The sequence below is a fragment of the Scomber japonicus genome, chromosome 2 (genome assembly GCF_027409825.1).
Source record: "Scomber japonicus isolate fScoJap1 chromosome 2, fScoJap1.pri, whole genome shotgun sequence".
In the NCBI taxonomy this organism is placed as follows: domain Eukaryota; kingdom Metazoa; phylum Chordata; class Actinopteri; order Scombriformes; family Scombridae; genus Scomber; species Scomber japonicus.
The window spans coordinates 2,855,754-2,916,701 of NC_070579.1; the positions used below are offsets into that span (position 1 = coordinate 2,855,754).

The following is a 60,948-nucleotide window of genomic DNA, read 5'->3' on the forward strand; positions in this document are numbered from 1 at the left end:
CATAAGACCTGAACTTCACATCAACACTTTCATCTCTGAGATGGTTTCTCAGTTCAGACAGGAAGCTCAACAGAAAGCCAGCAGCAGCAGCTCAGAGCAACAAGCTGCCAAACCAGAAGTTCCCTGTGACGTCTGTACTGGAACCAAACTGAAGGCCCTGAAGTCCTGTCTGGTGTGTCTGACCTCCTACTGTGAGACTCACCTGGAGCCTCATCTGACAATGTCAGGCCTAAAAAGACATCAGCTGATGGACCCTGTGGAGAACCTGGAAGACAGGATGTGTATGAAGCACGATAAACCTCTGGAGCTGTTCTGTAAGACCGACCAGACATGTGTCTGCATGCTCTGCTCTGTTTTAGACCACAAGACACATGAGTTTGTTCCTCTGAAAGAAGAATATGAAGGAAAGAAGGCAGAGCTGGGGAAGACAGAGGATGAAATTCAGAAGATGATCCAGAAGAGACGACTGAAGATTGAAGAGATCAAACACTCAGTTGACCTCAGTAAGGAAGCTGCAGACAGAGAGAAAGCAGAAGGTGTTCAGGTCTTCACCGCTCTGAAGGAGTCTGTTGAGAGAAGCCTGAATGAGCTCATTGAGACGATTGAAGAGAAGCAAAGAACAACAGAGAAACAGGCTGAAGACTTCATCAAAGACCTGGAACAGGAAATCTCTGAGCTGAAGAAGAGAAGCCCTGAGGTGGAGAAGCTCTCACACTCTGAAGACCACCTCCACCTCCTCCAAAACTTCCCGTCCCTGAAAGCTGCTCTACCCACCAAAGACTGGACAGAGGTCAGCGTCCGTCCACCATCATATGAGGGGACTGTGGTGAAAGCTATGGCTCAGCTGGAGGAGACGCTCAGTAAACAGATGAAGAAGCTGTTTGAGGCTGAGCTGAAGAGGATCCAGCAATATGCAGTGAATGTGACTCTTGATCCTGTTACAGCACATCCTAACCTAAACCTGTCTAGAAATAAGAAACAAGTGTATCATGGTGATGTGATGAAGAATCTCCCAGACAACCCAAAGAGATTTTTTCCTTGTCCCTTTGTCTTAGGAAAGCAGAGTTTGTCTTCAGGCAGATTTTACTTTGAGGTTCAGGTTAAAGAGAAGACTGAGTGGATCTTAGGAGTGGCCAGAGAGTCGATCAACAGGAAGGGAGAAATCACGCTGAGTCCTCAGTATGGTTACTGGACTATATGGTTGATAAATGGAAATGAGTATAGTGCTAATAGTGGCCCTGCAGTCGATCTCTCTCTGAAGACTCAGCCTCAGAAGGTGGGGGTGTTTGTGGATTATGAGGAGGGTCTGGTCTCCTTTTATGACGTAGATGCTGCAGCTCTTATCTACTCCTTTACTGGCTGCTCCTTCACTGAGAAACTCTACCCATTATTCAGCCCCTTTACTAATTGTGGTGGTAAGTACTCTGTCCCTCTGATCATCTGTCGTGTCAATCAAACTAAGTAATCATGATAGCAAATAGAAACATTCAGTGTGTCATACTGTGCGCTTGTTAATTAGGAATAAAGAAGAACTTTATTACAAGATTATTTTATGTATGCCATCAAAGGTAATATCTCTATTTAAAATTTGAAACTATAACTATAAAAAAGTTTACAAAGAAATCAAAAGTTCCAGTTCTTATTTAACATTTTTGTAAATGTTGTGGAAATTTTTACTATTTTCTGACCTTTTACAGATTAAACATTAATTAGAAAGATATCAGAGAGGTTAATTGTTAATGTAAATGAATTAAATAAACTAACTGAAGCATTAATTATTAGAATATATGTTAATGTACATTTTTTATATTTGATGTTTGGTTTGGTTTCGGCCACTTTGCCATTTTCAGTTTATTGTAATACTGATGAGATTGATTATGATTTAAAGAAATCTGTAAATATGTGATTGTAAAGAAACCAACAGTAAACTAAACTAGGTGTGTAGTTTTAATGTGATGCTTTAACAACATGACCTGAGTAAGCAGTGACTTGTTGAACACCAAACACTAAAAATAAAGCCTGGTTTACAGAGAAGCTGTGTTTGTGTTTCTGTTACAGTTCATTAACAATCACTAATGTTTTTACTGCTTCATTTAACATACACTTATTAGTCTACATTATGCAGCTTTGTATCATCATATTTCATTATTTTCTCTCTGCACTGCTTGTTGGTTTTATTTAATTGACCTACAATCTATTGAGAAGCTTGTTTTCTACTGAAGTAAATCATCCAACTGTTTTTATTGTTAAACTTTATGCCGACCAATATTACACTTAAAGACTGTGTAAAGTGAATTCAGACATTTTCTTCTAAACACGTTAAATAGGTCATAAATGTATTTCTAAAAAAGGTGTAAAAAGCATTTCAACCATTTAGATTTGAATTGTGGAGCTAGGATTAGCATAAACCCGCCCTGCTGCTGTAGAGGTATAAATACATTCAGCACACACTACTACTACTACAGTCTACAGTTAGCCAGTTAGCTGAGTTAGCCGCCGAGCTAGCAGCTAAGTTAGCCGCTGAGCTAGTCGCAGAGCTAGCAGCCGAGTTAGCCGCTGAGCTAGCGGCAGAAAGCTCTCAGGTAGCGTCCATGTTTCTGGTCGAGGTGGTGACTTTGATTGACAGGTGACACTTGGTAGGGGGCGGGACTTCAACGGACTCGGCGGCCACGCCCACAGGGTTTGGGAGCAGAGAAAGAGGCTAATTTTTACACAACTTTGAAGTCAAATTTCATATACTTGGCGATTTTTTTAATCATTCAAATTTGGCAGGGTGGTTAACACCACACTTGTCTGTGGTATGTCAAACTCAGAAGACATACCATATGACATATATGACATTTGACAAGTCCAATACATTTTTAAATATATTTTTTAAATTATTAATCATGTTTTTTTATTACTATGTACGTAGTGAAGTTCTGACAAATTCACAGTTGTGAAAGGACCCTGATGATAAAAAGTCTTCATCTGATTTTTAACCTGGAGAAAAAAAAACATGAGATAACATGTTCAGCTCTGCACACACACACACACACACACACACACACAGACAGAGACTCCTGAGCTGTGGGAGACTCTGGGGGATTAGTGAGGAGTTGGCTGAGCTTTGGTGGAGTTTCCCATCGTCTCTTTCTCCCACACATACATACGTACATACATACATACACACACACACACACACACACACACACAAACACACACACACTTTCCTCAACTCAGGGGTGCTGGCGGTGTGGTGGAGGGGGGGTTGACTGTGGGGGTGGGAAGCAGAGATGGAGAGCGGGGGGTCTGAGGGGGATTTAAAGAGGAGTGTTGTTAACAGGAAGTGATGAGTTTGTGTGTGTGTGTGTGTGTGTGTGTGTGTGTGTGTGTGTGTGTGCGTGTGTGTATGTGTGTGTGAGCCCACCCACCCATATTTCATGTTTTCTTGTTCTGCTCTGCCGCTCACTCGCTCCTCAGGAAGGAAATTCCACCTCACTCTCTCTCTCACCCCGACATCATCCTCCTCCTGACCCACCAATCACATGACCCAGCTTGTTTGGTAATTTCTTTCTTTTTTTTTTACAGAGCTTACATTTTCCACAGTGCAAATGGGCCTTTTCACATTTATTTAACGGCAACCCCTCCCACCACACACCTGTCTGATGTCTGTATTTGATTGACAGCTGTAGGGGCGGGTTTGACAGATAGTTTAAGAAGCTCAGGTGGAGGATAGAAGATAAGAAAGAGATTTTAGTAGAAAAGCTTAATGTGGGTTGTGGTTCATAGTGTATGGATGTTGTGTTGAGTATCAGGATGCAATCAGGCTCAGTGTGACTGTCTTTGTGTTATTGCTTTGTTGCTGTATTGAAATAGCGACTCCAGCTGTCAAATAATGTACCTTATCTAATTGTAATATTGTGATCACATATTTGGACCATCACAAAATCAAACAATTGACAAACTGACAGTTTCTTTCTTTTGGTTTCTGATTTTGTTTCTCAAAGGAAAACACAGAGTTATACAGACTCAACAGACTTTATACAGACTTCAAAGACGCAGCAGTTATTATAAAATGTTGTTTGTTTCATGTGAAATTATCTGAAGTGATGCACTGCTGCAACTTTATGAAACAATCCAGTATTGTCCCAAAAAGGAAAGACACAGACAACTTTTTGGACTTGACTTATCACCCGCTGGTATCAGTATTCTTGTTGACTTGCTCCATTTTGTGGGATCGTATATCTCTGGTCCTCTTTGTCTCGGCAGCTCTGGTCCTCAGTGGAGGCTTCACACAGCGAGCCGCCATCTGTGGCAAACAGGACGCTGCCAAAGCAAACACACTTCACACACACACACACACACACACACACACACACACACACACACACACACACACACGCCTCAAAACACTCAGATGTGCACATAGATGTCACCAACATAAGAAATGCACCGCTGTAGTATCATACGAATTCATGTTGTTAAATCTGCAACCTGATCCTCTTACTGTAGTGATCTGCTGGAAAACAACACTGACGTCTCTTTACAGTAAACAGCCGCCAAAGATCATCAGTACAAAGTGAAGGTGGTTTGTAGCACAACAAGCTAGCAAAGCTTTATGGGTCAATGAGGTTTATTTGTGTCCATGTGGTTTAGTTTAAATTTAAAGGGTTAAAATGTGAAAATAAAAGCATGAATAACTTCACACATTCTTTTTTTGTGGACTCAGCATCAAATTTCTGCTTTTAATCCATTTAGAGAGAATATATTAGAGGATTATGGTAAAAATGTCTAAGTGGTGTAACCATAAAAACTTTGTACCAAATAATTGAACGTTGCTTTAAAAACAGTAAATAGTCAATAAAACACCATATCAACTAGCATGATCTTACATTATAACTTTTATATTAAATAAAGCTAATGGAGTACTATTGTTCTAAATATTACATTTAATCTGGAGAATCATGGAGATCAGGAAACATTTACATTATTTGTGGTTACACCATTTGACATTTTCAGGAGCATTCAGTCTTACTTTTGGTATAAAATGGGTCAAATGTCATTTCAAATCTCTCTTATTGATCTTTTTTTAATATATTGATTATATTGAACTGGGCGTAACCTCCATGATGTCTTGCTGCCGCTGAGTTCAGTCTCAATTTATCTAGAAAACCAACAAAAATACTAAATGTACATTTTAACAAACCTCATGCTGCTTTTTAAACTAGTTTAACTGATTTATGAATTGATCATCTTACCAACATATATTTATTACTGACCTTTAAACTGATCCACGCTCCTGCACATGCTCAGTAGCATCTACCTTACACAGAACTACTCTCAGAGACTAAAAATATTATTACTGTTATTAATCTTTGGAGCTGTGTCTGAACAAACTAACGTACCACTGCACTGGGTGACATGTTCCTTCATTATTAAGAGTTTAATCCTTTACTTTGAAGAGTGAACGCATCATTCTGGTGTGTTTTTAATAGTTTTTGAACAACAACAGAGGAATAAGAGGTTTGATACACACACAGTCATTGTTAGTAGATCAGGTCATCGTTTGTTTGGGTCCAAATATGAAGACACAACCTACAATTACAGAAGGAGGAACGTGACTGTGGAGGCTCTGGAGTAGTTTTCAGGATGAAATATGTTTGCTGTCAAGTAATTATATTTTTATATGTGACTGGCTGCTGTTGTGTGTTCATTCATGCTGCCACTCGATCTGCAGTGACTGTCGGTTTAAATGCTCCGACACCATCAGGCCTCCAAATATCAAGTTATCACAGTCTGACAGGGTGCAGACTGTGTGTTTGTGTGTGTGTGTGTGTGTGTGTGTTTTGTGGATACTGTGCTGGAACAACAGCTACCCCTGCTGACAGACTGGACTCACTGCGGGTGTCTTCGTCCTGCTCTACCCATAATGCCACTGACAGGAACATTAACACTTTGATGGCTGAGAGAAAAGAATAACTACTGCAGGAACAAATAAATGAACACAATGGAAGAAATACAGATTTATTTAAAGGTCACTTCCCCAAAATTTCAAGCAAACCTAATCAGCAAGAGCTAAACACAACATGTGATATTTTACAATCAAAGCAACCAGTGCTATTATGATTATTTCCCAAAATGTCATGTTTCTCCTCTAAATATTACAACTTCTCAAAATGAATGTGAAGACTCAGTAATTGTAGAAATTCACAATAACAGAAAGAAAAGACTTGGCCCATATAATGCCCTGGTTTATTTTAAAGCTGCAAAGACTATCAACACATATATTACCATTATGTTTACGTGTTTGATTTACACATGTACAATATCAGTATATAACATACATTAAAGGACAAGTTCAGTCCCAAAATCAGTCATTTAAAGTCTCTGATCAGCTTCTATTGAGCTTCATCAGTGTGAGTTAGTCTTATCAAGTGATATCTGACACATTTACAGTCTTTTTAGCATCAGATTCAGCTGTTGTGAAAGTATAGTAACAAAAAGACTTTAATACTAAAAAGACTTGCAATTGGTTTTTAATTAGCATAATTAAGTAATTATCGGGTAAAATAAAGATGGAATCGTATGCTTTGTTCTTTTCAGTTATTAGATCTCAATCAGATATTTGAACAGAGAGAAGGAAAACACAAGATATATAGTTCTCTTTTATATGTTTTATTAATACAACATTTTCACAAACACACACACACAGTAACACACACACACACACACACATAGTAACACCACAGTAACAAACACACACACACACACACACAGTAACACACACAGTAACACACACAGTAACAAACACACACACACACACAGTAACACACACAGTAACAAACACACACACACACACACACACACACTCACACAGTAACACACACACACACACACACACACAGTAACACACACAGACAGACACACACACACACACAGACACACACACACAGTAACACACACACACACACACACACACAGACACACAAACACAGTAACTAACACACACACACACACACACACACACACACACACACACACACACACACATTCTCTCTCTCTCTCTCTCTCTCTCTCTCTTTGGTATTGCACTAATAGTATTGGCGGCTGTAGTACTGATGTAATTCCACCAGATGGCAGTAGTGCGACAAGCTCCTGTTTGTTAAACAACCAAAAAGTAATACACACACACATACACACACACACACACACACACACAGACACAAACACACACAGTAACACACACACACACACACACACACACACACACACACACACACACACACAGACACACTCTCTCACTCTCTCTCTCTCCGGTATTGTACTAATATAATAGTATTGGCGGTTGTAGTACTGATGTAATTCCACTAGATGGCAGTAGTGCGACAAGCTGCTGTTTATTAAACAACCACAAAGACGAAGAAGAAGCAGCAGATTTACAGTCAGGCATCCTGAAGCCTACACACAGCTGTCAATCTGCAGGGTCCTTGCAGGGTCCTTCCAGCCTGAGCCTTCTCCAGCCTGCAGACATCTCACCGACTAGCCGAGAAAAGCACGCTAATCTACCGGTAAACCCTCCACCGACAGGCCGGTAAACCCTCCAGACACAGGCCGGTAACACTCCTCTCTCAGGCCGCTACAGAGGCGATGATGGGCGGCAAGAGCAGCGCTATAGCCGCCGGTGTGTGCGGGGCTCTGGTGGTCGGTTACTGCCTCTACTTCGACAGGAAGAGACGGAGTGACCCCGACTTCAAGAACAGGCTGCGGGAGCGTGAGTGTTTGACCTCCTCTTCCTCTTCTTCTTCCTCCTCTTCTTCTTCTTCATCTACCTCCTCTTCCTTTTCCTCCTCCTCTTCCTCTTCCTCCTGCTGCAGGCCTCGGCTCGGTGTTAATCTGCTCCTAGGTCAGGAGGTCAAACTCATTTTCATTCAAGAGGGCACATAGAGGGCCGGATCAATAAAAAGAAGGGAGGAAGCAAAGGTGGAAGGAACGAAGAAAGGGAGGAAGGACAGATGGAAGGGAGGAAAAGAAGACAACAAGGAAGGAGGGAGGGAGGGAGGAAGGAAGGAATGAATGAAGGAAAAGAAGACAAGAAGGAAGGAGGGAAGGAACGAAGAAAGGGATGAAGGATAGATGGAAGGGAAGGAAGGAAAAGAAGTAAGAATGGAAAGATTGAAGGAATGAATGAATGAATGAAGGAAGGAGGGAAGGACAGAAGGAAGGAATGAAGAAAGGGAAGGAGGAATGAATGAAGGAAGGAAAAGCAGGAAGGGAGGAAGGAAAGATTGAAGGAAGGAAAAGAAGGAAGGAGGGAAGAAAGGGAGGAAGGAATGAATGAAGGAAGGAAAAGGAGGAAGGAATGAATGAAGGAATGAATGAAGGAAGGGAGGACGGAAAGATTGAAGGAAGGAAGGAGGGAAGGAACGAAGAAAGGGAGGAAGGACAGATGAAAGGGAGGGAGGAAGGAATGAATGAAGGAAGCAAAAGAAGGAACTGGTTTTACTGGTTAATGTTCCCTTCAGAGGCTTTAACGTGGTAAATAAAGGACTGCATGGGTTATAATAATAATAATAATAATAACACATCTGTAAAGTTATATTATTGTTATAATTTCAAAATAAAAGTAACATGTAAACAACAGACAACCTTTAAAATAAATGAGCTTTTAAACCAGGGGTGTCAAACATGCGGCCCGGGGACTAGGTTCGGCCCGCCAAGGGGTGTGATCCGGCCCACTTGCCATCCTGTGTTCTTGTCCTTCCTTCCTACCTTCCCTTTTTCCTTTCTTCGTTCCTTCCTTCTGTCCTTCATTACATCTGTCCTTCCTCCCTTCCTTTCTTCTGTTCTTCCTTCCTTCCTCCCTCCCTCCCTTCTGTCTGTCCTTCCTACCTTCTCTTTTTCCTTCCTTCGTTCCTTCCTTCTGTGCTTCTTTACATCTGTCCTTCCTCCCTTTCTTCCTTCTGTCCTTCCTTTCTCCCTTTCTTCCTTCTGTCCTTCCTTCCTTCCTTCTGTCTGTCCATCCTTCACTGTCTGTCTTTAGTACCTTTCTTCCCTCCTTCCTTTTGCCTGTCTTTCCTTCCTTCCCTTCTTATTTCCTTCCTTCCTTCCTTCCTTCCTTCCTTCCTTCCTTCTTTCCCTCCATCTTTTTAACGATCCGGCCCACATGAGATCAAATTGGTCCCTTGAATGAAAATGAGTTTGACACCTCTGGTCTAACCACTATTATTTTTTATCAGATGCTGAGTCATAATAATAATAATAGTAATTAATTTTATTAGTCGCACACTTTTACATTTAAAGTGCTAGTTTAATGGTAAAAGCTTCAAAATAAAAGACGTAAAACATAAGATAAGAGCATTAAACCAGTCAAGGTTAATTAAAGGTCAAAGGTTCTGCTAAAAAGAAGTTTTTTTAAACTCTCAGTAATCTGATTTAGATTAATATTAATAATATCTGCTCTGGTTTAATGTGGTCTGAAGGGGAAAAAACAGTGAAACTAACCTTTTTTTTTCAATTAGAAAGGTTTAATAAATCTTAAAATGGGTTTAAACTAAGAGCGTTATGATGAGGTAAAAATATCACGGTTTCACGGTATTATGATTACGGCTATAACATGTGATATTTTGAAATGTCTGTATTTAAAAACAAAAAAAAGATCAGAACATAAATAATTGAAAAAAAGTAAAAACACATCTAAGAGAAATATAAATAAATAAATGCAGGCAGGAGCTTAAAACTGAATCTCAACAGTTTTTGGAGACTTGCTCACTATCATATAGGATGTATTTCCTCCTCCCGCTGCTACTGTCCGTTACCTTCTTCCTCCTCGCGCTGCTACTGTCTGTTACCTTCTTCCTCCGAGTCATGGCTGTCTGTCTTTTTACGGTAGCTGAAGTATAAATACAGCCGACTTGGTCCTTTTAGACGGGGGGCAAAGTTTAGGGGGCTCGCCTCCTTCAGCCATCATACGGCCTGTAGAGCTACCTGCTTGTAACAGCAACCGGAGTATGGGAGGGGTTGACTTTACGCTACAGCTGCACACAACCTGAGCGACCTCCACTCTCTCTGACCAAACGTCACATTAAAAAAACCCGCTCATACCGCAGAAATGGTGTGACGGAACATTTTAGTGGTTTTGAAACCTAGTCTAAACAGCAGTGAGGCTTTTATTTCTGATGTCTAAAACTATTTCATAAGCGTGAGTGTTGAATAAATCTGTTAAATATGGTGATTTTCCCTGAATGACAGATTGGAGCATCAGGTCGTCTGACGTTGCTCTCAAACCAAACTTCATTCAGATATCAGGAACATTAAATATCCTCTTAGTAAAAGTGATCAATAATGATCAGAGTAGAGCTGCAACGATTCATTTATTGATTGTGAATTGATGGAGAATTGATAAATAAACTGAGTAGTAATTATTAGTTTATTTAAAGTGTCTTGCATCACTGGACATTTATTATATTTGGGGTTTTTGTCACTTCTCTGTCAGCCAGAAACAGACTGATGATACCACTCATTATCATTTTCAGATTTGTTTTTATTAATAAAGAAAATATGAATGACTTGCAGCCCTGACTTAGAATAATACAACTTTTAAATCTTGTTAAATCTCTCTAACAGTCTGTCTGGTGTCACCTTGTAGATTTCAGTGGCCGTGTGTTAAACTCACAGATTTTTCAGTCGAGTTTGGTTTTAAAGATGCTTTTATTAACCCAACAGTACATTATTAAAGTCAGCAGAGATCTCTAAACCGCTGACCTTTCACCACAGAGCCGACCACTTTGACTCCAGCCTGCATCTCTCTGTTATTTAAGGCGACTCCTCATTCTCCTCATTCATAAATCTGCTGTTACACAATATCAGAGTTATTCAGGAGCTGCAGACAGCGAAGGGTTAATGATCCTCAGAGTGACGTAGTTTCTAGTGATGGAATGATTTCACTGTCAATCATTAGAGAGGAAGAGGAGGAGGAGGAGGAGGAGGAGGAAGGCTTTCTGTTAAAGGAGTAATTCAACTTTTCTTCCTTTCTAGAGCCGAGATTAGAGTATTTATATTTAATGAAACATCTCAGATGGAAATATTGTACTTTATTGTAGTACAGTTAGAGGTACTTGTACTTTACTGTCGTACAGTTAGAGGTACTTGTACTTTACTGTAGTACAGTTTGAGGTACTTATACTTTACTGTAGTACAGTTTGAGGTACTTGTACTTTACTGCAGTACAGTTTGAAATACTAGTACTTTACTGTAGTACAGTTTGAAGTACTAGTACTTTACTGTAGTACAGTTTGAGGTACTAGTACTTTTCTGTAGTACAGTTTGAGGTACTTGTACTTTAATGTAGTACAGTTTGAGCTACTAGTACTTTAATGTAGTACAGTTTGAGCTACTAGTACTTTACTGTAGTACAGTTGGAGGTACTTGTACTTTACTGTAGTACAGTTGGAGGTACTTGTACTTTACTGCAGTACAGTTTGAAGTATTAGTACTTTACTGTAGTACAGTTTGAGGTACTAGTACTTTACTGTAGTACAGTTTGAGGTACTTGTACTTTACTGTAGTACAGTTAGAGGTACTAGTACTTTACTGTAGTACAGTTAGAGGTACTTGTACTTTACTGCAGTACAGTTTGAGGTACTAGTACTTTACTGTAGTACAGTTTGAGGTACTAGTACTTTACTGTAGTACAGTTAGAGGTACTTGTACTTTACTGTAGTACAGTTTGAGGTACTAGTACTTCACTGTAGTACAGTTAGAGGTACTTGTACTTTACTGCAGTACATTTTGAGGTACTAGTACTTCACTGTAGTACAGTTAGAAGTATTTCTGAGGCAGCATAACATTACAGTACAACACTGAGATACAGATATATAATTACATTTTTTTTTAAATTCATGAAAAGTGTAAAACTGTTCCGTTTTGTGATATGTTGTCAAGGTAAAATATAATAAACTCCAACGACAGTTAAAGATTAATATATTTTTGCTGACAACCAAAACAACACTTCAATCCAAGTCCTTCCTCTGATGGAAAGGTTCAAGGTTTTCTTTGCATACTTTAGGGTGGTGCCCTTAAAACTCTGGTTTGCAATAACTTCATGACACAATTACAGCTTATATTTATATTTTTATTTATTTATTGAATTATTTCACACACACACACACACACATACATATCACATCACAACATAACACACATAAACACACATTACTAAATTAAAAACTAAAGAATCAAAGGAAACTTAACATTACTAATAAAATCAAAGGAAACTTAACATTATAAATAAAATCAAAGGAAACTTAACATTACTGAATAAAATCAAAGGAAACTTAACATTACTAAACTAAATAAAATCAACTCTAAACTAAAACTACTTTCTGAAACACAGAACTTGTCCAACGTTGGCGAGGACGCGTCTGACCACGCTCCTCCTCTTCGGCAGAAGGTGATGCGTGATCGACGCAGCTACACATTTCTGGATGGTCCGATCCTCCATCCTGAACAGTACTAGCATATTTGAAGCTTTACCCCATATTCTACGTAATTTACGATATATTAGTTTATCCACTTTCTGCAGGTGCTCGGTGGTTATTACAAAATCGTCATGTTCGAACTCTGCCCAAATATACTGGAAGACTCCGTCAACCATTTCTTGGTTCCAGTCGAGGTTCGTGATTTTTGAGTCTCTGATAACACGACTCATTAGCTTGTCTACAATGATTCTTAGCGACATCTTATACTTCATTTTGTCGAAGTCTTGCCGCTCACTCCTTTTCGAACTCCCCCCACTAACCCGATCCCCACTTAATACCCGTCCCTCTCTTTGCCTCTCATCACTCAACACCTTCTCCTCCCGTTCCCTCTCCTCCCGTTCCCGTCCCTCTCTCTCTCTCTCCTCCCTTTCTCTCTCCTTCCTTTCCTTCTCCCTACTCAACTCCTCCCTTTCTCTCTCCTTCCTTTCCTTCTCCCTACTCAACTCCTCCCTTTCTCTCTCCTTCCTTTCCTTCTCCCTACTCAACTCCTCCCTTTCTCTCTCCTTCCTTTCCTTCTCCCTACTCAACTCCTCCCTTTCCCTCTCCTCCCTTTCTTTCTCTTCCCTTTCCCGCTCTCCACTCCTCACTCTCTCTTCACTTAATTCTTGTGCCTCCTTTTTTGTTGTCTCTTCACCCCTTATTGATAACTCTTCTACGGTGAGTCCACTTAAACATTCCTTTGTGGTGTCATTGCTCACTATAGCACTCACAACATCGTCCGTATCATTGTTCACCTGGATTTTGTTCCACCACCTCATGAGGCTCAGAAAGCCTCGCACCCGGCTGCATACGTCTGTGTAAATTCTTTTTTCTTTCTCCAATGTAATTGGTTTTGATGACGGCTTCTTGTTGGACGAGTCACTCACATGACCGTAGATCAGGTCACTTAGTTGTTTGGAGAACGATAACTTCTCCTCTTTGGTTGCGGACAGTGTTCTTGACAGTTCACTGCCGCTCATGATGGACTTCTCCAGGAATGTCTCAAAGTCAAAAATGAGCACCTGGCTATCTACTGGTGATAATTTGGGGTTTTGATATTTGGCCCTCAACTGGGCCACGATCCGGTGAATTGAAGACCTGGCTAGGGTCTTCGACAGGAACTCCCTTATTTTTTCCTTCGCTCTGTTGAGGGTGATAGTGCGCTTCGGTTCCTCTTTGTCTGAACCCTTGATATTATGGACTTCTTCTTCTATTAGTCCAGCCACATACGAACCTATCACCTCAATCTTTAGAGAGGACTGAATGAGGTCAAATTCCTCGTCTAAAAGAGGCTCCAAAACTTCCGTTACCTGACTTTTAAGAACAGCTTGGACAACTTTCTCCAAGCTGTCAGATTTTTGTTTTGGTCCCAACAAATATCTGTCTAAGTCATCCATGATCTCCGCCCACTCGTCTTTGACTGCTCTGGACTTGCTTTGTATGGCGAATATGTTTTTGCCTTTTTCCAGACAGTCTTTGAATAATTGACTTGCATAGTGAATCATGTGATTCAGTCTGCGAGGTGGAGTTTCCCGTGATGGCTCATTAGCGTCCCTTTCTTTACTAATGCTCTCCATCACTTCCTTCACCATTAGTTTTGCCAGCTTTTCTGAACTGGGGCTGTGGTCTCCCTCAGGTACCCCCAGAGCCTGCTGGAAAATTTCCATAACAGTTTTGTCCAGGACAATGTCTTCTTGTTTAATCTCTTTCAGGTGTGCAAACGCTTGAAAAGCATTTGTAATCGCTGACAATAGTTCAGCGAGCATTTCTGCAATCAAAATCTTGGTTGCAGTGTTGGGTGTACCTGATTGAATCAGGTCCCACTGTTTAGCTGTGAGTTTGTTAAAGAAGGATGTGATCACCCTGCAAACCTTCTCCACGTCGACTTGCATCATTATTTGTGTACTATCCATGTTTGTATAGTATGGTTTGATTCCTTGGTAGTAGGATTGATTTGCTTTGAGTTTTGAGAACTGTGCTCGGCTTTGTCTTCACGTACTGGTTTGTGAAAATAGGTTGACTTCATGTGGACGGGCAGTCCTATTTCAATACTCTGTTAATGTTTAGGCTTTGATCTTGGACTAGATTAAAGGATCAAAGTGAAGTCAAAATGTGACATCACCGTCCTGATGACATCATACATCTATGGAATGGACTTCCAGAACGTTTCATAGCAACCGTTGCTAGGCACCTGCTGCAGATTTTCATTTGAAAATCACAATTCAATTTGCAAATGAATTGCCATTTGAATAAAGGTGCAAGAATACCATGTTGATATGTAATTCACATCATTTAATTTTAATTCCTAATTTTCATTAAGATAATTAAAACTGTATTGGAGATTGCATTATCACTTTGCATATTGAATTGTGAATTGCCAAATGCATTTTCAAATTGCATTACAAAATTGAAGATTGAATTGCCAATTTGCAAAATGCATTTCCATTTGAATAAAGGTGCAGTTACACTTCCATACTTCTCACAGTGCTGCAACTGACACAACAATATTTAAAATACAAAATAAACTATAACCTTTAGAGATGTAAAAAGCACTCAAAAGTTCATATTTCTCACGAATCGCGATTATTTTAAAAAAATGAATAAATACAGTACAGTTTGAGGTACGTGTACTTCACTGTAGTACAGTTTGAGGTACTTGTACTTTACTGTAGTACATTTTGAGGTACTTGTACTTTACTGTAGTACATTTTGAGGTACTTGTACTATGCTGTAGTACAGTTAGAGGTACTAGTACTTTACTGCAGTACAGTTTGAAATACAAGTACTTTACTGCAGTACAGTTAGAGGTACTTGTACTTTACTGTAGTACAGTTTGAGGTACTAGTACTTTACTGCAGTACAGTTTGAGGTACTAGTACTTCACTGTAGTACAGTCTGAGGTACTTGTACTTTAGTGCAGGGCAGTTTGATGTACTTGTACTTTAGTGCAGGGCAGTTTGAGGTACTAGTACTTTAGTGCAGTACAATTTGAGGTACTTGTACTCTACTGTAGTACAGTTAGAAGTACTAGTACTTTACTGTAGTACAGTTAGAGGTACTTGTAGTTCACTGTAGTACAGTTTGAGGTACTTGTACTTTACTGTAGTACAGTTTGCGGTGCTTGTACTTTACTGCAGTACAGTTTGAGGTACTAGTACTTCACTGTAGTACAGTTAGAAATATTTCTGAGGCAGCATAACATTATAATACAACAATGAGTTACAGATATATAATTACATTTTTTATTTTTATGAAATGTGTAAAACTGTTCCGTTTTGTGATATGTTGTCAAGGTAAAATATAATAAACTCCAACGACAGTTAAAGATTAATATATTTTTGCTGACAACCAAAACAATCCTTCAAGTCCTTCCTCTGATGGAAAGGTTCAAGTTCTTCTTTGCATACTTTAGGGTGGTGCCCTTAAAACTCTGGTTTGCAATAATTTCATGACACAATTAAAGCTTATATTTATATTTTTATTTATTTATTGAATTATTTCACACACACACACACACACACACACACACACACATACATATCACATCACAACATAACACACATAAACACACATTACTAAATTTAAAACTAAACAATCAAAGGAAACTTAACATTATAAATAGATTCAAAGGAAACTTAACATTACTAATAAAATCAAAGGAAACTTAACATTACTAAATAAAATTAAAGGAAACTTAACATTACTGAATAAAATCAAAGGAAACTTAACATTACTAAATAAAATCAAAGGAAATTTAACATTACTAAACTAAATCAAATCAACTCTAAACTAAAACTACTTTCTGAAGCCCAGAACTTGTCCAACGTTGGCGAGGACGCGTCTGACCACGTTCCTCCTCTTCGGCAGAAGATGATGCGTGATCGACGCGGCTACACATTTCTGGATGGTCCGATCCTCCATCCTGAACAATACTAGCATGTTAGAAGCTTTACCCCATATTCTGCGTAGTTTACGATATATTAGTTTATCCACTTTCTGCAGGTGTTCTGTGGTTATTACAAAATCGTCATGTTCGAACTCTGCCCAAATATACTGGAAGACTCCGTCAACCATTTCTTGGTTCCTGTCGAGGTTCGGGATTTTTGAGTCTCTGATGACGCGACTCATCAGCTTGTCTACAATGATTCTTAGCGACATCTTATACTTCATTTTGTCGAAGTCTTGCCGCTCACTACTTTTCGAACTCCCCCCACTAACACGATCCCCACTTAATACCCGTCCCTCTCTTTGCCTCTCATCACTCAACACCTTCTCCTCCCGTTCCCTCTCCTCCCGTTCCCGTCCCTCTCTTTCTCTCTCCTCCCTTTCTCTCTCCTTCCTTTCCTTCTCCCTACTCAACTCCTCCCTTTCTCTCTCCTTCCTTTCCTTCTCCCTACTCAACTCCTCCCTTTCTCTCTCCTTCCTTTCCTTCTCCCTACTCAACTCCTCCCTTTCTCTCTCCTTCCTTTCCTTCTCCCTACTCAACTCCTCCCTTTCCCTCTCCTCCCTTTCTTTCTCCCTACTCAACTCCTCCCTTTCCCTCTCCTCCCTTTCCCTCTCCTCCCTTTCCTTCTCTCCACTCCTCACCCTCTCTTCACTTAATTCTTGTGCCTCCTTTTTTGTTGTCTCTTCACCCCTTATTGATAACTCTTCTACGGTGAGTCCACTGAAACATTCCTTTGTGGTGTCATTGCTCACTATAGCACTCACAACATCGTCCGTATCATTATTCACCTGGATTTTGTTCCACCACCTCATGAGGCTCAGAAAGCCTCGCACCCGGCTGCATACGTCTGTGTAAATTCTTTTTTCTTTCTCCAATGTAATTGGTTTTGATGACGGCTTCTTGTTGGACGAGTCACTCACATGACCGTAGATCAGGTCACTTAGTTGTTTGGAGAACGATAACTTCTCCTCTTTTGTTGCGGACAGCGTTCTTGACAGTTCACTGCCGCTCATGATGGACTTCTCCAGGAATGTCTCAAAGTCAAAAATGAGCACCTGGGTATCTACCGGTGATAATTTGGGGTTTTGATATTTGGCCCTCAACTGAGCCACGATCCTGTGAATTGAACACCTGGCTAGGGTCTTCGACAGGAACTCCCTTATTTTTTCCTTCGCTCTGTTGAGGGTGATAGTGCGCTTCGGTTCCTCTTTGTCTGAACCCTTGATATTATGGACTTCTTCTTCTATTAGTCCAGCCACATACGAACCTATCACCTCTATCTTTAGAGAGGACTGAATGAGGTCAAATTCCTCGTCTAAAAGAGGCTCCAAAACTTCCGTTACCTGACTTGTAAGAACAGCTTGGACAACTTTCTCCAAGCTGTCAGATTTTTGTTTTGGTCCCAACAAATATCTGTCTAAGTCATCCATGATCTCCGCCCACTCGTCTTTGACTGCTCTGGACTTGCTTTGTATGGCGAATATGTTTTTGCCTTTTTCCAGACAGTCTTTGAATAATTGACTTGCATAGTGAATCATGTGATTCAGTCTGCGAGGTGGAGTTTCCCGTGATGGCTCATTAGCGTCCCTTTCTTTACTAATGCTGTCCATCACCTCCTTCACCATTAGTTTTGCCAGCTTTTCTGAACTGGGGCTGTGGTCTCCCTCAGGCACCCCCAGAGCCTGCTGGAAAATTTCCATAACAGTTTTGTCCAGGACAATGTCTTCTTGTTTGATCTCTTTCAGGTGTGCAAATGCTTGAAAAGCATTTGTAATCGCTGACAATAGTTCAGCGAGCATTTCTGCAATCAAAATCTTGGTTGCAGTGTTGGGTGTACCTGATTGAATCAGGTCCCACTGTTTAGCTGTGAGTTTGTTAAAGAAGGATGTGATCACCCTGCAAACCTTCTCCACGTCGACTTGCATCATTATTTGTGTACTATCCATGTTTGTATAGTATGGTTTGATTCCTTGGTAGTAGGATTGATTTGCTTTGAGTTTTGAGAACTGTGCTCGGCTTTGTCTTCACTTACTGGTTTGTGAAAATAGGTTGACTTCATGTGGACGGCAGTCCTATTTCAATTCTCTGTTAATGTTTAGGCTTTGATCTTGGACTAGATTAAAGCATCAAAGTGAAGTCAAAATGTGACATCACCGTCCTGATGACATCATACATCTATGGAATGGACTTCCAGAACGTTTCATAGCAACCGTTGCTAGGCACCTGCTGCAGATTTTCATTTGAAAATCACAATTCAATTTGCAAATGAATTGCCATTTGAATAAAGGTGCAAGAATACCATGTTGATATGTAATTCACATCATTAGATTTTAATTCCTAATTTTCATTAAGATAATTAAAACTGTATTGAAGATTGCATTATCACTTTGCATATTGAATTGTGAATTGCCAAATGCATTTTCAAATTGCATTACAAAATTGAAGATTGAATTGCCAATTTGCAAAATGCATTTCCATTTGAATAAAGGTGCAGTTACACTTCCATACTTCTCACAGTGCTGCAACTGACACAATATTTAAAATACAAAATAAACTATAACCTTTAGAGATGTAAAAAGCACTCAAAAGTTCATATTTCTCACAAATCACGATTATTTAAAAAAATGAATAAATACAGTACAGTTTGAGGTACTTGTACTTCACTGTAGTACAGTTTGAGGTACTTGTACTTTACTGTAGTACATTTTGAGGTACTTGTACTTTACTGTAGTACATTTTGAGGTACTTGTACTTTACTGCAGTACAGTTTGAAGTAGTTGTGCTTCACTGTAGTACAGTTTGAAGTAGTTGTGCTTTACTGTAGTACAGTTTGAAGTAGTTGTGCTTCACTGTAGTACAGTTTGAGGTACTAGTACTTCACTGTAGTACAGTTTGAGGTACTTATACTTTACTGTAGTACAGTTTGAGGTACTTGTACTTTACTGCAGTACAGTTAGAGGTACTAGTACTTTACTGCAGTACAGTTTGAGGTACTTGTACTTAACTGTAGTACAGTTAGAGGTACTAGTACTTTACTGCAGTACAGTTTGAGGTACTAGTACTTTACTGCAGTACAGTTTGAGGTACTAGTACTTCACTGTAGTACAGTTAGAAGTATTTCTGAGGCTCCATTACAATACAACACTGAGATACATATATAATTACATTTTTTTTATTTTTATGAAATGTGTAAAACTGTTCCGTTTTGTGATATGTTGTCAAGGTAAAATATAATAAACTCCAACGACAGTTAAAGATTAATATATTTTTGCTGACAACCAAAACAATCCTTCAAGTCCTTCCTCTGATGGAAAGGTTCAAGTTCTTCTTTGCATACTTTAGGGTGGTGCCCTTAAAACTCTGGTTTGCAATAACTTCATGACACAATTACAGCTTATATTTATATTTTTATTTATTTATTGAATTATTTCACACACACACACACATACATATCAAATCACAACATAACACACATAAACACACATTACTAAATTAAAAACTAAAGAATCAAAGGAAACTTAACAATACTAATAAAATCAAAAGAAACTTAACATTACTAAATAAAATCAAAGGAAACTTAACATTACTAAATAAAATCAAAGGAAACTTAACATTACTAATAAAATCAAAGGAAACTTAACATTATGAATAAAATCAAAGGAAACTTAACATTATGAATAAAATCAAAGGAAACTTAACATTACTAAACTAAATAAAATCAACTCTAAACTAAAACTACTTTCTGAAACACAGAACTTGTCCAACGTTGGCGAGGACGCGTCTGACCACGCTCCTCCTCTTCGGCAGAAGATGATGCGTGATCGACGCAGCTACACATTTCTGGATGGTCCGATCCTCCATCCTGAACAATACTAGCATATTTGAAGCTTTACCCCATATTCTACGTAATTTACGATATATTAGTTTATCCACTTTCTGCAGGTGTTCGGTGGTTATTACAAAATCGTCATGTTCGAACTCCGCCCAAATAAACTGGAAGACTCCGTCAACCATTTCTTGGTTCCAGTCGAGGTTCGGGATTTTTGAGTCTCTGATGACGCGACTCATTAGCTTGTCTACAATAATCTTTAGCGACATCTTATACTTCATTTTGTCGAAGTCTTGCCGCTCACTCCTTTTCGAACTCCCCCCACTAACCCGATCCCCACTTAATACCCGTCCCTCTCTTTGCCTCTCATCACTCAACACCTTCTCCTCCCTTTCCCTCTCCTCCCGTTCCCGTCCCTCTCTTTCTCTCTCCTTCCTTTCCTTCTCCCTACTCAACTCCTCCCTTTCTCTCTCCTTCCTTTCCTTCTCCCTACTCAACTCCTCCCTTTCTCTCTCCTTCCTTTCCTTCTCCCTACTCAACTCCTCCCTTTCTCTCTCCTTCCTTTCCTTCTCCCTACTCAACTCCTCCCTTTCTCTCTCCTTCCTTTCCTTCTCCTTACTCAACTCTTCCCTTTCCCTCTCCTCCCTTTCTTTCTCTTCCCTTTCCCGCTCTCCACTCCTCACCCTCTCTTCACTTAATTCTTGTACCTCCCTTTTTGTTGTCTCTTCACCCCTTATTGATAACTCTTCTACGGTGAGTCCACTTAAACATTCCTTTGTGGTGTCATTGCTCACTATAGCACTCACAACATCGTCCGTATCATTGTTCACCTGGATTTTGTTCCACCATCGCATGAGGCTCAGGAAGCCTCGCACCCGGCTGCATACGTCTGTGTAAATTCTTTTTTCTTTCTCCAATGTAATTGGTTTTGATGACGGCTTCTTGTTGGACGAGTCACTCACATGACCGTAGATCAGGTCACTTAGTTGTTTGGAGAACGATAACTTCTCCTCTTTGGTTGCGGACAGCGTTCTTGACAGTTCACTGCCGCTCATGATGGACTTCTCCAGGAATGTCTCAAAGTCAAAAATGAGCACCTGGGTATCTACCGGTGATAATTTGGGGTTTTGATATTTGGCCCTCAACTGGGCCACGATCCTGTGAATTGAAGACCTGGCTAGGGTCTTCGACAGGAACTCCCTTATTTTTTCCTTCGCTCTGTTGAGGGTGATAGTGCGCTTCGGTTCCTCTTTGTCTGAACCCTTGATATTATGGACTTCTTCTTCTATTAGTCCAGCCACATACGAACCTATCACCTCAATCTTTAGAGAGGACTGAATGAGGTCAAATTCCTCGTCTAAAAGAGGCTCCAAAACTTCCGTTACCTGACTTGTAAGAACAGCTTGGACAACTTTCTCCAAGCTGTCAGATTTTTGTTTTGGTCCCAACAAATATCTGTCTAAGTCATCCATGATCTCCGCCCACTCGTCTTTGACTGCTCTGGACTTGCTTTGTATGGCGAATATGTTTTTGCCTTTTTCCAGACAGTCTTTGAATAATTGACTTGCATAGTGAATCATGTGATTCAGTCTGCGAGGTGGAGTTTCCCGTGATGGCTCATTAGCGTCCCTTTCCTTACTAATGCTGTCCATCACTTCCTTCACCATTAGTTTTGCCAGCTTTTCTGAACTGGGGCTGTGGTCTCCCTCAGGCACCCCCAGAGCCTGCTGGAAAATTTCCATAACAGTTTTGTCCAGGACAATGTCTTCTTGTTTAATCTCTTTCAGGTGTGCAAACGCTTGAAAAGCATTTGTAATCGCTGACAATAGTTCAGCGAGCATTTCTGCAATCAAAATCTTGGTTGCAGTGTTGGGTGTACCTGATTGAATCAGGTCCCACTGTTTAGCTGTGAGTTTGTTAAAGAAGGATGTGATCACCCTGCAAACCTTCTCCACGTCGACTTGCATCATTATTTGTGTACTATCCATGTTTGTATAGTATGGTTTGATTCCTTGGTAGTAGGATTGATTTGCTTTGAGTTTTGAGAACTGTGCTCGGCTTTGTCTTCACTTACTGGTTTGTGAAAATAGGTTGACTTCATGTGGACGGCAGTCCTATTTCAATACTCTGTTAATGTTTAGGCTTTGATCTTGGACTAGATTAAAGCATCAAAGTGAAGTCAAAATGTGACATCACCGTCCTGATGACATCATACATCTATGGAATGGACTTCCAGAACGTTTCATAGCAACCGTTGCTAGGCACCTGCTGCAGATTTTCATTTGAAAATCACAATTCAATTTGCAAATGAATTGCCATTTGAATAAAGGTGCAAGAATACCATGTTGATATTTAATTCACATAATTTAATTTTAATTCCTAATTTTCATTAAGATAATTAAAACTGTATTGAAGATTGCATTATCACTTTGCATATTGAATTGTGAATTGCCAAATGCATTTTCAAATTGCATTACAAAATTGAAGATTGAATTGCCAATTTGCAAAATGCATTTCCATTTGAATAAAGGTGCAGTTACGCTTCCATACTTCTCACAGTGCTGCAACTGACACAACAATATTTAAAATACAAAATAAACTATAACCTTAGATGTAAAAAGCACTCAAAAGTTCATATTTCTCACGAATCGCGATTATTTAAAAAAAATGAATAAATACAGTACAGTTTGAAGTACTTGTACTTCACTGTAGTACAGTTAGAGGTACTAGTACTTTACTGTAGTACAGTTTGAAGTACTTGTACTTCACTGTAGTACAGTTAGAGGTACTAGTACTTTACTGTAGTACAGTGTGAAGTACTTGTACTTCACTGTAGTACAGTTTGAGGTACTTGTACTTCACTGTAGTACAGTTTGAGGTACTTGTACTTTACTGCAGTACAGTTTGAGGTACTTGCACTTCACTGTAGTACAGTTTGAGGTACTAGTACTTTACTGCAGTACATTTTGAGGTACTTGTACTTTACTGCAGTACAGTTTGAGGTACTTGTACTTCACTGCAGTACAGTTTGAGGTACTAGTACTTTACTGTATTACAGTTAGAGGTACTAGTACTTTACTGTAGTACAGTTTGAGGTACTTGTACTTTACTGCAGTACAGTTTGAGGTACTTGTACTTCACTGTAGTACAGTTTGAGGTACTTGCAGATTTGACACAATGGATAATATAACAAGCTTTTAAAATACAACACATTGTTAAAGATGAAATCAGTGGTTTCCATGGTTTCCAACCGTTTTGTCTTTTGCTTTTTCATACTACTATCACTCATAATACTGCAGTACTTTTTGATTTTTCATCTCTGATTGGTTGAGAGTTGGGATACTTTCTGCATTGAATGAATTTAAAATGATCAGCTGATAGTTTTGAATCATTGATCGTTAATCATTTGACTGTTTTGTTGTGTTTTTGTTGCAGGGAGGAGAAAGCAGAAGGTAGCCAGTGAGAGGGCCGGCATCGCCAAGGTGAGTTTATCTTCATTTAACCAACTGAAGAAGGGTTAAATATGAGCTTGATGTTCCCACAGCTGTTCATGCTCATTATAAACACTCAGGACTTTAGTTAAACACCAAAAACTATGAATTCAGACGGATTCTTGGGCTGAAACAGTGATAATAAAATCTACCATAATATCCTTAGATCATCTCAGCAGACAGCAGCTCTCACACTCACCTTCCTCCCTTCCTCCTCCCTTCCTTCCTTCCTTCCTTTCCTTGCTCCTTTCCTTGCTCCTTTCCTTCCTTCTTTCTCTCTTCCTTCCTTCCTCCTTCCTTCCTCCCTCCCTTCCTCCCTTCCTTCCTCCCTTCCTTCCTCCTTCCTTTCCGTCCTTCCTTCCCTTTCCTTCCCTTTCCTTCCTTCCTTCTTTCTCTCTTCTTTCCTTTCCTTCCCTTTCCTTCCTTCCTTCTTCCTTTCCTTCCTTCCTTCCTTTCTCCCTCCCTTCCTTCCTTCCTCCTTCCTTCCTTCCTTCCTTCCTTCTTCCTTCCTTCCTTTCCTTCCTTCCTATCTCCCTCCCTTCCTCCCTTCCTTCCTCCTTCCTTCCCTTTCCTTCCCTTTCCTTCCCTTTCCTTCCTTCCTTCTTCCTTTCCTTCCTTTCCTTCCTTTCCTTCCTTTCCTTCCTTCCTTCCTTCCTTCCTCCTTCCTTCCTTCCTTCCTTCCTTCCTTCTTCCTTCCTTTCCTTCCTTCCTATCTCCCTTCCTCCTCCCTTTCCGTCCTTCCTTCCTTTCCTTTCCTTTCCTTCCCTTTCCTTCCTTTCCATTTTTTTGGCCAAGCTCTGGTCTTTAGTTGAGCTCAGAGATGAAAGTGATGACACCAAATCAGACAGCAGCTTTAAAAACGCCTTAAACAAAGAAAATGGAAAGAAATGAAACAAAACTTCCATTTAGAGACTTTAAAGTTTTATCTGCTGATATTCTTCATGATGTCTGGTCGTTGTCAGTATTCTGTCAGAGTTTAATGATTGAATGAGACATGTTATGTTGATCTTTTCTTTCTGTGCAGCTCCCTGACCTGAAGGACGCCGAGGCTGTGCAGAAGTTCTTCCTGGAGGAGATCCAGCTGGGCGAGGAGCTGCTGGCTCAGGGTGAGTCACAGTCACACTTAGTATTATTATTATTATTATTATTATTATTATTAGTATAGTGTTTCAGTCTTTCACCAGAAGCTCTGTTTTTATGTTTTTATTGAACATATCAGCACAAACATGAAAGATAAGCATCGGAGAGATTTTATTTGAGTTTTAATATTCCTTGAATCGTTTTATTTGTGTCTGAATACTTTGTCTATTCTTGCTTTTTCTCTACATTAAAATGGTTTTTACTCATCAAGTTGTATATTTGTTCTAATCTATCTATAAAAACCTAATTATTATTATTGATATGTGTATTTTGCTGTTTAATTTTCCTTGACTTGCTTTTATTTCCTTTTTAAATACTGTTTATTTATTCTTGCTGTTTCTCTACATTTAAATGCTTTTTACTCATCAAGTAGCTTTTTATTTGTTCTCTTTTAAAATGTAATTATTTTATGGTTTGTGTATTTTGCTGCCTTGTGAAGCACTTTGTAACTTGGATTTAGAAAAGTGCTCTACAAATAAAGTTTATTATTATTATTATTATTATTATTATTGTTATTATTATTATTATTGTTGTTAGTATTATTACATAAAATAATAATATACATCTTCACAAATAAACACAACTAATACAACCAGCTGCAAACATCAAAACTTGTCAAAGCGTTACTCTACTTCCTGTCTGTCTGATTCTCTCCTTTTAGTGTTACTCTACTTCCTGACTGATTCTCTCTTCTTGGCATTACTCTACTTCCTGTCTGTCTGATTCTCTCTTCTTGGCGTTACTCTACTTCCTGTCTGATTCTCTCCTCTTGGCGTTACTCTACATCCTGTTTGATTCTCTCTTCTTGGCGTTACTCTACTTCCTGTCTGTCTGATTCTCTGTTCTTGGCATTACTCTACTTCCTGTCTGTCTGATTCTCTCTTCTTGGCGTTACTCTACTTCCTGTCTGTCTGATTCTCTCTTCTTGGCGCGTTACTCTACATCCTGTCTGATTCTCTCTTCTTGGCGTTACTCTGCTTCCTGTCTGACTCTCTCTTCTTGGCGTTACTCTACTTCCTGTCTGATTCTCTCTTCTTGGCGTTACTCTACATCCTGTCTGATTCTCTCTTCTTGGCGTTCCTCTACATCCTGTCTGTCTGATTCTCTCTTCTTGGCGTTACTCTACTTCCTGTCTGTCTGATTCTCTCTTCTTGGTGTTACTCTACTTCCTGTCTGATTCTCTCTTCTTGGCGTTACTCTACTTCCTGTCTGATTCTCTCTTCTTGGCGTTACTCTACTTCCTGTCTGATTCTCTCTTCTTGGCGTTACTCTACATCCTGTCTGCCTGATTCTCTCTTCTTGGCGTTACTCTACTTCCTGTCTGTCTGATTCTCTCTTCTTGGCGTTACTCTACTTCCTGTCTGACTCTCTCTTCTTGGCGTTACTCTACTTCCTGTCTGACTCTCTCTTCTTGGCGTTACTCTACATCCTGTCTGATTCTCTCTTCTTGGCGTTACTCTACATCCTGTCTGATTCTCTCTTCTTGGCGTTACTCTACATCCTGTCTGTCTGATTCTCTCTTCTTGGCGTTACTCTACGTCCTGTCTGATTCTCTCTTCTTGGTGTTACTCTACTTCCTGTCTGATTCTCTCTTCTTGGCATTACTCTACATCCTGTCCGATTCTCTCTTCTTGGCGTTACTGTACTTCCTGTCTGATTCTCTCTTCTTGGCGTTACTCTACATCCTGTCTGCCTGATTCTCTCTTCTTGGCGTTACTCTACTTCCTGTCTGTCTGATTCTCTCTTCTTGGCGTTACTCTACTTCCTGTCTGACTCTCTCTTCTTGGCGTTACTCTACTTCCTGTCTGACTCTCTCTTCTTGGCGTTACTCTACATCCTGTCTGATTCTCTCTTCTTGGCGTTACTCTACGTCCTGTCTGATTCTCTCTTCTTGGCGTTACTCTACATCCTGTCTGATTCTCTCTTCTTGGCGTTACTCTACATCCTGTCTGTCTGATTCTCTCTTCTTGGCGTTACTCTACGTCCTGTCTGATTCTCTCTTCTTGGTGTTACTCTACTTCCTGTCTGATTCTCTCTTCTTGGCATTACTCTACATCCTGTCCGATTCTCTCTTCTTGGCGTTACTGTACTTCCTGTCTGATTCTCTCTTCTTGGCGTTACTCTACTTCCTGTCTGATTCTCTCCTCTTGGCGTTTCCTCCTCAGGCGACTATGAGAAAGGCGTGGACCACCTGACCAACGCCATCGCCGTGTGCGGTCAGCCTCAGCAGCTGCTGCAGGTGTTGCAGCAGACTCTGCCTCCGCCCGTCTTCCAGATGCTGCTCACCAAGCTGCCCAGCATCAGCCAGGTACTGGTCCCTAACTGGTCCTTAACTGATCCCTTACTGGTCCCTTACTGGTCCCTTACTGGTCCCTAACTGGTCCCTTACTGGTCCCTAACTGGTCCCTTACTGGTCCCTTACAGGTCCTTAACTGGTCCCTTACTGGTCCTTAACTGGTCCCTTACTGGTCCCTTACTGGTCCCTTACTGGTCCTTAACTGGTCCCTTACTGGTCCTTAACTGGTCCCTTACTGGTCCCTTATTGGTCCTTAACTGGTCCCTTATTGGTCTCTAACTGGTCCCTTACTGGTCCTTAACTGGTCCCTTACTGGTCTCTAACTGGTCCCTTACTGGTCCTTAACTGGTCCCTTACTGGTCCCTAACTGGTCCCTTACTGGTCCTTAACTGGTCCCTTACTGGTCCTTAACTGGTCCCTTATTGGTCCTTAACTGGTCCCTTATTGGTCTCTAACTGGTCCCTTACTGGTCCCTTACTGGTCCCTTACTGGTCCTTAACTGTTCCTTAACTGGTCACATTTCAGCCTTTTCTTTAGATTATCACTCTCCTGGTTAAAGTTACGATCTTACTGTTTTTTTATTCTGACACCAGTTTACATTATTTCCACTTTGATAAATCATGTTTTGTTTTTTTGGTGGTTGGCTTTAAATACTACAATACCCATGATCCTCGGCTGCTGTTGCTGTGGAGAAGAAGCCAGTTAGAAGGTTGCCATAGTTACTGAATTCATCCATAAATGAACCCAAAATTGAAATGTTGTTATCTTTGCACACGACTGATTTTAAGCTCTGTGATTTTTAGTTTGTTGTCAAAATGCATCATGGGAGTTGTAGTTCTACCTCATGACCACGATCTTTGACTTTTTACTGAAGAACCAGACATTTAATGATTTAACCAGAAGAGTTTCCTGTTGTGTTTTTGTTTGTTGGTTTATTGTGACGTGTTTAAGAGCTGCTGCTGCTGAGGACAGAACCATGAATCAATAAATGAATCGATACTTTCTGATCCAAACTGTTCAAACACAAACCATCAGATCTATTAGAGAAGCATCAGCCTTTAAATTCAGCAAAACATTAAAAACATGTTAAAAATCAGATTTAAACTTTAAGCTTCCTGTCGTCCTCCCTCCTTCTTTCCTTCCTTCCTTCCTTCTTTCCGTCTGTCCTTCCTCCATCCCTCCTTCTGTCTTTCTTTCCTCCCCTTGCTACCTTCCTCCCGTCTTCCCTTCCTCCCGTCTCCCCTTTCCTTCCCTCCTTTCCTTCCTTCCTCCTCTCCTTCCTTCTTTTCCTCCCTCCCTCCTCTCCTTCCTTCCTTCCTTCCTTCCTCCCTCCTTTCTTTCCTTCCTTCCTTCCTCCCTCCTTTCCTTCCTTCCTTCCTTCTTCCTCCCTCCTCCTCTCATTCCTTCCTTCTTTTCCTCCCTCCCTCCCTCCCTTCCTCCTTCCTCCCTCCTTTCCTTCCTTCCTTCTTCCTCCTCTCCTTCCTTCCTTCTTTTCCTCCCTCCCTCCTCTCCTTCCTTCCTTCTTCATTCCTCCCTCCCTCATTTCCTTCCTTCCTTCTTCATTCCTCCCTCCCTCATTTCCTTCCTTCCTTCCTCCCTTCCTCCCTCCCTCCTCTCCTTCCTTCCTTGACTCAAGGACATAAGGAACTGATTTTTAACATGTTGATGATGTTTGATTGTTTAGAGGTTGTAGATCCGTCACTGTGTCGTCATAGCAACCCCATCAAAGTGTTTATATAGTGAGTACATAGTCGTCACATTCCCTTTTAAACTAAAATATATACAAAGGCTTTAATCTGACACTTCTCTGTGTTATCAGCTGCTCTTACAGGAAATGTGAAGTTTGGTAAGAACAGGAAGTGAAAGTTTCAAGACGTTACGCTGATGTTAAAATGTTGATTAAAGGACGAGTTCACAACTTTTCAACTGTGTCTTAAACCAACAGAGACCTGTTCATACTGAGCATTAGAAGATCCCTTCCTTCCTTCCTTCTTCCTCCCTCCTACCTTCCTTCTTTTCTTTCCTTCCTTCCTTCCTCCTTTCTTCCTCCCTTCCTTCCTTCTTTCTCCCTTCCTTTCCTTCCTTCTTCCTCTCTTCCTTCTTCCTCTCTTCTTTTCCTTACTCTCTTCCTTCCTTCCTCCCTCCCTCCTTCCTTTCCTTCCTTCCTCTCTCCTTCTCCTTCCTTTCCTTCCTTCCTCCTTTCCGTCCTCCTTCCTTTCCTTCCTTCTTCCTCCCTTCCGTTCCTTCCTCTCTTCCTTTCCTTCCTTCCCTCCTTCTCTCTTTCCTTCCCCCTCCTTTCCGTCCTTCCTTCCCTCCTTCCTTCTCTTCCTCCCTTCCTCCTTCCTTTCCTTCCTTCTTCCTTCCCTCCTTCCTCCCTCCCTTCCTTGACTCAAGGTTTTAATCGTCAGTATGAACCGGAGGAACGATCACAGAGAGGAAAACTTCTGAGTCGCTGATTTTTAAGACACATTAGAAAACATGTGAACTGTTCCTTTTATCGTTTCTTCTCCTCGATGAATAACCGTCTGTTTTATCTCCCTGCAGCGTATCGTGAGCGCACAGAGTCTGAGCGAGGACGATATAGAATAAAAAGGACCGAGATGAAACGCTTCCCCCCCCCTCTTCTTCCTCTTCCCGTCGCCACGGCCACCATCACTCCGGCCCACATCCATCATTTCCCATCCAGGTGTCCTAAAGAAGGGAATCTGTTTTTTAATTCCTGCTTCATCCATGACAGTAGAGTTTGTTTTTTTTACTTAAATTACCCGTTTTTGGGGTATCAAAGTATCTGGATGGTTAAAGCCTGGAGAAACACAAAGTCCCTCTATCTGTGTGTGTGTGTGTGTGTGTGTGTGTGTGTGTGTGTGTGTGTGTGTGTGTGTGTGTGTGTGTGTGTGTGTGTGTGTGTGTGTGTGTGTGTGTGTGTGTGTGTGTGTGTGTGTGTGTGTGTGTGTGTGTGTGCTGATGAACTGGACCGGGGTTAGCGTTAGCGTTAGCAAACGTCCCAGCAGCATTATGTGTGTGTGCATGCTGATGAACTGGACCGGGGTTAGCGTTAGCGTTAGCAAACGTCCCAGCAGCATCGTGTGTGTGTGTGTGTGTGTGCGCTGATGAACTGGACCGGGGTTAGCGTTAGCGTTAGCAAACGTCCCAGCAGCAGTGTGTGTGTGTGTGTGTGTGCTGATGAACTGGACCGGGATAAGCGTTAGCGTTAGCATCATGTTTGGTTGATCACCACTCTCTCAGTATGTGTGTGTGTGTGTGTGTGTGTGTGTATGCTAATGAACTGGACTGGGGTTAGCGTTAGCGTTAGCGTTAGCATCATGTTTGGTTGATCACCACTCTCTGTGTGTGTGTGTGTGTGTGCTAATGAACTGGACCGGGGTTAGCGTTAGCGTTAGCATCATGTTTGGTTGATCACCACTCTGTCGGACATGTTTGGTTGTTATCAGTCGTACAGGAAGCAGGAAACTCTGCTCGGTGTAATTTATTTTGTTATCGTCTGTTCGGGTTCGAGACGTGAAAACACTTTTTAAAAAGTGATGAAATGGTTTCTGTTCATTTTAAAAAGAGGATGAACTCTCTCTCTCTCTATAGGAAAACAATAAAAAATGTAAAACTACAAACTTCTGTTGTGCTGAGTTTTATTTTGTTCTTCCTTCTTTCCTTTCTTTCTTCCGTCCTCCTTTCCTTCTTTACTCTGTTCTTTCTTTCCTCTGTCCTTCCTTCTTTTCTCCGTCCGTCCTTCCTTCCTTTCCCTCTTTCTTCCTTCTTCCGTCCTCCTTTCTTTCCTTTCTTCCTCTTTTCCTTTCTACCTCCCTCCTTCTTTCCTGTCCTTTCTTCCTCCCTTCTTTCCTCCATCCGTCCGTCCTTCTTTCCTCCATCCGTCCCTTTTTTATTCCTTCCTACCTTCCCTTTCTTTCTTTCTTTCTTCCTTCCTTCCTTCCTTCCTTCTTCCGTCCTCCCTCCCTCCATCCTGGGGATGAACTCTAGGAAAAAAAGTAAACCTACACACTTCTGTTGTTTTTTGACTTTTATTTCGTGGATGTTTTAACATTTAACAACTTTGAGGTTTTTTAGTACAAATGTAGAAATATTCATTAAATCTCTTTATTCTACACAAACTGACGCCAGCAGACCAGAAACAAACAGGAAGTGACGCCAGCAGACCAGAAACAAACAGGAAGTGACGCCAGCAGACCAGAAACAAACAGGAAGTGACGCCAGCAGACCAGAAACAAACAGGAAGTAGGGAGATCACGTCAGATATGAACAGTCTTTCTCGGCTTCGCTCTCTTCTTCAGTCCTTTCTTTTTAGTCTTTTTCGTCGGGTCGACCATCTCTCCTCCCTCCTTTCTTTCCTTTCCTACCTTCCTTCCTTCTTCCGTCCTCCCTCCCTCCTTTCCTTCCTCCCTTCTTTACTCTGTCCTTTCCTTTCTTCCTCCCTTCCTCTTTTCCTTTCTTTCTTTCCTCTGTCCTTTTCTTTCCTCCTTTGCTACCTTCCTTCCCTTCTTTCCTCTGTCCTTCCTTCCTCCATCCAAAGAGGATGAACTCTCTAAATAGGAAAAACAATTTTTTAAAAATATACAAAAACTACCAACTTCTGTTGTTTTGAGTTTTATTTCGTGGATGTTTTTTAGTACAAATGTAGAAACAGCTCGTCTGATCTGCAGCAAAATATTCATTAAATCAATTTATTCTACACAAACTGACGCCAGCAGACCAGAAGCAAACAGGAAGTGACGCCAGCAGACCAGAAACAAACAGGAAGTGACGAGATCACGTCAGATATGAACAGTCTTTCTCGGCTTCGCTCTCTTCTTCTTCAGTCCTTTCTTTTTAGTCTTTTTCGTCGGGTCGGCCATCTCTCCTTTGAAGTTCTTATTCGAACTCGGCTGATTCCTGGCGAACTTCTTCTGAGACTTGAAGCCCCCCCCCCTCACTGTTCCCGGACCCTTCCCGGGAATCTTCGCCGAACCTTTTCCCGCCGCTCCTTTGCCTCCTTTGCCTCCTTTGCCGTCGCCTTTCTCCTTCAGCTTGTCTTTGTTCACCGACCGCTTCACTCGGATCTTCCTGCCCTCCAGCGACGAGCCGTCCAGCTCTAACGCCAGCTGGACCGAGTCGGAGTTCTGCAGACATGAAATACATCTCAATCTGTTCTAATGGGTTTCTATTGAGGAGCCAGAAGTCTACCAGTCGGATCGTTATTCATTCAGGATAGAAGAAGGGAGGGAGGAAGAGGGAGGAAGAAGAAGGAAGGGAGGGAGGGAGGGAGGGAGGAAGGAAGGAAAGGAGAGAGAAGGGAGGAAGAAAGGATTGAAGGAAGGGATGAAGAAAGGATTGAAGGGAAGAAGTAAGGAAAGGAGGAAGAGGGAGGGAGGAAGAAGGAAGGAAGAAAGGATTGAAGGAAGGAAGGAAGAAGGAAAGGAGGAAGAAGGGTGGAAGAAGGACAGAAGGAAGGAAGGAAGGAAGGAAGGAAGGAAGGGAGTTGGTTTTCTAGATAAATTGAGACTGAACTCAGCGGCAGCAAGACATCATGGAGGTTACGCCCAGTTCAATATAATCAATATATTAAAAAAAGATCAATAAGAGAGATTTGAAATGACATTTGACCTACCTTCCTTCCTCCCTCTCTCCTTCTCTGTTTCCTCCCTTCCTTTCTTCCTCCTTTTCCTTTCTCCTTCCTTCTTTCCTCTGTCCTTCCTTCCTTCCTGTCCTTCTTTCCTTTCTTCCTCCCTTCCTATTTTCGTTTCTCCCTCCCTCCTTCCTTCCTTCTTTCCTTCCTTTCCTACCTTCTTTACTCTCTCCTTTTTTCCTTTCTTCCTCCTTTCCTCCCTTCCTTCTTTCCTCCTTTCCTACCTTCCTTCCCTCCTTCCTTGCTCCTTTTTTGTTCCTCCCTTCCTTCTTTCCTTTCCTACCTTCCTTCCCTCTCCTCCCCTCCTTCTTTCTTTTCCTCCTCTTCCTTCCTTCCTTCTTCTTGACTGCATTTGTTGGTGCGTTCCTACATTTATTAAGCGTTGGGGTCTTCGTACCTCAAACAGAACGTATCCGAATCCTTTCCCCAGTCCGGAGTTCTGGTCCCGCACCAGCCGCACCGCCTCCACATCGCCACACTCCTCGAAATGCCTCCGAAACGCCAAATCATTGATCTCTGCGAACACACACGGCAGGATTTAACCTTTGACCTTTAACACACACACAGCAGGATTTAAACCAGAGGGGTCAAACTCATTTTCAATCAAGGGCCACATACAGCTCAATATGATCTCATGTGGGCCGGATTATTAAAAAGATGGAGGGAAGGAAAGAAGGAAAAGAAGACGGGAAGGAAAAATGGAAGAAAGGGATGGAAGGATGGACAGATAGAAGGTAGGATGGAAGGAAGGAAGGATGGACAGATAGAAGGAAGGACAGAATGAAGGAAGAAAGGACAGACAGATGGAAGGAAGGAAGGAAGGATGGACAGAATGAAGGAAGAAAGGGAGGAAGGAAAGATGGAAGAAAGGGAAGGACGGATGGACAGAATGAAGGTAGGAAGGAAGGAAGGAAGGATGGACAGAATGAAGATAGGATGGAAGGAAGGAAGGATGGACAGATAGAAGGAAGGACAGAATGAAGGAAGAAAGGGAGGAAGGAAAGATGGAAGAAAGGGAAGGACGGACGGACAGAATGAAGGTAGGATGGAAGGAAGGAAGGATGGACAGATAGAAGGAAGGACAGAATGAAGGAAGAAAGGGAGGAAGGACAGAATGAAGGAAGAAAGGGAGGAAGGACAGAATGAAGGAAGAAAGGGAGGAAGATGGAAGGAAGGAATAAAAGGAGGGAGGGAAAGATGGATGGATGGAGAGAAGGAAGGAAAAGAACACATGAAGGAAAGTGGGCCGGATTGCACCCCTCGGTGGGACGATTCTGGCCCACGGGCCGAATGTTTGACACCCCTGGTTTAAACCTTTGACCTTTGACCTTTAGGGTTACACACACACAGCAGGATTTAACCTTTGACCTTTAGGGTTACACACACACAGCAGGATTTAACCTTTGACCTTTAGGGTTACACACACACACACACAGCAGGATTTAACCTTTGACCTTTAGGGTTACACACACAGCAGGATTTAACCTTTGACCTTTAGGGTTACACACACACACAGCAGGATTTAACCTTTGACCTTTAGGGTTACACACACACAGCAGGATTTGACCTTTGACCTTTAGGGTTACACACACACACAGCAGGATTTAACCTTTGACCTTTAGGGTTACACACACACACACACAGCAGGATTTAACCTTTGACCTTTAGGGTTACACACACACAGCAGGATTTAACCTTTGACCTTTAGGGTTACACACAGCAGGATTTAACCTTTGACCTTTACTAAACACAGAGATCCAACTCTTTGGTTAAAGACTCACCGAAGGAAAGATTCCCCACGAACACGGAGCGCTTGTGATCGTGCTGCGAGACAAACAAACGATTCATCATCAGATCATCGACACGGTTAAACTGACCACGTTCCTTCTTTCCTTCCCTTCCATCTGTCCTCCCTTCCTCTCTCCTTCCTTCTTTCCTACCTTCCTTCCTTCCTTCCCTTTTCCCTCTGTTTTGACTGTTCCTTCTTTCTTTCCTCCCTTCCTTCTTTACTCTGTTCTTCTTTCCTTCCTTCTTTACTTTCTTCCTCCCTTCCTCCCTCCCTCCCTCCTGCCTTCCTTCTTTCCTCCTTCCTTCCTTCCTTCCTTCCTTCCTTTCTACCTCCCTGCCTTCTTTACTGTCCTTCTTTCCTTCTTTACTCTGTCCTTCTTTCCTTCCGTCCTTCTTTATACTCTGTCCTTCTTTCCTTCCTTCCTTCCTTCTTTACCATGTCCTTCTTTCCTTCCTTCCTTCCTTCCTTCTTTCCTCTGGCCTTCTTTCCTTTCTCCCTCCCTCCCTTCCATCCTTCTTTCCTCCCTCCCTCCTACCTTCCTTCCTCCATTCTTCCTTCCTTTCCTTTACTCCTTTCCCACCTTCCTTCCCTCCTACCTTCCTCTTTTCCTTTCTCTCTCCTTCCCTCCCTTCCTTATTTACCCTGTCCTTCTTTCCTTTCTTCCTCCTTTCCTTCCTCCCTCCTTTCTTCGCTTTCCTTCCTACCATCTTCCTCCCTTCCTTGACTAGAGGACAACAGCACAGTTAAACAGGTTGAGTAAAGGTCTTACTGATGAGCCGTCGTTCACTCGGTCCACTCGGATGTAGAAGTCTTTCTCGATCTCCATGCCGTTCCTGTCGGGACACACACACACACACACACACACACACACACACACACACACACACACACACACACACACACACACACACACACACACACACACACACACACACACACACACACACACACACACACACACACACACACACACACACACACACACACACACACACACACACGGGAGAGACCAACAGAAGAAAAGACTTCAACATTAAATCATACAGTCACACACAGACTCAGTAGGTGTTCCCTTCCTTCTTTCCTACCTTCCTACCTTCCTTCCTTCTTCCTTCCTCCCTCCTTCCTCTCCTTTTCCGTCTGTTTTGACTGTTCCTTCTTCCCTTCCTTCTTTACTTTCTTCCTCCCTTCCTCCCTCCCTTCTTTCCTCTGTCCTTCTTTCCTTTCTACCTCCCTGCCTTCTTTACTCTGTCCTTCTTTCCTTCCTTTCCTAACCTCCTTTCCTCCCTTCCTTCTTTACTCTGTCCTTCTTTCCTTCCTTCCTTCCTACCTTCCTACCTTCCTCCCTCCTTCCTTTCCTTCCTTCCTCCCTCCCTCCTTCCTTTCCTTTTCCGTCTGTTTTGACTGTTCCTTCTTCCCTTCCTTCTTTACTTTCTTCCTCCCTTCCTCCCTCCCTTCTTTCCTTCTTCCCTTCCTTCTTTACTTTCTTCCTCCCTTCCTCCCTCCCTTCTTTCCTCTGTCCTTCTTTCCTTTCTACCTCCCTGCCTTCTTTACTCTGTCCTTCTTTCCTTCCTTTCCTAACCTCCTTTCCTCCCTTCTTTACTCTGTCCTTCTTTCCTTCCTTCCTCCCTTCCTTCTTTCTTTACTCTGTCCTTCTTTCCTTCCTTTCCTAACCTACTTTCCTCCCTTCTTCCTTCCTCCCTGCCTTCTTTACTGTCCTTCTTTCCTTCCTTTCCTAACCTCCTTTCCTCCCTTCTTTCCTTTTTTCCTTCCTTCTTTCCTCCCTCCCTCCCTTCCTCCCTCCCTCCCTCCTTTCCGTCACACACACACTCAGGTCGTCACATGTTTAACACTTTAAGGCGTCTGACCTCTCCAACGCTTTGATGACTCCTTCCTCGTCTTTAAACACCACGTAGGCGTTCCCTTCCTTCTTTCCTACCCTCCCTCCTTTCCTTCCTTTTCCGTCTGTTTTGACTGTTCCTTCTTTCCTTCCTTCTTTACTTTCTTTCTCCCTTCCTCCCTCCCTTCCTCCCTCCCTTCCTCCCTCCCTCCATCCTGCCTTCCTTCTTTCCTCCTTCCTTCTTTCCTTTCTACCTCCCTGCCTTCTTTACTCTGTCCTTCTTTCCTTCCTTTCCTAACCTCCTTTCCTCCCTTCTTCCTTCCTCCCTGCCTTCTTTACTTCCTTCCTTCTTTCCTTTCTTCCTCCCTGCCTTCTTTACTGTCCTTCTTTCCTCCTTCCTTCTTTCCTTCTATCCTCCCTTCCTTCTTTACTGTCCTTCTTTCCTTCCTTCTTTACTGTCCTTCTTTCCTTCCTTCCTTCCTCCCTTCCTTCTTTACTCTGTCCTTCTTTCCTTCCTTTCCTAACCTCCTTTCCTCCCTTCTTCCTTCCCACCTTCCTTCTTTACTGTCCTTCTTTCCTTCTTCCTCCTTGCCTTCTTTACTCTGTCCTTCTTTCCTTCCTTTCCTAACCTCCTTTCCTCCCTTCCTTCTTTACTCCGTCCTTCTTTCCTTTCTTCCTCCCTCCCTCCTTTCCGTCACACACACACTCAGGTCGTCACATGTTTAACACTTTCAGGCGTCTGACCTCTCCAACGCTTTCATGACTCCTTCCTCGTCTTTAAACACCACGTAGGCGTTCACGCTTTGCTTCTTGGGATGAACTTTGCGTCTGTGGAAAGAAAAAAGAAGCTTGTTCATCATAAACTGAAGAAGAGTTTAACCTTCCTGTCGTCCTCAGTCTGTTTTGACTGTTCCTTCTTTCCTTCCCTCCTTCCTCCCTACCACCCTCCTTCTCTCTTCCTTGGGCCCGGTCATCGCCGATTCCTTCTTTCCTTCCTTCCTCCCTCCTTTCCTTCCTACCTTCCTTCCTTCTTCCTCCCTCCTTTCCTTCCTTCTTCCTCCCTCCTTTCCTTCCTTCTTCCTCCCTCCCTTCCATCCTTCCTTCCTCCCTCCCTTCCTTCCTTTCTACCTTCCTCCCTCCTTTCCTTCCGTCTTCCTCCCTCCCTCCCTCCTTTCCTTCCTCCCTTCCTTCCTTCTTCCTCCCTTCCATCCTTTCCTTCCTTCTTCCTCCCTCCTTTCCTTCCTTCTTCCTCCTTTCCTTTCCTTCCTCCCTTTCCTCCTTTCCTTTCCTCCTTTCCTTCCTTCTTCCTCCTTTCCTTTCCTTCCTCCCTTTCCTCCTTTCCTTTCCTCCCTCCTTCCTTCTTCCTCCTTTCCTTCCCTTCCTTCTTCCTCCCTCCCTCCTTTCCTACCTTCTTCCTCCCTCCCTTCCTTCCTTGACTCGAGGACAACAGGAGGGTTAACAGGATTGAAAGATGAAACTTACTGAATAGCTGCGACTTTGCGAGAGATGGACGGATCCTCTCTGGCCTGCAAGCACAGAAACAATAAAGCATGATGATGATGAAGAAGCTGCAGTTCCTCTAATCGGCCACTAGATGGTGCTACTGCAAAACAGGGTTATTATAGTTAATGAAAACTAAGACTAAAACTAGCAATGAAAAAATAATTTAGTTAACTGAAATTAAAATAAAAACTAAAACATTAACCCTTTATTGGGCAAATAATTATATTTGGTAACTTCTGTAAATATCCCAAAATATCCTTCCTTCCTTTCCTTTCCTTCCTTCCTTCCTCCCTGCCTTCTTTCTTCCCTTCCTCTTTTCCTTTCTCCCTCCCTCGTTCCTTATTTCCTCCGTCCTTCCTTCTTTTCCTTCCTTCCTTCCATCTGTCCTTCCTCCCTCCCTCCTTCTCTCCTCCCTTCCTTCTTTCCTTCCTTTCCTTACTTCCATCTGTTCTTCCTCCCTCCCTCCTTCTCTCCTCCCTTCCTTCTTTCCTTCCTCCATCCCCCTTTCTTCTTCCTTCCTTCCTTCTTTCTTCCCTTCCTCCCTCCCTCCTTCTCTCTTTCTTTCCTCCCCCCAACCTTCCTTTCCTTCCTTCCTCCCTCCTTCCTTCCTTCCTTCCATCCTCCCTTTCTTTCAATGAGTGTCCTATAAAGGGTTAAAGCATGATGATGAAGAAGCTGCAGTTCCTCTAATCGGCCACTAGATGGTGCCACTGCAAAACTCTGAATGTACTAAAGAGAGTGAAAAAAGACAGGAAGGAAAGTGGGCCGAATTGGACCCCTCTGCGGGCCGGTTCTGGCCCACGGGCCGCATGTTTGACACCCCTGATCTGCCTGGTTTTAGCTCCTGGTTTAGTTCCTCTGGTTGTAAAGTAGCTGGAACGTTTAGTGGTGCAGTTAGAAGCTGACATAATGAATCAGTTTGCGTGTTTTAGATGTTTGTGTGCAGTATTTTTACCACAGAGCGAAACCGGATGGACTCGATGGATCCTTTATCCTTGAAGAGACTCCGCAGGGTCTGAAGAAGAAACCATGGAAACACTCAGTCGTCAACTTCCTTTAATTTATTATCAAAGAAGAAGAAGAAGAAGAAGAAGAAGAAGAAGAAGAAGAAGAAGAAGAAGGAGGAGGAAGGAGGAGGAAGAAGAAGGAGGACGAGGAGAAGAGGAAGGAGGAGGAAGGGGAGGAGGAGGAGGAAGGGGAAGAAGAAGAGGAGGAGGAAGGGGAGAAGGAGGAGAAGAAGGAGGAGGAGGAAGAAGAGGAGGAGGAAGAGGAAGAAGAAGAGAAAGGAGGAGGAGAAGAAGAAGAAGAGGAGAAAGGAGGAGGAAGAAGAGGAAGAAGAAGAAGAAGAAAAGGAAGAAGAAGAAGAAGAAGGAGGAGGAGGAGGAGGAGGAAGAGGAGGAAGAAGAAGAGGAGGAAGAAGAAGGAGGAGGAGGAAGAGGAGGAGAAGAAGAGGAAGAGGAGGAGAAGAAGAGGAAGAAGAAGAAGAAGAGGAGGAAGAAGAAGAAGAAGAGGAAGAAGAGGAGGAGGAAGAAGAAGGAGGAAGAAGAAGGAGGAAGAGGAGGAGGAGAAAGGAGGAGGAAGAAGAAGAGAAAGGAGGAGGAGAAGAAGAAGAAGAAGAGGAAGGAGGAGGAAGAAGGAGGAGGAGGAGGAAGAAGGAGGAGGAGGAAGAAGGAGGAGGAGGAAGAGGAGGAAGAAGAAGAGAAGGAGGAGGAAGGGGAGGAGGAGGAGAAGAAGAAGAAGAAGAAGAAGACAAACAGGTCAGATACCTTCTTGGTGCAGCTGACTGGCAGGTTTCCTACGAACACCGTCTTGTTCTTCTTCAAGGCCTCTTCCTGTTTTTGGGCCCTCAGCTTCTGCCTCTTAATCACCCAGCGCTCCACCTCGTTCTCTCCATCCGCCTCCGGAGCTTTCCTCTTCTTCTTCTTCACCGTCGTCGTCTGTCCCTGCTCGGCTTCGTCGGCGTTCTGCAAACTGCTCTCTCTGAAACAAGAGGAAGAGGAAGAGGAGGATGATGAAGAGGATGGGGAGAAGAGAAGAGAGACAGCAGCTTCATTTGACTGACTGATTGATGGAGGGATACCTGTTCTCCAGCTTCTCCTCCGCTGCTGTTTTCTCTTTTTGCAGCTTCTTCTGCTTCTGGCTGGTTTGACCTTTGACATCTGGAGTTTCCTTCTGTGGCTCCTTCACCTCCGCAACCTTCGGCACAGGCTGACCAAACACGAACAAACACACAGGATCAGTTACAGCACACGTCTGATTATATTTAGGGCCCAAACATCAAACTGTGTGAAGGCCCTGGATTGGATCTGAAGGAATTATTATTATTTTTATTCTTAAACACAGATTTTTGAGAGCTTAAACATGCTCAAAACATGCTGAAAACATTAATATTTTATAGGTGATAAATGGGCAAAGGCAAAATGTCTCTACAGCGCTCCTAGGAGCTAAAAGAGATTTAGATATGACAGTCATACAATCATGAAAAGTCAGAGAAGTTTGGGATAAAAATACAAAAATCTTCTCACATGAAGCCCTTTGAATATAATATTTGTATCATGTTTATGTGTTTAGATGTGACTCATAGAAGTTTCAGTTGCTGTCAAACTAACGCAGCTGCGATGGCTTCCTGTCTAAGCTTTTCAAAATAAAACCTTTCTTATTGAGCGCTATCATTATTATTAAAAAAAATCGTTTCCCCTCGATTTTATTAGTTTTGAGATCGTTTGGCCCTTAAATCATAATCACAATCAAATTTCAATTAATTGAGCAGCCTTATGAACACACTGTAGTTTATTTAGACTACTAGAGCACCAACTGTAGATTCATCCGCCACTGAAAATAGTCCCCGAAAACTGCACATCAGGACATTACTGAGTGTTTTTATACACCTGAGTCTGAGTGAGGGACCGGAAGGACCGGACGTACCTTTGGAGCCGGCTGAAACAGGACGGCTGCTGCTGGTGCGGCGGCGCTGAACAGAGCCGACAGCGATCCGGGAGCCGCTGCCTTCTTCTGGAAAACACTGTCGCACACCTGACCCACCACATAGTCAGTTGACGGTTGCCCCGGCGACGCTTCTGACTGTTGCCCCGACGACGCCTCTGACGGTTGCCCCGGCGACGCCTCTTCGCTGCGGACAAGAGAAACGGCGGCGTCTCGTTAAAGAGCAGCGCTACTCTACGAGCCCTGAAGACTCCTGAATCCTCTCATCAGGTTTTATTGAGGTGAGAGAAGCTTAACGTGTTGCTGCAGCCATTAGTCGACTGACAGACAATTCAACAGCAACCATTTTGATGCCAGATTTAGCGTTAACTTTATAATGTCGGAGAATATCCAATCAATTTTTTTCTGCGCAATTTACGACTTTAATCAAAGAATCTGAGAAACTTTTCCTCGAAATATTTATTACATCCTCTCCTCCAGGCCAGTATGTTTTAAACCCTCCTGTTGTCTTCAAGTCAAAGAAGGAAGGAAGGAAAGGAGGGAGGAAGGGAGGAAAGGAAAGGAAAGGAGGGAGGAAGGGAGGAAAGGAGGGAGGAAGGGATGAAGGAGAGAAGGAAGAAGGGAGAAAAGGAAAGAAGGTAGGAAAGAAGGACAGAGGAAAGAAAGAGAGAAGGAGGGAGGGAAGAAGGAAGGGAGGAAGGAAGAAGGAAGGAAAGGAGGGAGGAAGGAAGGGAGGGAAGGAAAGAAGGAGGGAAGAAAGGGGGAAGGAGGAAGTACAGACAGACGGAAGGAAGGAAAGGAGGGAGGAAGGAAGGGAGGAAAGGAAAGAAGAGAAAAGAAGGAAGAAGGAAGGAAAGGAGGGAAGGAAAGAAGGAGGGAAGAAAGGGGGAAGGAGGAAGTACAGACAGACGGAAGGAAGGATGGAAGGAAGGAAAGGAAGGGGGAGGGAGGAAGTACAGACAGAAGGAAGGAAGGAAAGGAGGGAGGAAGTAAGGGAGCAAAGGAAAGAAAAGAAGGAAGAAGGAAGGAAAGGAGGGAGGAAGGAAGGAGAGAAGGAAGAAAGGAGGAAAGTGTAGTGTAGGGTTAACTGTCTCTCTCTCTTTCTGACTGAAAGAACAATGTTAGTTCTATCAGAGACCAACACAAAGATCATGACCCAACGCTGGTTGATGGTCATGTGACTTCAGGACAAGCATGATCCCAGACAGACAGAGTGAGTATAACATTTGTTCCATGAAACAGAAAAATACAGCCTAGAATCTAAACTGTGTCACATTGTCTTGATCTAACGTTGTGATATTTTATTTTAAGTAATATTTGATAATTCCATCATCTCAAATGTGAGTAATGAATCACTTCAAACTGAATATCAGCTGGTTTTAGACAGAAAATAAGACATTAAAAGACTTCTGCTTTGATTTACAGATTAAACTATAATTAATCTACAAGTCTTAGTTGATTCTCTACAATAAATGAATCAATATTACATCTGTATGTTACTCCTGGCAGTGAGGAGACAGAAGGCAGAGCTTAATGTAAGAAGTGAACTTTACAGAAACAGATTAAATAAATTAAACATTTAAAGTCTTTCTGGTTAAACCTTCCTGACTTTAATCCTGCCACCAGCTTCCTCTCAGTGTCATTAGTATTAGTTATTATTCAAGCACATTTAAATATGTGTAAACAAACCTCTGCTGATGTTTCTTCTTCATGTTTTCTTCCTCGATCACCTCCAGAAGAATATCTCAACTAAACTCACCTCACAAGTTAAACTGCAGCATTTAAACACATTATATACCACTTAAACTATAATAACACTAATAATGATAATAATATGATAGTTACAGCTTCAACACGCTCACACGTTTTCCTACTGAGCACACAGCAGTACCACTGAGAAATATGTCCCACTGGAAACACAGCAGAACAAAGGTTCCTTCCGCTTCTTCTTCCTCTCTGATTTCACACTGCCACCTGCTGTTCAGTGTGAAACATTACAGAGCTTTAAATGCTTCAGGTTAAATAAAAGTAAGATAATAATAATAATAAAAATAATAATAGTGCATTTTATTTAAAGTAACATCTTTAAAATAAACTTTTAAACGATTTTTTATAGTAGAAATAAGAGTTTAAATCGGATTAAAGCTCGGTGATGAAGGCGGAACGGTGTTACGGCAAATCTGGTGCATCGTCGGAAACGTTCCACTTCCGGTGACCAGGTGCAGTGAATGTTTTGGTCAGTTAGCTTCGATGCTAACACCCGGCAGCAGTTACACTACGTCACAGGTACATTTAACTGTTATTTTATTAAAGTAGGATATAATTAGACATTTATTTTATCACTTTAAGGAGCCGAGTGAGATTAATAAACTTTATAAATATTTAGTTATTGTGTGATTTAACTCAAACACACACTAATGTACCGGTGTTAGCTGGTATAGCTGGTAGTTCTCCACCGGGCCTCTCAGAGTTTCTCCCCGGGCTAGGAGCGTCTTTCTCCGGGTAGATGGGAGTCGACGGGCCGCTGGAGGAGCCGGGGCTGCCGGAGGAGCCGTTGGGAAGGCGGGTTTCCTGCGGAGAGGAACGGGCAACGGTCCGATACGTGGGGCCGGTACCACCGACAGCAGGTCCGGTTAATATTATTACACATTATTAGTCTTTAATACACATTATTACTCTTTATTTACTTATTTTGACTCATTATTTACTCACTATTCTTCATTTTCACTCATTGTTTACTCATTATTCCTTATTATCCATCACTATTAACTCATTATTCTTCATTATTTACTTACTATTCCGCATTATTCTTAATAATTCCTCAGTATTTACTAATTATCTTTCTTTATTTTCTCACTTTTCCTCATTACTCATCACTATTAGCTCATTATTCCTCACTATTCAGCTTTTATTCCCCATTAACCTCAATATTGACCAGTTATTCCTACTTATTCTTCATTATTCATCAGTATTCACTTATTATTCCTCTTTATTTACTCACTATTATCTCATTATTCAGCAGTAATCCTCAGTATTCACTAATCACCCCTCTATATTTGCTCATTCTTCTCTCCAGGGCTGTGGCTCGGTGTAGAGTGGGATAATCCAGAGAGAGGAAAACATGACGGCAGCCATGAAGGAGTCGTTTACTTCACCTGCAGGTAGATATCATCCAGAGTCTGCTTCTCTTTTAATATCACATTAAAGTCTGAAGACCAGCTCACCTGTGTGGTTCTTTATCTGCAGTGTTGGGAGGAGTTAAAGCCACAGTTTCTTTCTCTTTCATCAAATAAAAAGATTTCTTCGATATTTGTTAATATAATTCAGATAAATAAATATTCTTAGTTTATATTTCTTTGCAGCTTAACTTCAAAGCTTTCTCTCTTGTCTCCTCTCAGACATCCTAAAGGCGGCTCCTTCGTCCGGCCGGCCAAGGTGAGCTTCGGCGTTGACTTCCTGACCGCCGTGCGCCGGCTGTACCACATCGATACGGAGGAAGTGCTGAGCGAGGAAATCTCCATCTCCTCCAAGACGCTGGAGTGGGGGAAGATCAAAGAGAGAAGGTACATATATATACGTATATATATATATATATATATATATATAAATAAAGTGTTAGCTGGCTGTCAGTGTGAGACAGGAAGCTGTTTAATCTGCTTTATTCATTTATCTGTTATTTCAGGTCACATCAGTTTAATAAACTATCATCAGAGTGCAGATCTGAAACATGCTGTGATTATAATTATATTTCTTTGTATTTGGTATAAAAACACTTCTTTTTTCTCTCTGTAGTTTTGAGAGTCTTCCTTCGATGCTGCTGAGTCGCTGTGAGGTGAACGGAGCCGGAGAGAGCGGAGACATCCAGAGAAACACTCCCAGTATCCTTTAAACGGGTTCACTCTACGGATACATGCAGATATTAAACAGAGGCAAGGAAGGAAGAGAAGACAGGAAGGAAGAGAAGGAAGGAAGAGAAGGAAGGATGGAAGGAAGAGAAGACGGGAAAGAAAGAAAGGAAAGATGGAAGGAAGGAAGAGAAGACAGGAAGGAAGGATAGATGGAAGGAAGGAACGATAGATGGAAGGAAGGAAGGAAGAGAAGACAGGAAAGAAAGAAAGGACAGATGGAAGGAATGAAGGAAGGAAAGACAGGTAGAAAAGATGGAATGAACGAAGGAAGAGAAGACAGGAAAGAAAGGACAGATCGAAGGAAGGACAGATGGAAGGAAGAGAAGACAAGAAAGAAAGAAAGAAAGAAAGAAAGGACAGATGGATAGATAGATGGATGGATAGATGGATGGATAGATGGATAGATAGATGGATGGATAGATGGATAGATAGATAGATAGACATCAGTCATTGCTGTCTGGACCAGACGGTTAGGGTCCGGGTTCGGGTCAGGGGTCAGGGGTTAGGAGTTAGGAGTTAGGGATCAGGGGTTAGGGGTTAGGAGTTAGGAGTTAGGAGTTAGGAATCAGGGGTTAGGGGTTAGGAGTTAGGAGTTAAGGGTCAGGGGTCAGGGGTTAGGGCTCTTTAACGGCAGCGATCAGACGTGCGATGGCTGGATCTGAGTCGGACTCTTCTGAGTTGCTGGGAAGACGTAGCGGCCGTCACGCAGCAGCTGCAGCAGCTGGAAGGACTTCAGCTCAGCTACAACCGGCTGTGTTTGACCTCTGACCCCTCGGCCCTCCGCCAGGCCTTCAGCAGCCTCAAGGTCCTCGCTCTGATTGGCTGTGACCTCACCTGGGCTCAGGTACGCATCACTTCCTGTCACTTCCTGTTCAGCTCTTTATCATCAAAAATAAAATACAGTTACATTTCACTAACTCTGAATTAGGTATTATTAGTTATACCTTTTATATAAACATGAATATTTACATTAACATTATTTAGATGTATTTGATTTTATTTATGTTAAATAAATAATAATAAATAAAGAATAATACTTAAATAATAAACTGTTTGTTTTATATCTACAAAAATGTAAATTATATAAAATCATCCGTCAACCTCAGGAGAGCTCTGGATGGTCAATATGGGATATTTTATTTTATTATATTATATTAAATTATATTATGTTATATTAAATTAAATTAAATTAAATTATATTATATTATATTATATTATATTATATTATATTAAATTAAATTAAATTATATTACATTGTATTTTATTATATTATATTAAGTTATATTTTATTATATTAAGTTATATTTTATTATATTATATTGTACTAATAAATAATCGTTATATTAAAAGTACATACATTTATTACCATTTTTATTCAAGTTTAATGTTAATTAATTTTTTATTTCAGTAAAAATGTAAATAAGAAATACAAAACAAACTATATGAATAATAAATATATAAACCTGAATATTTATATTATCTGGAGTGAAATTATGAAAAAATCAATAAAGGAAAACATTTATATAAAAGCAAAATAATTTACATTAACAGTATTTATAAATATTATATATATATACATTTATTTGTTCTGTGTGTGTTAATATATTTGGGTTAAATGTGATTATTTTATAATTTATAGCCAATATGTTTCTATATTACATTTACATGGCAGAAAAAAGTCAAACCTTTAAAACCAGAAATATTTATTATTTTAAACATATTTTATAAACAGTAGCAGTCAAAAGTTTGGACACTTTCACATCAATGAGAAATTTTCCAAACTTTTCATTGAAAGTTCCATCTATCCTTCCTTCCTTCCTTCCTTCCTTCCTTCCTTCCCTCTGTTTAATATCTGCATGTATCTGTAGAGTGAACCAAGAAAGTTTCCAAACGTTTCGCTGCTGCTGTTTATGTATCTTTGTATTTAATAATCTCTGCACTCCAACCCCTCCCGTGCTCAGGTGCTGGAGCTCAGCCAGATGTGGCCTCAGCTGGAGGATCTGTGTGTGGAAGAGAACGACATCACTGAGCTGCAGAGGTACTCAATAGCTGGCCTGCTGGGAAACTTTCCATGGGAAGTTATGATGGGAATTATGGGAATATTGCAAATTGGAAACTTTAGATGGGAAGTTATGATGGGAATATTGTAAATTGGAAACTTTAGATGGGAAGTTATGATGGGAATTATGGGAATATTGCAAAAAGGAGACTTTCCATGGGAAGTTATGATGGGAATTATGGGAATATTGCAAATTGGAAACTTTAGATGGGAAGTTATGATAGGAATATTGCAAATAGGAAACTTTAGATGGGAAGTTATGATGGGAATTATGGCAATATTACAAATAGGAAACTTTCCATGGGAAGTTATGATGGGAATTATGGGAATATTGCAAATTGGATACTTTCCATGGGAAGTTATGCTGGGAATTATGGGAATATTGCAAATAGGAAACTTTCCATGGGAAGTTATGATGGGAATTATGGGAATATTGCAAATTGGAAACTTTAGATGGGAAGTTATGATGGGAATATTGTAAATTGGAAACTTTAGATGGGAAGTTATGATGGGAATTATGGGAATATTGCAAAAAGGAGACTTTCCATGGGAAGTTATGATGGGAATTATGGGAATATTGCAAATTGGAAACTTTAGATGGGAAGTTATGATAGGAATATTGCAAATAGGAAACTTTAGATGGGAAGTTATGATGGGAATTATGGCAATATTACAAATAGGAAACTTTCCATGGGAAGTTATGATGGGAATTATGGCAATATTACAAATAGGAAACTTTCCATGGGAAGTTATGATGGGAATTATGGGAATATTGCAAATTGGATACTTTCCATGGGAAGTTATGCTGGGAATTATGGGAATATTGCAAATAGGAAACTTTCCATGGGAAGTTATGATGGGAATTATGGGAATATTGCAAATTGGAAACTTTAGATGGGAAGTTATGATGGGAATATTGTAAATTGGAAACTTTAGATGGGAAGTTATGATGGGAATTATGGGAATATTGCAAAAAGGAGACTTTCCATGGGAAGTTATGATGGGAATTATGGGAATATTGCAAATTGGAAACTTTAGATGGGAAGTTATGATAGGAATATTGCAAATAGGAAACTTTAGATGGGAAGTTATGATGGGAATTATGGCAATATTACAAATAGGAAACTTTCCATGGGAAGTTATGATGGGAATTATGGGAATATTGCAAATTGGATACTTTCCATGGGAAGTTATGCTGGGAATTATGGGAATATTGCAAATAGGAAACTTTCCATGGGAAGTTATGATGGGAATTATGGGAATATTGCAAATTGGATACTTTCCATGGGAAGTTATGCTGGGAATTATGGGAATATTGCAAATTGGAAACTTTCCAAGGGAAATTATGCTGGGAATTATGGCAATATTGCAAATTGGAAACTTTCCAAGGGAAGTTATGCTGGGAATTATGGGAATATTGCAAATTGGAAAGTTTAGATGGGAAGTTATGCTGGGAATTATGGGAATATTCCAAATTAGAAACTTTCCAAGAGGAGTTATGCTGGGAATTATGGGAATATTGCAAATTGGAAACTTTAGATGGGAAGTTATGATAGGAATATTGCAAATTGGAAACTTTCCAAGAGAAGTTATGATGGGAATTATGGGAATATTGCAAATTGGAAACTTTCCAAGGGAATTATGGGATTTAACTGGAAATTCATAAGCAGACATGCAAATTAATATTTTTTTAACATTTTGACTGATTAAACTGACTTTAATAAATTCTTTAATTGAACAACAGAAACATGAATGTTGAGTAAAATATTCCCTATAATGTTTTTCTTCAATAGCAATTATGGGAATATTCCAAGTTGGAAAGTTTAGATGGGAATTATGGGAATTAATGGGGCTAAACTGGAAATTTTGGGTAATTTATACAAACTGTATCTGTATATCTGTAACTGTATATAAATATAAATATAAAACTTTTTTACTGATTTAATTTATAATAAATTCTTAGAGATATTCAACTGTATTTACATTAAATCTGCTTGTTTTAACCAACATTATGCTACAAGATGTTTTTATTTTAACTGTATTTAAGTTCCCTGTTACAGCTCAACATGCAGTTTAGTACAGTGAGTCTCCTGATGTGATGTGTTTCAGACCGGAGGGAGTCCTGCAGTCTCTGAAGAGTCTGAGTCTGTCCAATAATCCTTTAAAGGAGGACAGCATGCTCAGTATCGCTGCTCTGCCCAGGTACACGACACACTGCTCATATTTACACTGTAATTATAACAAATACAGAAATAATAATAATTCATAAACAAAAATCTGTCACATCTCTTCCAGCTCTAGGTAGTTTATTCTGCTCAGCAAAAACCTTTCAGACTGATTCTATAAATAAAGAAATGCTGCATATGAATGAATGAATATCTGCTGCCAACGTCACTGAAATGTTTGTTTCAGTTAGTTTGTTGACAGTGAAGCTTGTGTGAGGAAGAAGAAATGTTTATTTATAGTGTTTGTTTGGTCTCAGACTGGAGCAGCTCAACGTGTCAAACACCGGACTGTCTGTTATCCGATTCGATGACGTTCCTCCTGGTAAAATCACAACATCTACTGTTTAATCTGAATTATATCTCTTTTATTTCATTTCACTTTTGTCTTTTTAATCTATTTTATCCAAATTTTCACTTTAACTTTGAATAAACTTGTTTTCTTCGAATTCTCGCTTATTTTTAATTATTTATTTATTATTTTCACTTTATTTCACTTTATTTCCATTTTTAAACATTTTTATCATCATTTTCTCTTAAATGTCTCAATATTTTCTCTTTTCTTTGTATTTGTTCTTAGTTTTTATTCCTTTTTCTTCATGTCGTCTTATTATCAACACTTTGAACTACATCAACCTGAATGAAAGCTGCCTGTATCAATAAAGTTTGATTGATTGAATTAAACAGCAGCTGATAATAATCCTGTTTAAACACTGCAGGATCTCAGACAGCCATGTTTCCTGCTCTGAAGATTCTCAACCTGGACAACAACAACATCACTGAGGTCAGTAGATAAACAACAAGATCTTCCTACTCTTTATTTAACTGTTTCTGGATTTAAGGAAACATCAGTTGAGTGTTTTCTCACTGAGCTCTCAGAGAAGCATCATTCCTCTGCTGCTTATTCTGGGGCGGGTCGCAGGGGCAGCAGCCTAAGTAGAGAAGCCCAGACTTCCCTCTCCACAGCCACTTCGTCCAGCTCTTCCCGGGGGATCTCCTACCGGTGGGACATGCCCTGAACACCTCACCAGGGAGGCGTCCGGGAGGCATCCTGACTAGATGCCCGAACCACCTCATCTGGCTCCTCTCAACACGGAGGAGCAGCGGGTCTACTCCGAGCTCCCTCCGGATGACCGAGCTTCTCACCCTATCTCTAAGGGAGAGCCCAGCCACCCTACGGAGGAAGCTCATTTCGGCCGCTTGTACCCGCGATCTTGTTCTTGTTCTTCATGACCAGAGGTGAGGGTAGGAAGAAAGATCGACTGCTAAATCCAGAGCTTTGCCTTTCGGCTCAGCTCTCTCTTCACCACGACGGATCCGTGCAGAGTCCGCATTACTGCAGACGCCGCACCGATCCGCCTGTCGATCTCACGCTCCATCCTTCCCTCACTCGTGAACAAGACCCCGAGGTACTTGAACTCCTTCACTTGGGGCAGGATCTCATTCCCGACCCAGAGAGTACACTCCACCCTTTTCCAGTTGAGAACCATGGACTCGGATTGGGAGGTGCTGATTCTCATCCCGGCCGCTTTACACTCTGCAGCGAACCGATCTAGTGAGAGCTGGAGGTCACGGTCTGATGAAGCCAACAGGACCACATCATCCGCAAAAAGCAGTGACCCAATCCTGAGGTCACCAAACCGGAACCCCTCAATGCCCTGGCTGCGCCTGTCCATAAAGACTATGAACAGGATCGGTGACAAAGGCCAGCCCTGGGGGAGACCAACCCTCACCGGAAACAAGTCCTCCACTGATTTCCTCTCCTGAGACGCCGGATGGTGGTCCAGTACCTCTTCGAAGCCGCCCAGAAGTCGTTCTCCACGGCCTCACCGAACTCCTCCCATGTCCTGGTTTTTGCCTCAGTGACCGCCGCAGCTGCACTCCGCTTGGCCTGCCAGTACCTGCCTGCTGCCTCCGGAGTCCCACAGGCTAATAAGGTCCTATAGGAACGGCAGGCACCGACCACCTTGCGGCCACAATGGAGGCACGGAACATGGCCCACTCGGACTCCATGTCCCCCGCCTCCCTAGTTACACGGTCAAAGTTCTCCCGGAGGTGGGAGTTGAAACTCTCTCTGACAGGAGACTCTGCCAGACGTTCACAGCAGACCCTCACAATGCGTTTGGGTCTGCCAGGTCTCACCGGGGCGGTGAACCGCGGGTCCAGGCAAGGGAAACAAAGGACCATATATGTTGTCCATCATAAGGGGTCTTGTGAGCTATGCTTTGTCTGGTCCCTCCCTCTGGACGTGTTTGCCCCCAACAACTGGGGTCATTGGGACACGCAAACCCCTCCACCACAATAAGGAAGTAGCTCAGGGAGGGCTCCCAGAGAAGCAGAATCGATAAACCTCCTCCAGAGCTCCAGATGTGCTTTAAAACATATTCTCTGATATCTTTTTTAATTCTCTCTCTCTCTCTCTCTCTCTCTCTCTCTCTCTCTCTCTCTCTCTCTCTCTCTCTCTCTCTCTCTCTCACTCTCTCTCTCTCTCACTCTCTCACTCTCTCTCTCTCTCTCAGTGGTCGGTGGTTGACGAATTATCCAAATTAAAAAGTTTAGTTCAGCTTTCGTGTCGCAGCAACCGGCTGGTCAGCAGTGATGGAAATGTCAAAACAGCCAATCAGCTGCTCATCGCCAAACTGGGACAACTGGTCGTCCTCAACAGCTGTGAGGTGAGTTCAACCTGTGTGTGTCAGCGGTGGAAAGTAACTAAGTACTTTTTACTGTAGTACAGTTTGAGGTACTTGTACTTTACTGTAGTACAGTTTGAGGTACTAGTACTTTACTGTAGTATTTCCATGTGATGCTACTTTCTACTCCACTACATTTATTTAACAGCTTTAGTTACTTTTCAGATGCAGATTTGACACAATGGATAATATAACAAGCTTTTAAAATACAACACATTGTTAAAGATGAAACCAGTCAGCAGTGTGTAGTCGGCTCACATTTCAGATGTCTATGAGTTGTTAACAGCTCCACCAAATACTGATTCTTCCCTCTAAACTTCTCACATGCTTTCATTTCAATAAATGTTCAAATGATCCAATATTCATCATATCATTCATATCATTCCTTGTCCAATATGGGGTTAGACACATTTGTGTATCAGAACTTTGTTTTGTATTCAGCATGAATACATACATTAAGTATTTAAATATTTCATTGAAACAGTGATAGTATTTTTACAAACCAGATTTTGTACGTGTATTTAAGGATATGTTACATACTGAAAAGCAAAAAGGAATAACCAGAAACAGAGAAAAACTGCAGAGTTTAAACATATTAATTATCCTGATAACAACAAGTTCACACTGTACATTACTGCTGAATATACATTTGTTACCATAATTAACTGAATCTTTTCATTTAGAATTGATCAGTTTTGGTCTCTAATCAATCAGCATCCTGGTATTGACTCAGACAGTTTGATTGACAGGACAGATGATCAGAGGGGCGGAGTTTATACCACCATAATTAGGACCAAGACTGAAGTATGGGTAAAGTTTCTCAGTGAAGGAGCAGCCAGTAAAGGAGTAGATAAGAGCTGCAGCATCTACGTCATAAAAGGAGACCAGACCCTCCTCATAATCCACAAACACCCCCACCTTCTGAGGAGGAGACTCTAGAGAGAGATGGACTGGAGTGTTGTTACAACCTTTGTACTCATTTCCATTTCTCAATCGTATAGTCCAGAAACCATTCTGAGGTGTCAGTGTGATTTTTCCCTTCCTGTCGATCGACTCTCTGGCCACTCCTGAAGACCAGTCAGTCTTCTCTTTAACCTGAACCTCAAAGTAAAATCTGCCTGAAGACAAACTCTGCTTTCCTAAAACAATACAATAACGTGAAAATCTCTTTGGGTTGTCTGGGAGATTCTTCTTCTTCACATCACCATAATATACTTGTTTCCCATCATGAGACAGGATGAGTTGAGGATGTGCTGTATCAGGATCAAGAGTCACATCCACTGCATACTGCTGGACCCTCTTCAGCTTGACTTCAGCGAACAGCTTCTTCTTCTGTTTACTGAGCGTCTCCTCCAGCTGAGCCACAGCTTTCACCACAGTCCCCTCATATGATGGACGGACGCTGACCACTGTCCAGTCTTTGGTGGGTGGAGCAGCTTTCAGGGACGGGAAGTTTTGGAGGAGGTGGAGGTGGTCTTCAGAGTGTGAGAGCTTCTCCACCTCAGAGCGTCTCTTCTTCAGCTCAGAGATTTCCTGTTCCAGCTCTTTGATGAAGTCTTCAGCCTGTTTCTCTGTTGTTCTTTGCTTCTCTTCAATCGTCTCAATGAGCTCATTCAGGCTTCTCTCAACAGACTCCTTCAGAGCGGTGAAGACCTGAACACCTTCTGCTTTCTCTCTGTCTGCAGCTTCCTTACTGAGGTCAACTGAGTGTTTGATCTCTTGAATCTTCAGTCGTCTCTTCTGGATCATCTCCTGAATTTCAGCCTCTGTCTTCCCCAGCTCTGCCTTCTTTCCTTCATATTCTTCTTTCAGAGGAACAAACTCATGTGTCTTATGGTCTAAAACAGAGCAGAGCATGCAGACACATGTCTGGTCGGTCTTACAGAACAGCTCCAGAGGTTTATCGTGCTTTATACACATCCTGTCTTCCAGGTTCTCCACAGGGTCCATCAGCTGATGTCTTTTCAGGCCTGGCTTTGTCAGATGAGGCTCCAGGTGAGTCTCACAGTAGGAGGTCAGACACACCAGACAGGACTTCAGGGCCTTCAGTTTGGTTCCAGTACAGACGTCACAGGGAACTTCTGGTTTGGCAGCTTGTTGCTCTGAGCTGCTGCTGCTGGCTTTCTGTTGAGCTTCCTGTCTGAACTGAGCAACCATCTCAGAGATGAATGTGTTGATGTGAAGTTTAGGTCTTGTGTAGAAAACCTCTTTACACAGTGGACACAGGTATATGTCATCACTGTTCCAGTGTTCATTGATGCAGTTTTTGCAGAAGTTGTGTCCACATGGTGTGCTGACTGGATCAGTGAACACATCCAGACAGATGGAGCACCGAAACTGATCTTCAGATCTCAGACAGCTGGCAGCAGACATATCTACACATGTAGAGTGAAAGAAGAGAAGGTCATTATCATTGTATTTGCATTAACATACCATTAACATGCCATGTTTCAATTGGGCTGGAGACACTTTCATCAAATCAAGATGTGAGCAATCTCCAGGACTTCACAGCCAGGTTAAAGTCTTTGTTCTCCTTTAATGTTGGACGTGTGCTGGTTTGTACAAACTACAGTCAGAGACTCATCTGCAGCTCTTTATCTAACAGCTCATTGTGGCTGTTTGTGCTTTTACTATTACTCAATACAATCTGATCCACTGATAAAATATCACAGAATATGTTCATATCTTGTTGTAGAGAAGAATTATTATTGAAGAATCTCACTGCTAACAAAGCTTTTGCTGACTTGATGACAAAACACATTTTACTTCCTGTTGCTGCTTCACAATAAAAGCATCCTGCTGGGTCACCAGTGAAAAGCTTTTAATGTGAAACAGCTACAGGAAACAGAATGTGTCTGCAGGAAGTAATCAATAAATAGTCAAAGATCAGGAAATAGCAGTGAAGCTAAACTCCAAACCACAGAGGTTCAGTTACACTTTACAAAAGTCCTGAGAACTGACAGAGACTTAAAAACACTCAGTGTTTTTTACTGAGTCTGTAAAAGCAGCTGCAGTTATACTGTAAACAATCTCACAAGTGTCAGTATGAAATGAAAAGAGATGAACTTCCTGTCTCCTGTGTTAAAGCTGGTTGTTGAAACATTAAATATGATCAGTTGTACTCACCAGTGTTTGGCAGAGACTCTGCTGTGTTGTTGAGAAAGACTTGATGAACTCAGTTTCATTTATATTTGGACAGAAGTGGAGAGACTCGACAGCAGCTCTTTTCCAGTGTTGCTCCTTCCTGTCATTAAAAGTTTTATTGTCAGATATCATGGAGCAAAGGTTGTTCTGTATCTAACAGATGGGAGGAGTTAGACATGTGAAAAGGTGATAATAAAGACAGTTGGACTCGCACAAAACTGAAAGGTCATTTTGCTAAGAGACAATATGAAATTAAGTTTCATGTTAAAACCTACAGCACATTGTTAAAGATGAAACCAGTCAGCAGTGTGTAGTCGGCTCACATTTCAGATGTCTATGAGTTGTTAACAGCTCCACCAAATACTGATTCTTCCCTCTAAACTTCTCACATGCTTTCATTTCAATAAATGTTCAAATGATCCAATATTTCAGCAAAAATCAAAGATTGGAGAAAAAGTCCAAAAACTGAAAACACATTTGTGTATCAGAACTTTGTTTTTTCTTCTTTCCCATTAATCATCTCAGCAGCCCTCACATTTATCTGCTGACCCTTTGGAGGGGCCCCACCCCTAGGTTGGGAACCACTGGACTAAACTAGCTAACTGTATATGAAGTAGTTAGTCTGCGTGTGTGATTGATTGAACTTGTTGCCATGGTTACCATCAGGTCCACGCTGAGGACCGGAGGGGGGCGGAGCTCGACTACATCAAGATGTTTGGGGAGGAATGGTTGAAGGCAGGGGGGCGGAGTCAGGTCAGCACCCAGTTCACCTGTCAGCACCCTCGTTACCTGAGCCTCATCGACAGTAAGTCCCGCCCACAGCTCACCATCGGCTCAGCTGATTGGTTGAAAGTTTATTTATAGGTGTTGAAAGTCTTGAGAAGCTGCAACTGGACAATTTTTGATTGTTTTGTTTAAAAAATGTTTGAAGGAAAACATGTTGAAGTGAAAAGATGACTAAAATATGAACTACTCATGTTTAGATTGCACATTTAGATAATAATAATTCATTTTAGGCCACATCGTCTCCGCTGTTTTTTAAATTATACTTTCAATCTTTGGCCTTTGTGATTTTAAAATAAGTCTTAATTTGCTTTCTGTGGTTTTAAAGTCTCAAAGCAGATTATAATTGATAATTTTCATAATAATGTATCAAATCACAACGTGTAATATCCAAACTGTAAGTGATGAGGATGCTGATGAAGGTTGTCGTGTTTTTTCAGAGTATGGAGCTCCAGAGGAAGGCGAGCTGAAGAAGCAGCAGCCGTTTGCTCTCAAGAATCAGCTGATAAGTCAGTCCCGCCTCCTTCTGCTTTCTGCTCTTTATTTATACAGGAAATTAGACATTTTCTGAACATTTATCTTTTTTCCCTCCAGAGATTATGTTTGTGTTTCCTGATGACGCCGACCGGAAGCCGATTGAGAAGAAACTTCCAGGTAAAACAGTAGAGAAGTAAAGACATAAACTACAATATGATTCTCTTTTCTATCTAACACTTTATTGAGATTAACTGAGCCGACCTTTCCAGATTACAAATTAAACAAATATGAAATAATGTGGTCTCCTCTGCAGCCTCCATGGTTGTTCAGAAGGTGAAGGGACTCCTGTACAGACTGCTGAAGGTTCCTGCAGCAGATCTGAAGCTCACCTACACCAGTCCCAAGGTAACACCTGCACAGCCACAGTGTTACAATAACATGCTGCAATGGAAAGATTTAAACCATCTTCTTTTTGTCTCCTATAGCAACATATCTGCTCTGTAAATCTTTGTCCTGTGTTCTCCTTTTAAAACAATCTGAAACCAAAGGAGAGGAATTTATATGATGTTTTTAAGACTTTATTTCCATACAACAAATCAAATCTTTGCATACAGTGGTAACGCATTTTTATCAAAGGTCACACTGAGCCTGATTGCATCCTGATACACAACACAAAAGCCCCAGACTCTGAACAACAACTCACATCAGCTTTCCTGCTAAATTCTTATCTAACTTACAAACATGAACAGGTCTTATAGTCCTTCAGAGCCTACGTCACTGTGACGTCATGACTTTGGCTGGAGGCAAAACAAAGGGAAGCTTGAGGCGAACGCTGGCACTGTAACTTGCGAAAATGTCGTCTTGCTGTGTTTTTGGGTGCCAAAACCGCAATAAAAATATGAGATGTGGGTTAACGTTTCTTACTTACCCAGCCATGCATGTGCAGTTTGCCGTCAAGATGGAACTGCGTCTCCTGTTTACGATAGCCCATACCTGGACTTGTCTTCTGCCCTTGTCATTGACTGAGTAACACTTCAGACCGCACGACACAAAAGTCATCGTGCAAATCTTGAACGTGTCCATTCAAGACATACAACAACAAATCAAATCTTTGCATACAGTGGTAACGCATTTTTATCAAAGGTCACACTGAGCCTGATTGCATCCTGATACACAACACAAAAGGCCCAGACTCTGAACAAAAACTCACATCAGCTTTCCTGCTAAAGTCTCCTTCTTATCTAACTTATAAACATGAACAGGTTCTTGTTCTGTATCTTATCATCTTAAAAAAGCCACCAAACAAACATTAACCAGAGAAAACAGCACCAGTAACAATCAGACTAGGTAGATAATTAGTAGCTTGTAAACGTACCTGCAAATATCACTTTGATTTGGTTCTTTGGTTCTCACATTGTCTGTCTATGACTTGTAGCCTGTCAGCAGCTGTCAATCAAATACAGACACTTGACACACTGATATTTCCAACTGGAGAGACCAACTTATAGCTTTTGTTCTTGTAATCTTGTTGGCATTGTGAGACACTTCATAGACTCTGTTGATGGTTTTATAGCAGGTTTTTTTTCTCTCTTATTTCTCTACAACGAATCAAATCTATGCATACATCGGTAACACATTTTTATCAAAGGTCACACTGAGCCTGATTGCATCCTGATACACAACAACTCACATTGGCTTTTCTGCTACAGTGTCCATCTTATTGAGCCTTTACCAACATGAAGCAGCCTTCAGATCAGATTTCTCATGGTCTCTGTTGATGGTTTTATGGGTTTTTTCCTCTCTGTAGATGTTGGGGACAGAGTTTGAGATCGACAGCGACCTGAAGACTCTGCAGTTTTACTCCATAGAGGACGGAGACCAGATGTTGGTCCGCTGGTCCTGACCTGAGCAGCATCAGAGACTTCCAGGACTGAACCTCAGCTGTTAGACTGACGTTGTCCCTCTGTGTCTCTGCTGTAGAGGACACACAGACTCACACTGAGAGGTGGATTCACTTCTAAATGACTGATGACGACTTTAAAACTACAAACATAGAATAATTTGTGGCTTTTCTTCAGGACTGCGCTTACAATCACACACGGAAATGAACTTAAGCTTTAAAAGAGTCATTTAATGAATTAACCAGTAGACTTTTCACGCTTAACTTATCAATGTTTGCTTTGGTTTACGTTTGTTCAGTTAAATTTAGAAGTGTTAGAAGGCAGATTCAGACTGAGCTGTGACACAGGAGTGCCTTGTTATTAATTTATTACCATTAACTGACATGAGCTGAGCAACTATGTCAAAGTCAGTAATGTTTCCAACCAACTAATTTTCACTTTGCGCATAAAAAAACTGGAATGGAAACGCCAGAAATTCAGAAAAAAAAGTCAGAATATCAAATGTTAAAAGCCTTGATGAATAAATGATGATGTATGTGAATCATGTGACGATGAGGAGACTGTAACTGACAGAAACGTCGTATTCCCATCATGTTTTCCATCATTTGAGCTTCGACTGACGCTCTTTAACCCTTTATTGGGCAAATAATTATATTTGGTAACTTCTTTAAATATCCCAAAATATCCTTCCTTCCTTCCTTCCTTCCTTCCTTCCTTCCTTCCTTTCCTTCCTCCCTGCCTTCTTTCTTCCCTTCCTCTTTTCCTTTCTCCCTCCCTCGTTCCTTATTTCCTCCGTCCTTCCTTCCTTTCCTTCCTTCCATCTGTTCTTCCTCCCTCTCTCCTTCTCTCCTCCCTTCCTTCTTTCCTTCCTCCGTCTTTCCTTCCTTCCTTCCTGTCCTTCCTTCCATCTGTTCTTCCTCCCTCCCTCCTTCTCTCCTCCCTTCCTTCTTTCCTTCCTCCATCCCCCTTTCTTCTTCCTTCCTTCCTTCTTTCTTCCCTTCCTCCCTCCCTCCTTCTCTCTTTCTTTCCTCCCCCCTACCTTCCTTCCTTCCTTTCCTTCCTCCGTCCTTCCTTCCCTCCCTTCCTTCCTTCCTTCCTCCCTTCCTTTCAATGAGTGTCCTATAAAGGGTTAAATGGCGTCATCTCGTTGTTTTCTTCTGCGATGGTTTAGTGGCACCGACTGGATGATTGGTGCCACTTTCTGTTTATCTCATTACATTCACAGGGGATGGGAGGATTCCCCGATCTACATTAATGTTCACGATGAAATTACCCCGATCGAAATGAGCTGGGATGAAATTCAGAGGCATAGTTTGAAATATCTTTGCATTGTTAATTCATATATAAATATTAACAGAGACAGTTTGCCTTTATTCTTCAGAAATGTGACCAAATAATTTCATTTATGACCAATAATTTGATATTTAGATTGTTATTCCTCCTCTCGTAACTGTTTCTTAAGCGTACTAACAGACTACAGCGAAGTGGTTCACGGCCAAAACGCTGCAGGTTGAACTCACACTCCAGAAATATTGTTCCACACATCGGAAAAAGTGGATTATTAAAGTATTTCGACAGTAATTGTTTGGGTCACAGATCTTGAGTTTGTGAAAGGTTCAGATGTCTTTTTAGAGGCCAAACAAGAAACAGCATAAATAAGACTTACTGCTGTATTACGTCATTTTTGAATTAATTTATGATTTGCTGTTTGCTTAAGAAATAAACTCAAACTCTGTACCATGTTGAATTGCCGAGAATCTTTCTTTTGCATCATGTCGAATCGTATCGTACCACATCACGATGGGGGTGAATCGTATTGTATTGCTTTGACAGTTTATATCTTTAATATATCGGATCATTAGCAGTGTATCGAGGCTCATTTCACAGTGATGGAGAGGCTCATAACTCACATTCACACAACAGGAGTCGATGGAAACAAACATTCACTACAGTTTCTTTTGCTGATTTTCGGGAGATTTGCAGAAATGTTTGCTGCATTTGGACAGGAACCTGAATTTCTGCTTGAATCTCCATTTACTAGCTTTTCTGAACTGTTGGCAAAGGTTAAAAGAACCTTTCGTGCTCAAATACAGAAACTAGTGAGCATCTGTCACCACTGGAAAGTTCTAATGTAATCTAAAGCCATGTGAGCTAAATCCAAGTACAGATGTCTAATGAATCAATAAAGTTGACGACGTGTGCAGGTGTGTGTGCTTTTTTATACAACTTTTCTAGTTTTAATTTTAACAAACTCGATGAAGTGGTGAAAATCTGATAGAAAAATCAGTACTTTTAAGGACTTTGGCTCATGATCAGTAGCTCATGTCTTTGGTTTCTCTTCTACAACTTGCTTGTTTTGTCCAAAGCTGAAAGATATTCAGTTTACTGTCACAGAAGAACCAGAAAATATTCACATTTAAGAAGTTGAAGAAGATAATTTGAGTGTTTTTCTTGAAAAATGTCTCAAATAATTAATCAGTTGATTCATTGATTAGTCAAATGAAAATTAATCACTAACTATTTTTGATAACTGATTAATTATTTTGGGACATTTTCTACTTCAGCTTCTTAAATGTGATTCTGATTTCTTTAGTTCTCTTTGACAGTAAACAGAATTTTAGTTTTGGACAGAACAAGAAATTTGAGTCGTGTTGAGTTTTGAGAAACACTGATTGACATTTTTCACCATTTTCTGATATTTAATGGACCAAATGATTAAATGATTAAATAAATAATGGGCATATTGTTCTCTCTATAATGACAGTAACAGATTTGCTCTTTCACACAAAAAAATCTGACTTCACATTAACTTTATATTCACTCAACCACAAAGTGAACACTATGAAGTCAATATT

The 60,948-nt window shown here is 41.3% G+C and overlaps 5 protein-coding genes across 6 annotated transcripts in view; 3 read left to right on the top strand and 2 right to left on the bottom strand.

The window, feature by feature from the left end:
* LOC128373394 (E3 ubiquitin-protein ligase TRIM39-like) overlaps positions 1-1,594 on the top strand; it is a 15,556-nt gene extending 13,962 nt beyond the window's left edge. The window contains exon 2 of the mRNA XM_053333703.1: positions 1-1,594. This exon is cut by the window's left edge and continues 178 nt beyond it. Within this exon, the coding sequence (XP_053189678.1) occupies positions 1-1,465 (1,465 nt within the window). The 3' untranslated portion in view covers positions 1,466-1,594.
* Positions 1,595-7,487: 5,893 nt separating this feature from the next.
* Positions 7,488-30,870, top strand: tomm20b (translocase of outer mitochondrial membrane 20b). 2 transcript variants are annotated; one of them, XR_008322950.1, is made up of 6 exons: positions 7,488-7,753; positions 23,708-23,754; positions 24,788-24,869; positions 27,069-27,211; positions 29,744-30,061; positions 30,357-30,867. XR_008322950.1 is itself a non-coding variant. In XM_053333731.1 (5 exons), the coding sequence occupies exons 1-5, from the start codon at positions 7,630-7,632 to the stop codon at positions 29,786-29,788; spliced, it is 441 nt and encodes a 146-aa protein (XP_053189706.1). In that variant the 5' UTR covers positions 7,488-7,629; the 3' UTR covers positions 29,789-30,870. The 2 variants fall into 2 exon arrangements, 1 of the variants encoding a protein (XP_053189706.1); XM_053333731.1 differs by having other exon boundaries at positions 29,744-30,870.
* An 889-nt stretch (positions 30,871-31,759) lies between these two features.
* rbm34 (RNA binding motif protein 34) lies at positions 31,760-42,741 on the bottom strand. Its single transcript, XM_053333730.1, has 11 exons — positions 42,599-42,741; positions 40,892-41,096; positions 40,047-40,174; positions 39,733-39,946; positions 38,922-38,981; positions 37,946-37,989; positions 37,208-37,291; positions 35,393-35,456; positions 34,616-34,658; positions 33,232-33,350; positions 31,760-32,328 (listed from the first exon to the last, which is right to left on the bottom strand). The coding sequence occupies exons 1-11, from the start codon at positions 42,619-42,621 to the stop codon at positions 31,984-31,986; spliced, it is 1,329 nt and encodes a 442-aa protein (XP_053189705.1). The 5' UTR covers positions 42,622-42,741; the 3' UTR covers positions 31,760-31,983.
* Positions 42,742-43,176: 435 nt separating this feature from the next.
* On the top strand, positions 43,177-59,120 carry tbce (tubulin folding cofactor E). The gene is made up of 15 exons (XM_053333722.1): positions 43,177-43,536; positions 43,986-44,070; positions 44,308-44,472; positions 44,702-44,787; positions 45,459-45,661; positions 46,779-46,855; positions 48,986-49,078; positions 49,359-49,423; positions 49,818-49,882; positions 51,618-51,770; positions 55,599-55,737; positions 56,156-56,224; positions 56,310-56,369; positions 56,506-56,597; positions 58,000-59,120. Exons 1-15 carry the CDS (start codon positions 43,416-43,418, stop codon positions 58,093-58,095), a joined length of 1,569 nt encoding a protein of 522 aa, XP_053189697.1. The 5' UTR covers positions 43,177-43,415; the 3' UTR covers positions 58,096-59,120.
* Positions 52,436-54,161, bottom strand: LOC128373374 (E3 ubiquitin-protein ligase TRIM39-like). Its single transcript, XM_053333681.1, has one exon. The coding sequence runs from the start codon at positions 54,159-54,161 to the stop codon at positions 52,518-52,520; it is 1,644 nt and encodes a 547-aa protein (XP_053189656.1). The 3' UTR covers positions 52,436-52,517.
* Positions 59,121-60,948: the final 1,828 nt, after the last annotated feature.

Coding starts and splice junctions, on each gene's coding strand:
- LOC128373374 (XM_053333681.1), bottom strand. CDS start 54,161: ATGTCTGCTGCCAGCTGTCTGAGATCTGAAGATCAGTTTCGGTGCTCC.
- rbm34 (XM_053333730.1), bottom strand. CDS start 42,621: ATGAAGAAGAAACATCAGCAGAG. Junction 37,990..38,921: donor CCATCCGGTTTCGCTCTGTG/GTAAAAATACTG, acceptor CTGTGCTTGCAG/GCCAGAGAGGATCCGTCCAT. Junction 37,292..37,945: donor CGCAAAGTCGCAGCTATTCA/GTAAGTTTCATC, acceptor TTCTTTCCACAG/ACGCAAAGTTCATCCCAAGA.
- tbce (XM_053333722.1), top strand. CDS start 43,416: ATGGGAGTCGACGGGCCGCTGGAGGAGCCGGGGCTGCCGGAGGAGCCG. Junction 49,079..49,358: donor AGTATCGCTGCTCTGCCCAG/GTACACGACACA, acceptor GTTTGGTCTCAG/ACTGGAGCAGCTCAACGTGT. Junction 49,424..49,817: donor ATTCGATGACGTTCCTCCTG/GTAAAATCACAA, acceptor TAAACACTGCAG/GATCTCAGACAGCCATGTTT.
- tomm20b (XM_053333731.1), top strand. CDS start 7,630: ATGATGGGCGGCAAGAGCAGCGCTATAGCCGCCGGTGTGTGCGGGGCT. Junction 7,754..23,707: donor CAAGAACAGGCTGCGGGAGC/GTGAGTGTTTGA, acceptor TTTTTGTTGCAG/GGAGGAGAAAGCAGAAGGTA. Junction 27,212..29,743: donor AGCTGCCCAGCATCAGCCAG/GTACTGGTCCCT, acceptor ATCTCCCTGCAG/CGTATCGTGAGCGCACAGAG.